Raw genomic sequence first — 55,828 nt, 5'->3', positions numbered from 1 at the left:
GAGAGGCTGCTTCCAGTTTCCACCTAAATGGTAGAACAGGCCCTCCAACCTTTGCATGGATAAGGATCGAACCTATGACCTTTGTTTACCACTCATTTTATTTTAAACTGAACAAATTAAAACTTAATTCACGTTACATTGTCATTGTCATTTATATTAATTTAAAATCACATTATGTTAATTAAAAAAACATTATACGAGTATTAAATTTATAAAACAATATATTTAATATAAAGAGTGAGAAACAAACATTATTAGAAGAATCTGGACTCACATTAGACTATCCACATCAGTGAACCAACTCAACCCAATCTCTTATTAAAAATTAATTTCTCTCTATTCCACCTATACAACCCAACCATACTCCAATTTTCACTCACATTCCCAACCCAAACTAATAATTTTTATAACAAACAAATATTTGATAACATTATTATATATTAAAATAAAAACAACTATTTAAAAGGTAAATGAGTGTTACCTCGTCTGAAAACTGGTTCACCGGAAAAATGAGTAGAACAAAAACCGGACTGACTGGGTCGCCGGAAAACTGGATCCCCGAAGTTCGCCGGAATTCCCCAAAACTGGTTTGTCGTATATCATTGGAAAAAACGTTCCCCGCAAAACTGGTTGGCCGGAAAACTTATTCGCCGGAAAAAAGTCGTCGCTAAAACCGCGCCTGAAAATGGACTCCGGGACGCCGGAAAACGTGGGTGGTGTAAAAAGGATTGTTGATAACGAGGATGAGGGGATAGATGGCCGGATTTTGTAAATAAAAAAAGTTATTATATGGAGAAAAAAGGAAATTATGGAGGAAGAGAGGGAGTGTTCTTACGGAGAAGGAGAAGGAAGAATAATAGGAGAAGACGAGAGTGCGTCGTTTAAAACGATGTAACGCAGTGGGAGGCCCACTATTTGCGGCGACGTCGCCGCTAATAGTGGGGCCCATTGCACGTGATTCTGTGGCTTTGAATGTTGCAGTCTGACCTATGGGACCCATTATTTGCGGCGACGTCGCCGCTAATAGTGGGTGGTCGGGTTACGCGCTTTTGCTTGGTTGGGTTACGCGTTTCGTTTTGAAAATGTGATTGTATAATATACTAATTTAATTAATAAATTAATTAATGTGTATAATTATACTGCAAAAACAGGAACACACCTGACACCCATTTGCCATCCATAATATCATATATAAATCTCGTGTGTAGATCACATGAGCTACTTAGTTAATATTAATGATGTACTAGTAGTAAAAGGGAAATGATTAATTAATGGCCTAAAAATCCTCCGACGAAGATATGAAATCGGGGACAAAATTAGGAAAGAGAATTAATAAATACTGAATAACACATGTCATTTTCTTATAGTATTAAGATGATTTTTAGGTTAATCTTTAGGAGGATTTAACATTTTCCGTGGTAAAAATAAAAAAATACACTAATATTCTGATCGGTACTGACTACCATTATGACAAAGCATGTGGTTGATGAAAACGAGGCGCCACGTCACCGGCATTAGCGGCGACGTCGCCGCTAATACCGGTGACGTGGCGCCTCGTTTTCATCAACCACATGCTTTGTCCAATCATGCAGTGCCATATCGACTTTGGGAATGATAATTTGCCATACCGAACAAGCCATTCTTTGATAGTATAAAATGATGGCAGCCCATCATTTTCAGATACTATATATTATGCGGAACTATATTGAAACAATAAAAGTTTCTGAAAAAAATTTCTTGAGTATAGATATATATTTTTTCAAGCGTATTGTTTCAAGCGTTTCAAGATATATATTTTAACAGTATTTGTAGTTGATGGTATTGTGTATCTTTCTTTTTCAAGCGTTTTGTTTATATATATATATTGAGTATAGATGTAAATATATATATATAGAGAGTCTGGACACCATTAATAGTTAATGAGGTTGATGTTTACTTGAATTGTTTCAGATGGATAGTTTGGAGGATATTTGGGCAGACCCAAAAAACGTACGTATTGAGGTGCCGGATAATGTGTTTGAGCAACCTGATGCAGACGGTGAATATGAATGCGAAGCTGGGGACTTTGAAACTGATGAGGTGTTCAGTTCCTTTGAAGAATTAACGGAGTGGGCTCAAAGAACAACAATGGATTTGGGTTATGTTCTAGTTATACGGCGGACGAACAAAAACTCAAAAGAGGTGGTGAATAAAGTGACACTTATATGTCACCACGGTGGAGCGCGCGATGTAAGGTTAATTGGCCCACCCAAACGGTCCAGTAAGATAGGTTGTCCCTTCACTTTAATAGGACGCCCTGGGCGTGATGGTGGTTGGAGGTTAACTGTCAAGGATTGGAGACACAATCATGATCCAACTACCAATCTGCAAGGGAATGCATACGCTGGACGGATGACGGATGAAGAAAAGGAATTTGTGGGGACCCAATCAGATCGCGGTTTGTACCCACATCAGATCCTAGTAAACCTCAAACTTGAATTTCCAGGAAACTTGACTCGCAAAGGAGACATTACGAACTTCCTAAAAGCGAGAAGAAGGTTGGGCCAAGCAGGGCGTACTCCAATGCAGGTACAAACATTAAATATTCTATTGTACTACGTTGTTGGAATTGACTTATTTACTCTATCTTGGTCATTAATCGCAGGTTATGTTTTCACTGTTGCAAGAGAAAAGGTACTTTTACCAGTTCACCACAAATAACAAAAATAGACGCTTGGAGAACCTGTTTTTCATTCATCCAACATCAATGACCCTATGGCGCGCATTTCCCTGGGTTATTGAAATAGACTCCACGTACAAAACTAACATCTACAACATGCCACTAGTTGAGATCGTCGGCGTGACTTCAACGGGGAAGACCTTCAGTTTAGCGTATGCGTTTATCGTAAACGAGCGGGAGGCAAATTATCAATGGGTTTTACGATGTCTTCGGTCCACCCTTGCTGATAGCTTTGCCGTTCATGTCGTTCTTACTGACAGGGAGCTGGCCCTGATGAGAGCTTTGAAGGTTGTTATGCCGGAAGCGAAACATCTGCTGTGTAGGTACCATATATGGCAAAACATAATCAAGCACTGCGAACCGGCATTGCGGATGAAGAAAGATGTTAACATTGACAGGCTTAACGTTTGGTGGAAAAAAGTCTATCAGTCTCGGACTTTTGACGAGTTTAAGTCAAATGAGAAGGAGTTAAAGGAAAAACTTGGGGGTTTTCCAGGCGTCTACAAGTACCTGACCGATAATTGGTTGTCCCCATACCGAGAGCAGTTTGTGTCCTGTTGGGTCGATGAACACCTCAACTACCAAAACCACACCACAAACAGAGTGGAGGCTGAGCACCATTTACTGAAAGAAGAATTGAGAAGGAAATGCACATTTACTAGAATCCTCCAATGTGTTGATTCTGTCCTGATCAGTCAAGAAGCAGAAATAAGGGGCCAACTGGGGTATAGCAACGGGACCCGGAAGGGGAAACATAATTACAACTGTATGAAGGACCTATTGGGAAAGGTTTCACTTAAAGCTTTCGACATCATGGCTGATGAAATTTTACGCTTAGACAAAGTCCTTAAAAGACATGTTAACAAATGTGGGTGCAAGGTTCAGTCCAGTTGCGGGCTACCGTGTGCCTGCAAGATTGCCGAGTACATGCAGCGCGGTTAGTACGATTTATTACTTGTATTTTTTCATCAAAAGCACATAATTTCGTACACTTATTTATATCAAAAAAATGCAGGGACTCGTATACAGCCTCATGTCATAGACCCGTTTTGGAAAAAGCTTGACTTAACACCGTGGACATGTGTAGAAGACAAAGACGAAGAAGACGATGTCCATAAAGTCGTTGATGGTCTTACGAATTTCTTGGATCAGCATCCCAAGGCCCAAAAGAAACATTGGTTGTCAAAAATTAAAGACATGTTTAAGCCTGGTAAGACACAAGTGAATGATCCTCTTGTTCAAAAGACCACACGCGGAAGACCAGTCGGCTCGAAACAAAAGCCGCCAAAGGTATACATAATACATCTAAAAAAATATTTGTCTTATTCAATAAATACAGTATATATAACTACCTCAGGTAAGGAAACTGATTCTTACTAATGGTCTAGGTGCCGGATCTCAACACCAACCCACCTGGGCTACGAAAATCCAAGTCCAGTCGACCGAAGGAATACAATGTGCCAGATTTGAACAAACCCCCACCTGCGCAGCCCGCCAGACACAATACGTACGAGCCGTCCCAGTCCTGTCGTTATCCCGAGAACCGAAAATTGTTCGACGATCAATCCCACCCTGAATCAGAATGGGTCAAAGATAATCCTGACATTTTCGGAAACTTGCACCCATATCCAGGTCTTGATGATATATATACGTGGGGGGACCCGTCCAATCTTACGGGGTCGGGGATACACCATATGTGACACAAAAATTATATGGATTCGGCGATACGTCCCAAGACCACTGGCTCAACTATGACCAACCATATTCCAACTAAGTAGATGACATCTTCGGGCCACCACCTACACAATCTAGAAATGCACCCATATATGAATCAAGGCAGGCGCAGGTTTCAGATCCGGAGTCAGAGGCACAATCATCGGCCAGTTGGGTTGGGTATGTTGCGGAACCGTATAACGCCAGTCTTTCCAAAAATTACGATTGGGTACTAGGTGAGATACCATCGTACTTAAGGTCGTACGTTGTAGGCGCACAAAATGTCAAAGGAGACGGTAACTGTGGATTTTGAGCTACTGCTGTAGCTTTGGGGCTAGATGAGGAGATGGGTGCAGAGTGGGTTCGTACGCAGATGCTCGCGGAGTTTGAATCTGACCTCGATGGGTACATGCAAATGTTTGGGCAAACAGAGGGCAACCGAATGTTGTCGGCGCTACGAACATCTTATTATGGACGAAGCCGGCCCATACATCATTGGATGAGTAAAGTGTGGTTCCATATCCTCCTGACCAATAAGCTGGGTATAATAGTCAACTGTGTTAGCCTACGTGACCCCCGCACAGTATTTCCGATGCATCACGGCTTAGATCAGCTGTTATTCAAACAACCGATAAGTATTGCCCTGATAAACAACGAAACCCATTTTGTTGCAGTGAAATTAGCAGGTGACTACCCAATGGCCTACAAGAATCCGGAATAGGAATTTCACGCAACCGATCCTGCACGTCGACTAGCATTAACGTACGCAAATCAAGAAGATGCGTATCAAAATTGGTTGTACGCAAACATGCCAAGAGTACCACCAGGCCCTCCTATTGTAATAAATGATTAAATTCGTTCAATGTTTTATATAGGTTGTTTGTATGTATACTTTTTTTATTGTATATATTTTTTTTATGTATTTAAGTTGTTGTTGTTCCAAAACAAGTTTTAATCAACAATTTTTCATACTTTTCTGTTGTACATACATTGATTTTATAATACTTTTATAAAGTTGATTACAATTATTTTTTTATCAACAAATGTATACAAACATAAAAAATACAAATGATTATATCACGCAAATGAAGATTACAAAAGGAAATCACACTTCAGTTAAACGATGAATACAAACAATAAAAAAAAAAGGAAAACTAATCACTTTCATCATCACTATCACTATCACTATCACTACCCAACCGCTGTGTGGGGGCCCGTGACGTGCTAGGCCCAGCATGGGATGATGACGTGCTAGGTCCGGCTTCGAATGATGACTGGGTCCAAGGGCTACCCTGGGCGAACATATCATTGACGTTAAAGGACGGTGACTGCTGGGCTGGGAAGGGTTGCTCTATATCATCTGGGAGGGGGACATTCAGTCCACGTGTTCCCCTAACCACACGCCCAACAACACGAGTATGTCCCGATCGTGTCCCTAAAGCGTCTACATATGTCTGCGTAGGCGGGGTATTGGGCACTTGGGAAAGTCTTTGGTGGGTATCAAGAAGCCGCTCCTGTAGCACATGAAAATTAAGTTAATAATAACTAAAAATTAGTTATACTTAATATAAATATACCAAAAATATATCTTTCTCCAGGATTTGTGCAAGATCTTACATAAATGGGCCTAACTGCGTCCTGCACCATCCCATCTCGTCTCGTGTGGGCCCGCAAATAAAACTCGGGCGGCTCCTCACGTCGCCCGTCATTATCTTCCTGTATATACATTAATCAAAGTTATATATTTGTATGTGTATCTCTGTATAGATATATGTTTACATACGTGGATATAAATAATTACTTATAACTTACAGCGTAACGCCATTCACGCTGAGCGTATGACTGCCGACCGTGAGTACTGGCAAAATTATTTTGTTGCTGCCTGTTTGTCGTGTTTCTTTGGGCAGCAATCATCCGGGGCTCGCTGGTCCAGTAACCCAGTAGATAACTCCACACCTGTGGAGGCATCCCATACGGATGTTGACCCTCTAGTTCTGCCAGCCTCTAGGACCCACCCCTGTCAGTGAACCAAGTCTTCTTGAATTTTGCTTTTTTATCCCTGTAGATCTTTAGGGCATCCTGACTTATCATCCTGGACACGGCCTCTCGTAACGGGTGATTTTCTGGGTGACCTAAATATGGTTCTAAGTAGAACCGTCTCTGCAATAGTACCAAGTAATAGTTAGCATCTACCATTTTTTTTAAATGACGTATTTAAAAAATAAAAAAAATTAGTTTTATACCATAAGCCAGTCAGTAAGTCCATCCTTGATGGGTTGGGGCACCTGATCCCACGACTCGTAATTATGTGGGACGGTAGCGACATAGGTCCCCAAATAGCTCTTGTACCACTTGGCGTGGTCCCTGATTGCCTGCCCCCTACTTAGATCGTTATTCACCATAAGCGAGATTCGGCGTCCCGAATTCTGAAACTCGCGCTCCAGATCGTTGTTAGCAGCAGCAGCTCTCCCTGTGCTAATACCTGCAAAACAACATAAAATAACAAATATGTATATATATACATATGTACCATATATTTATATGCAACGTAAATTAATATATACTTACCACCCGTACGCCTACAACCCCATTCGGGATTCCACCCCCAGTTTGGAGGGTCGTTACCACCATCTCCGCCGTGAAGTGCAGCCATTTTAACCTACATCCGCCGTCCCAATTTATAAAATAACATAAAGAAACCTAAAAGTCATTAAAAAGGTGCGACCTAAATTAACATATTTTGGACACAAAATTGTTTTTCAAAATTATTATACCTAAAATGACCACTTTTTTACAAGTTTTTTTCAAACCTTCGTTTCTAACATTAATACTAACCTAATAACAACTATATTAACAATTACAATCATACTAAATAGGGTTTTCTAAAAATCATATTTTGAACTATAATAAACAATAATTAAAACTACAAATTTTTTCTTAAATAAAATATGAATTTCTAAAAATCATATCATTCTTAACTATAATAACATAATTAATCTTTCCTAACTATAATACTATAACATTTCTATAACTAATACTTTCTAACATATATTTTCTATAACAAACATATATTTTATATAACATTAAACTATAACATTTATATAACTAATATTTTCTAACACATATTTTCTAACACATATTTTCTAACTTTTTTTTTCAACATATATTTTCTAACTAACATTTCTATAACTAATACTTTCTAACATATATTTACTAACACTTGTTCCTAACATATATTTTCTATAACAAACATATATTTTATATAACATTAAACTATAACATTTATATAACTAATATTTTCTAACACATATTTTCTAACTTTTTTTTTCAACATATATTTTCTAACAAACATATATAACATTTATTCTCTATAACTAATAATTTATATACCAAACAAATATTTGATAAAACTATTATATATTTATATAAAAACAACTATTTAAAAGGTAAATGAGTAATACCTCGTCTGAAAAATGGTTTACCGGATAAATATGTAGAGTAAAAAACGGACTGTCTGGCGGGCCGGAAAAAATAATAGTCGCCGGAAAATGCTATCGCCGCAGTAAACCGGAAAACTATAAAAACTGCTTTCGCCGGAAAAATGTCGCCGCTAAAACCACGCCTGAAAATGGACTCCGGGAGGCCGGAAAAGGTAGGTAGTGTAAAAAGGAATGTTGATAACGATGATGAGGGGATAGATGGCCGGATTTGTGAGTTATAAGAATGGAGAAGAAAGGATTTTCTTGGAGAATTTTCCTTACAGAGGAGGAGGAGGAAATTACAGAAGAGGAGGAGGAGGAGAAGTATTCGGAGAAAGACGAATGGATCGAATATGTATCAAAACAGAGAGATGCATTGTTTATATCGAAATACTGCCAGTGGGGGGACCCACTATTTGTGGCGACGTCGCCGCTAATAGTGGGGACCACCACCACGTGATCGAGTCAAACGTTGCAGACGCATGATACCCTGGGACCCACTATTTGCGGCGACGTCGCCGCTAATAGTGGGGACCACCAGGTGGTCGGGTTACTTCTTTTTCACTGGTCGGGTTACGCGCTTCGTTCTGTTATTAGACTTGGTATGTTTTTGTTTTTTAAACCATTAAGCGACTAAATTGATAAGCTGAATGGATAAATAATGTCTGTATTGAAAGTCAATACATGTGTTTTTGTTTATTAAGTAAAAAAACAAACACTTTTGATGATTTAACGAATTAAGTATCTTTGATTAAGTCATAACTAAGTTTATTAAGTCCCAAACAAACACCACCTTGATGTGGTCTATAAACTATAACAAGGGATAATATTAACAAGACTTGAATTATACAAACATATTAAGGTAGCAAATTATTTGGAGGCTAACCACATTTTCTATTAATATTTTTCGTATATATATAGTATTTTAAAATTAGATTGTATCCATCAGCTTAAGTATTTCGAGATATTTAATTTCATAAGTTTAGTGTACATACGGTACAAAAGACCAAAAAAAATGCATTTCTGAGCACTTGAGAGGGTAGGAACTAAACACGAGACCGGAATTAACAAAATGACGATTTTGGATATGCAATCTTAGAAGACGATGAGTAGTTTGTGACTTTGTGTATAACTTTAAAAAGGGTTTTAAATACTTTAGTTCTATTACAATTAACCATCCTACCTGCAAATCTTGTATCTTATGTAACAATTGGTAACTTAATGACCAGTTTGACTAGTCAACTTGATGACGCGGCTTCCACTTGGCATTTAGCACCTACCGTGGATTGAGATCAGTTTTCTCAGAAAGCAAGCGTTTTTCTCATTTGGTGGTGGGCTAGCTAATGGCTCAATGGCAGATCTAAATTATAAATGGGGATGTCCCAAGACTTGAAGACTATAATGAGATCGGTTTCTCAGGAAGTAAGTTTGAACTAATATTTCTATCTTCATACTATCTAATAAAAGAAACTGGCACTTTGATTACCCAAAATTACTATTTTTTGACTCATAGGCAAAGTTATATTAGCGATAGATTCAACTTTTTAACAGATAAAGCTTTGCAACAATAAAAAAAAATAATAAGTTCAGATCTTAGTTTAATGGCAAAAATTGACTTACAAGTTACTCATTGCTATATACAAATTTTCATACTCACCCAGGAGGCAATGTCACAATGGCAGCAGTCTTATTGACATACATCCCATTATGTAGCGGGTTGATAAAGCATTAGTTGCATAACAATAAACAACTTGCATCATCTCATCATATAAGATTATACTATTTAGCAGGATTTTACTGCACGACAATGATGAGATAACAAACTGGATGAATCTTTATGGATAGATAACTGTAAGATACAAACCATATTTCCCATCTGGATATAAGATATATAAACTGAAGTGACAGGTAACGCAAAAATTTTGATATTGCAAGTTGATTCAGGTCATGCAATCAGAACACGAAAACATAAATCCAAATCTTGCTATCTACATATTTGACCAATCAGCCTTTGTGTCATCACTCATGGTATTTATTCTTAAATGTCGAGCTTCTGCACAGTAGTCATCACTCATAACATATAGCTTTTCCATTCTAAAATTTTCTTTAAACAAAGATCAAACCGGTAATGTGTTTTGTGGACCAAATAGTACCAGGCTAAACAAGTCATAGCAGAAAGGCTTAACCTAGCCGAGAAGCATCATTACTCTCGTCAAGAATGAGCCTGACACCGTTGCTTTTAAGAGAATTGATAATAGCCCAAACCTTGGTTCGATTTTTGAAATCTTTTTTCTCAAGCTCTTTATTCACGTCAACATGAATGCCTCTTTCTTGGCCAGATTCAAGACCTTCTACCTTAAGTCGCATAGCCAACACCTCACCCACAACTGTTGCAGCTTTTGCATTGCAGGTTCTACCACACTCAAGTGAGTTTTTGATAGAATGTTCAACTGTTGATGCTGTTGCAACTATTCGCCCATTGTTCCTATCCACTACATTAGCAGTAACGTACTTTAATGACATGAACAACCTCAGCACATACCTCTTCAACACCGTCATCCTTTGTATTCTCCTACATTAAAAAAACCCTGATAATTAACTATAGAAGCTACTCAGCAAAACCATCAATATACTTGTAATGGATAACTATGGGCTATTTAAGAAATGCCAAAATAAGTTACTGAAGGTCACTGACTTTAACCTACTGATCTATATTTGGCAGCTAGACCAATTACTTGTGCACGGGTCAATTTGGGCAATATTTATCTCTACCTGGTCAAATGAGCCAAACCAACAAACCAGTCGTTAAGTAAACATATCAAATGGATCAGACAGGCCACAGGTCAAACGGGTTGGAAGTTACCCACATGTATTTCTAATGCATCCAACCGTCTAATCTCTTTATGAAGAACAGATGGATTAAAATTGTTTCCACAATCTATTTAATGACAAATTGTTATTTATAAATATATGGTTAACGAGTTTTTCAGGGTCAAACCAACCTGACTTGAATGTACCGAAATAATCTGTTACCCAGCCCGCCCAATTTGCCACCTGTAGTAAGATCTTCTCTTCGTATGCATGAATCTTTGCTTGGATTATTATTTTGCAAGTTTGTCTATAACATTTATATAACTAATATTTTCTAACACATATTTTCTAACACATATTTTCTAACTTTTTTTTTCAACATATATTTTCTAACAAACATATATAACATTTATTCTCTATAACTAATAATTTATATACCAAACAAATAATTTATATAAAAACAACTATTTAAAAGGTAAATGAGTAATACCTCGTCTGAAAAATGGTTTACCGGATAAATATGTAGAGCAAAAAACGGACTGTCTGGCTGGCCAGAAAAAATAATAGTCGCCGGAAAATGCTATCGCCGCAGTAAACCGGAAAACTATAAAAACTGCTTTCGCCGGAAAAATGTCGCCGCTAAAACCACGCCTGAAAATGGACTCCGGGAGGCGGAAAAAGGTAGGTAGTGTAAAAAGGAATGTTGATAACGATGATGAGGGGATAGATGGCCGGATTTGTGAGTTATAAGAATGGAGAAGAAAGGATTTTCTTGGAGAATTTTCCTTACAGAGGAGGAGGAGGAGGAGAAGTATTCGGAGAAAGACGAATGGATCGAATATGTATCGAAACAGAGAGATGCATTGTTTACATCGAAATACTGCCAGTGGGGGGACCCACTATTTGCGGCGACGTCGCCGCTAATAGTGGGGACCACCAGGTGGTCGGGTTACTTCTTTTTCCCTGGTCGGGTTACGCGCTTCGTAAATTAAGGAGCCCCACTACTATGAAACTAATATATTTAATTATTGGTTTAAAGTTGATACCTTTCGCTTAAAGCACGCAATTTCAATTTTGTTTAGAGGGTATATTCATACCTTTGGGTTTCATATAAGATCCAGATCCACAACTTCATTCTTCTTAGTTGTTAGATTAAAAATCTTTCTTTACTTCGCAGACCACCAAATCGTCCTTCAGAAGTTTCTGAATTGCTGGTGGGTTTCTTGTGCTTGGCTTAATTAATACTATATGGGTATCTACAATTTGTATGCCGTATATCACATAAATGTTTTAGACCATATTTGAACAACTTTTGTCTTCAAGCCGTTACTTTTATTGCTCTCGACTCTCGAGTGATTGATTTTAGTAGGATAGTGGGTATGCAGGAGCTACCTATGTGCCTGCCTAGTACAGTTGTCACAGCAATTCTAAACGTTAAACCAGACTTTACATTCCCCATTATCTTTGGCTAACCATGATCCTTTTGTTGACACAATTCAATGAAGTTTCTATACAACTAACTTAACAGAAACTTACTCCCTAATAACATTATATATCTGCCACTGTTTTAGGGTAGGAAGACTTGATAATGGACGGCCAGCCAAAAGCATTGGAACAGTAGTTTCAGAGGCAGGGGCTCTCAATGTGACTATCAATGCAGGCCCTGAAATCCTAACCTCACATTAAGTTCAATGGCCCCTTAAGGACTTATTGGGGAATCATCAGATTGGATCCTTGGAGGGGTGCTAATGTTAATTGGCAGTGTCTTGGCTGCTTTGTTACTTTTTTCACAGGTAAGGTAGTGCATGTACAAATGCAATATTACTGGCATACATCTGCTTACTAATGAATATATACAGGCATTGATCCACAAGAAATACTCCGCTCTGATGTTTTCGATGTCTGCTTACTGTTCCATCTCTTTTAGCCTCGTTGATCTTAGAACACACCTGAATGCGTTTATTTTACTGCCTAAGATAAGGGTACATTCTATTCTCTACTATAAGTGGACAAAAATTCTTCCTACTTCCCTCCAATTTTACAGCATAATGAATCGTTGTTGATTGAAAATACTACAATGTAGGGATGCTTTGGAGCGATTTTTAAAACATAATGAAGGGCCCCTGTATGTTGCCATGTTCCATCCACTATGAATTATTATTGTAGCTAATTTGGGTGTTATATTTCTAAGGGATGGTCTCTATCTAGGATGGTAAAGATGCAATAAAATTTCTTAATACTTTTGTTATGTTCACGACGACACATCGTGGACACTTGTGTTTTAACTTTTGCAATGTACTCAAATCATTAGTCATTGTTATTGGATTCTGTTGTGTAATGTGGGCAATGGCTAAAGAAGAAAAAATTATTGAAGTAAAAATGACTGAGAGCTCAAAGTTCCCCCTCTTGCAAGATGATATTGAAGAGCACAATGTTGTGCTACTACAAAAGTATCAACCTGTAAATGTTTTCATTTGACTTAGTGTAGATAAAATTTGATGCTGTTTCACGATAATTTCTGATAATAAATTCATAGAGATACTAGTTCACTGTTTAATTTGCTAATGTCGTTTCTTTTTTCTTGCATTTCCAGTTATTAAAACACATATAATCTCGTAATAATATACTCCTAGTTAATATACTTACAGCAAGATTTGCTTCCAAATAAGCAGCTAATGGTGCTCGAATGGTTGAATGCTTGTATACAAAGCAGCTAATGGTGCTCGAATGGTTGAACACTTGTATAAAAATAATCCGAAAGAGTTGTCTGACGTTCGATTCCCACTTGTTTCCTTCTTAGTGGTTTCCTGCTAAAAACAAAAGTCAGCTTCAATGAAAACTTTACAAAATTTCTAGTCAAACATAGATTAATCAAAGAAGTTACATCACTAGGTGCAACTACTTATAAGTAATACAGAGTAACAAATAGAAATTCATACGTAGCAACATGATGAATAAATAAACGTATTTGCAAAATTCTAAGTGGTCTTACTACCAAGAAATTGATTTGATCCTTACTAAAGTCTTATTGGTTTCAAAATTATGACTACCATTGACTGATACTGTTTGACTCAAATATAAGCACTTTTGAAGCTCCAAAGTTCTTGAGCTTCACTGATTCTGTGACAGAGATGAAGATGAGGATGAATCTCAAGGTTGCACTACCATTTTGGCAATATCGGTCGCTCAGGTTACGCAGGTGGATTTAACTTTAGCTGCTCAAAAAACCATAACAATGTATAATATTGAGAATTTCCAGAAAAAGCTCTGCATTTGTCAAGATGCAGATGATAGTAAAAACTTCGTTTAATTTATTTGTAATAAGTCAGTCAGCTTTCCACCTTTAATGTTATTGCAAATGCGTAGTTATTCATGACAATAGCTATAAATAATTCGAGGGCTGTAAATTCACATAAGAGAACAGTAGCTTTGCTAGCAACTGAGAAGTTAATACACAACAACAAATTTCAAAATATACATATATAGGCATTCTAGTGCACCAAGTAATTAATTATATAAACACACACATGCAATATGTTTAATAACTTAGTATAAACACATGTATACATAGTTATATATACTATACAAGTATACATGAAATTGACATATATCATCAGGCATGTAGACCATTGAGGCCTTGAAGTTACATTTGGTTGAAAAAAATAATTAGTCCCCTGAATTACAAAAGCATGGATAGCATAAATCTAAAAAGACAGAATTGATTATAAAAGAACCTAATTATCCTCTAAATTAAACACCTTCTCTACATTAGCATACCAGTTAATTAACTGCATTGCAGGAGCCAAATATGTTTTAGATAAGTTAGCCAGCAAGGGGCTAGCTGGAGGATGACTTGTTCAAGTTCTCACGTCAATGGGGCAGGGAGGTGACGAGATACAAGTGAGCATGCGCACAAATAGTCAACTGTTCTGACTTTCGGCAAATACACATTATTAATTCCTATGTTTGTATAATAGTAATAATTATGTGCATGCTGAAGCTAAGAAGAAACTATTCAATGCTTCCTAGCCAGGAAGAGTCGGTTTCCCATACGTAGATACCCTTTGGAGCTAAAAGAAAGTTGCACATTTTGGATTACATTATTGTATCTTGCAGGACAGTTGAACAGAAGTTTATGGATCATAAACTAGATTACAAGAAGTAGTCTGATGTTTGACAAATTGTGAGATAATATATATATATATATATATATTTGTTGATATAATTTGTCAACGTTGGATCACATATATCGTTTACGCATCCTTATCAGAATCACAGCCTTGTAGTATTATTACAGTCCGTCTGTCAAGCTAAGTTGTAGATACTGGCTCGTATAGATGCACAACATATGTAATCCAGCAAATATATATAATATATATATATATACTAGGTTTTTGGCCCGTGCTTGCACGAGCTAACATAAATTTTTAACGACTAACTCCATGAATTATGAAGAGTTTACGGATGAACGCAATGATTAACTAATAAAGTATACATTACGCCTCTTAACTGGGATGAAGTCGTTAGAAACTACCAAAACTAACATGATGACCACACACACACGTAGACATAACTATTATTGGTAAAGTGAAGATATTGGGGAGCACGACCACCTTAGCCTATATTCCTTACATGAATGGATACAAGTATCAATATTAATTTGGGGATTCTTTGTTTACACATAAAGTCAAACACCTGGTGTGCAATTTTCTTTTTCTTTTTAACATGATACATTGATACATACACATATAGAGCTAGTGAGTAAAACAATTTTGGCGGAGAAATGTAGAACTAAAAGCTACTGGACGGACTGTAGTATTGTTAATTATATAAAAGGAAAAAAAATATAAAAAAAAAAGAGAGATGATATGAAAGAAATACCAATATCACTCAGTGAGCTCCCTCTGAATCTGATCCATGTCCATCCATCGCATAACAGCAACCCTCGCCACGTCCAGTATCTTAGTTATTAGAAGATCGCCCGCCTTTGGTGAAAAGAAAGTAAAGGAACTCCAGATGCAGGGCTGTTCCTAGGTAAAAAAGACCTTAGCCTTGCTGGCCAGTGGTATGAGAACCACTAATAAATCGAAACTCATATTCATAAGTTTGGTTAAATTTGGGTTTCCAATCAAAGGTAGAGAAAATATTAATCATTTATATTTGGACATGATCATTTTTAATTTCTAATTATGTTGTGTTAAAGGTAAATTTTTCCTTTCAGATTTTTCACTTCCGCATTTAATTGGTGTGGACAAAATCAAGAAAGATGTGACAAATTAGATATAGAAATTTATACTTTGGTGGAAACATTTTTTTTTTTACTAAAGATAATATTTTACGCATTTTTAGTTCAATTTAGTGGCGGATTGAAAGCGACCCATAGCACAATTTTTTTACACTAGTCTTGTGTATTTGCATAAAGTAACGATAACAACATAACAACTAAACTGTTATGATTTTTACTATTTTTAGCAAATTTTTGGCTAATTTTAATTAATCTTAAGGATTTTTGACATTTTTAGTAGTTTTTTTTTATCATTTAGTTGTACATATACATCTTTATAAGTTTTATTGATAAAAAAAATGTTTCGGAAGTTTAAAGTTGATGGTATCCCATATTTATTTAACCCGTAGCATCAATACATCATTTTTCGAAACTTTTTTTGCTACATGAATATAGCGGACTCGTATCTCGGACTACCCCTTATATCAATGTAGTTCCGCCCCTGGTTCAATTAACTTTTATCCAAATTAAATCGTAATAAACTTTCAAAATTTGTTCACGCTAATTGAAGTATAAATAATTGAAATATTCTTTGTAGCGAGTTAGGGCCTATAAATTATCTGTTTACACTTATCTATAACACAAATACAATTATCTATAACAAAACAAGTGAAAATTGTTTGTGGCAATCGATGTAATTAATAAATGAAATTTTTTAAAAGTTATATCCAATTGAAACATCTTAAATAAAATTAAGAGTCAAGATTGAAAAATAATCTTTAAATCTTGATTATAGGTTTTCAATACCGATATTAAAATTGTCTAACTATTTTAGTAGTAAAGTTAACTTTAATTTTAGATAAATAATCCAACTTAAAAAATAATAGGCATTCATATTGTAAAATGTAGTTAATTAAGAAATGGTTTGAGAACTAGCTTTAAGCAAAATATAAGTAATTAAGATAAGATGTATGATTATTTTAGTTAAATAAAGATCCAGATTAATGACGTGTTAGTAAACATGTCGTTTTCTTTTGGGAGAAAAAGCAGGCGTGTCATCATTTTTGTCGTCTATATATATACACAGTCAACATGGTATTTGAAAATTGTTGGATATAATACTAGCTTTGTATATGGATTGATTAAAGAAACAAAGATAAGAAAATATCAGTAGTTTATTAAATAGAAAGTAATGTGTTTAAAACTTTAAACCGGGGATTTAAATTAAATTAGTCATAATGAATGTCGACGTGATACGTTATTTTATTTTCAAGCACAAGGTTAGATTTTGATTTTTGGTGGGCTCACTTTCAATATGAGCCACCAACACCTATAAAATCAAATCAAACAGTAGCTAGGCTTAAAGACACCATACATGTTACCTACTGATTAATATACTCTATTGGACATTACTTTTGTCTATGCATATAATCCAAACTATAAATCGTTTTATTAGTAAAGATATGATAATAATCATTTTTCTGAATTAATATTATGACGAGTTTAATCTTGATTAGTTGAATAGAAATTAAGAAACTGAATGTTACTCTACTCCTTTTATACCACCCAATATATACAATATACAATTGATCGATATGATGTCTTTAGCATGTCACTTAATTAATTAATTAATTAGTAATGTGTGATATTAGTAACTTGATTATTGGATGTAACATATACTCCCTCCGTCCCAATTTAAATGTCATGTTGACTAACTTTGACCGTAAATAACTTTGTTTGTGTCATGTAACACTTGATATAAAATATATGCATAGATTGAGTTTTTAATGTACTTTTCGTTCATATAAGTTTCATCAACTACTATATAGTACAAACAAAGTTATTTACGGTCAAAGTTAGTCAACGTGACATTTAAATTGGGACGGAGGGAGTATATATTTATTCTTATTTTTATAATCTTTATCTTTATATATACTAAAAGACAACTGACCTAATAACTTATTAACCAATCACAAAGCTCAATTTTATCAAATTAAAAATTGATGATGTCATAAATATAAAAATTACAATTTAAAATTTATGGAAATCTTTATATATTAAATTTAAATTTAACATAATTAATATATCTAAATTTGTTACGACTTATGCATTGAAGCCCAGCTATACGCCTATATACATATGGATAGCTACTATGGATGTTTGTTGATAAAACTATAAAAGCCAACTTTATCTTTTAAACTTTTCTATCCCAAATGAATCTTATAATAATAATTTGTAATTATCCAATTATTAATCATTATCTAAAGTTTTTACAATTTATAATTTTTTGTTTTTTATGGATAGTTTACACATTTTAATCTCACTAAATACTTAACTTATACATTTTGTAGCAATCAACTTGAAATTTTTTATTCTATTCTTTAACATTTAATTATTAAAAAAAAAATTCAACATATTGTTTTTAAAAAAATTCTTTCATAAATTATATAAAACTCTTTTTCTTTCATATAATACTAACACTTATATATTTTTAATTTTATTAACTAATAATTCGTTAGTCTAAATCAATTTCAATTTATTGGTATGTCAAAATTTATCTTTTAATTCGATCATGAACTTTAAATATTGCTCTTCAATCTATATATTTTGGTTTTCGCATGACAAGTTGATACATTATTTTAAATAAAGAAATAAAAGGAAGTCATTAAAATTGTTATTAACTGCTTTTACTAAAGTTGGTTTATAACTACAATCTCCAGTATTTCAAGTTCGGACAATTATATGTTGTAATGTGTTTTGAGTAAGATCTAAAGTATCTTTAGGTATTAATAAGGGAAAAAAATGTTAAATCAAAAAATATAAACAAATATTGTCTAAAAAAAGATTTAAAAAAATGAAATAAATATATGTAATCAATTTTTAAGAATTATATTAATTTAATTTGAGCTTAACTACATTTTAAATATTTAAATATACATATTTGACCATTTATCTTATATTAAAAATTTCTTAAATATCTCGTGTATTTGACACGGTTCAAAATCTAGTAGCAAATCAAATTAATAAAATGAGAAGTTACACGTTCTTACGATACCTAAATGCTGATCAATATATATCCATTTATTTAATAATTAAAATGCAATGGAAAAAATTATACTAATACTATTGCCATTAAATCGACGTGGGACCATTAATAAGTAAAAATGGAAAAATAAAATAATAATAATTGAGAAGTGGCATGGAATGCCCTCCCTTAATGTGATTGGGTCACTCGAGTCGCTACAAAACCAACAAGAGTAGCTTCACCATTTCCTCAAGGGTTATTCACCATTTAATTTTGAACTTTGATATATAGAAACACTCCCCTTTAAATGGGCCTCAATTTGCAACAAAATTCTTGACTATATCTATCTATTAGTCTATATAGAGATATATCCAAGGAAGCCACCAGCTAATTAATTAAGCTAGTACATATGGAGACCAAGAGTAGTGTGGTGCTAGGTGAGGTAGTCCCATGCATGTTAATGGTTCTAATGGAGGTTTGCACCATTGGATTGACCATCTTGGCTAGCACCGTCTTGTCGAAAGGGCTAAGTCCCTTCGTGTTTGTCGTCTACACCAACGCCTTATCTTCCATCTTTCTTCTTCCTTTCAACACCTTCATCGTTCGTAAAAACAAGTTCGCTTCGATCTTTCAATTCTAGCTCGCTCTCTATTTAGTTCTACTAAGATACATCATTGGACTCAACTAATTGAACAAAATCAACATATTCAACATGCCAGATGATATGAATGAATGCGAATCATGATCATAGCTAGCATGAACAATATATATTTTCAAAGGATATGATGATGCATGAAGAATTTAATTATAGTAGCTTAATTGATTACAATACAACTATATACATGTTTAATTTTTTTTACATGTTTTTCTGACTATGATCTATATTTTTTAATTTCACTTGTAGGAGAGGCGAGCTTATACCCGAATTTCTTCTTCTTGGTTTCATAGGGTATTCTACATCTTTTTCATTTTTTTCTTCTTCTGATCTCCTTGTAAGTACGTAAGAAAGCCTATATATGATAAAACAGTTGAAACCCGAAATAATTTCTTACTTTATAACTTACCATAGTGTTCATATATATATTTTTTATAATACCAGTTCACTTCATTGTACAATACATTGTAAATGATACTTTCTATATATATACACGAATAATCTTAACCACATGCATTAATATCAAAAATGAACCTAATTTTATAGTAAAAAGTACAATTGTTTATGCATGTATATAACAACCCATACTGTATATCATTACCAAGACCTCATCATTGATATATGCATACAAAGTAAGATTTTTTGAGATCTTAAAAAGTAGTAAATACTACTCTATTTATGATTCAAGCTGCTAGCTAGATTTAATTATATAATAATAATAAAAGTTAATTTGTTGTACGTAGGGTGACAATGGCACAAAATCTTGCATTTGTTGGATTAAGTTATAGTTCCCCGATCGTTGCTATTGGAATGGGCTGCTTGATCCCTTCTATTTCCTTCATTCTTGCGGTTCTTTGCAGGTTCACTTCCTTAATAATTCCGATCATCTTCTCCATCGATCTCTATCATTATTATTATGTATATATATATATACGGTGACACATGCAAAAACATTTATGATATCAGCGGGAGATGATACTCCTACCATACAACTTCATAAATCTAATATATAACGAACACACTTACTTACAATCTACTACAAAAGTTATCCGGTGTGATAAATAAATCAAAATTTATGATACATTTATCATCTCCTTTTAACTATATGTTAGTGGGATCGTTGGTTTCAAATTATTTAGTAAAGTTGTAAATAACTTAGGATTTCACGTACACCATTATCATACAATAAAGAAAAGTGTAAACTATCAACAACTTCTATGTTTTTTCTTTTCCTTCTTTTTCCTAATTTAATTTATGTAACTATAATATATGTTCATGACAAGATATGTGTCTATTTTAAATATAACTTAAAAAAATTATTTAATCTTTCGCATCTAAAACTGTATCAAGAGATATTCACATAAGAAAAAGGATATTCACGTCAAAACGAAATTTTAATATAGATATTGTATACTTCGGTATTATTTTGATATTTGTTATTTACTTGTACTTCTTTGGTTCTCTAGTGTTTCGCTAATGACCTTTTTATTTTAATATAATGTTGTTCAAAAAAAAAAAATTTTAATAATCATAAAATATTTTTACATTTATATATGTTAGAAACTTTTTTACATTTTATAAAAATATATTAATTGTTGATATACAATACTCATTTAATAATGTGAGTATGCGTGCATATGTTTCCATATACTGAAATGAAGATTCTTCTATATATGATAAAATAATAAAGATACTGTAGTAGTATACTCGTAAAATATACAAAGATACTATACTATAGGTTACACATAAGATGAAGATGATGATAGCTAATAAGTCAAATTATATTTATGGTGTTTGTTAATTTAGATATAAAAATGATTGGAGGAAACAGAATACCAGGAACCTAGATTCAGAACTCGTGGTTCCTAACGCACCCTGGATACCAAAATTGACGTCAATTTTGTCTGGCCCATCATATGGTCATGAATCAAAGTATCACAAATTAAAGGACAAATTTGAAAAGTTAAAATTAAACAACCCTTTTGGGTAGGCTGAACTAAATTATTTGGGTCGTCATAATACCATTAAAAATATCTAAACAATATATAATGAGAAATGATTAGTTCTATTAAATTAATAGCTCAAAAATCCTCATGAGAGAAAAGATTATAAAACAGAATTAATAGATAACACATGGCTATCTTTTTATAATTTTAAAAAAAATTTTAGACTAATTTTTATTTCATATATAATTAGTCGATGAAATACACAATTTATTCGTCACTACAATACTTTATTACTTTGATAGAGTATTATTTATGGTTTCCGGATCTATTTAATGTTTACTTATAGTGATATCTTAATATGTCCTGATTAATTAATTTATAGAAGGACAAACATTGATTTGGGAAGCTCAAGTAGTCGAACAAAGTTGGTGGGAACGTTGATATCGATCACAGGAGCTATGTTGCTGGTTCTCTACAGGGGTCCGGTGGTTAAGGACCCTTCGAGCCATCTTCTATCCGCGGCTACTCCTAGACTTTTTGTATTCTTGTCCACAAACGAACATTGGGTACTTGGTTGCGCTCTTTTTGCAGCAGCCTCCCTGGCTTACTCCATATGGAACATCATTCAGGTTTTTAATTAAATCCGTGACAGTCATTAATTAGCGACGTGTCTGTCTTTAACTAATTTATAACACACTTGTTTATATTGATATATATTTTCGGGACGTCTAGGTGGGAACTGTTGAAAAATGTCCAGAAGTGATGACAGTGGCATCTAGTTATAGCTTATTTGGGACATGTCAATCTGCTTTGGTTGCAATAATCATTGAAAGAGACCCGATTGCTTGGAGGTTGCAATTTGACATGGGACTCCTTGTCATTGTCTTAACTGTGAGCCAACCTTAACATTTAATTATACTTTAATATACAATTAAGTTACTACAATATACTATTAATTACTTTAATTAGTACAAGATCGATAACAAAATTTCTACAGCGTATTTACTTTAATTTTTTATATACACGTTAAGGTTGCGTTTAGCATTTCCCTTATTATTATTATTATTATATATAATAGGACGGACTATAAAACCATAATAATGGTAACAATAGTACTAATGAATGAAATTTTATAAAACGTGCAGGCGATATTCGGAAGTTTAATTAAAAGCCATGTACATATGTGGTGCATACGGAGAAAAAGTCAATTTTACGTGACAATGTTCAAGCCTCTCGGGGTTCCGATTGCTGGGATATTCGGTAGCATCTTCTTTGCTGAGACCTTTCATTACGGAAGGTACGTAACTGCTACATCGATCTTATACGTATGTAGTTTTGGTTATATATTGAAGGGAGATTACCTAACGATGATCTTCGAAATGTGAATGTGTCCAGCTTGATGGCGGCAGCAGTGACCGCGATTGGATACTACACAATGATGTGGGGTCAAATCAGAGAGGATGAAAGTAGGAGAGGCAAAGTGGAGGCCGATATATCGGCCGAGAGAACCACCCCTCTTCTGCAAGACGAACAAGTATAATACTCGTAGGAAACTTCATCAGATCATGATATTTGTATATTAATATTATTATTAAGTAGCACGAGGCTGTGTATTAGAAGCCGTGTGATGAGCAAAATGTGCATAGTAAAATTTTATTCTACTGTATATATGTACATTACTATATATTACTATACTTTTTCTTTATAAATACGTTTGTTACTTTTATTTTATTAGATTTTAAACAAATTATTTACTATATTATTAATAAAAAATTATTTACTAATGGTATATATATAGTCATGCCCAAAAGCAGATACCGATCCCACCCGAACCCGGACGGGATTATAAACCGGGTTTTGCCAAACCCGAACCGGTTTGAAACCGGTTTATGTCAAAGATTTACCGGTTTTTCCTTTTTTTCGCCTAAAAACTGAACCCAGTCTGATCTTAAACTAGTCTCAACCCGAAAACCGAAACTGATTTCAAACCGTCGGTTTTTCCAAAATCCAAACCGTTTTGTCAAACCTTCCCTGGTTTGAATTTCAGTGAAAAAGCTTTGAAGCCGAAAATCAAAGGTGACCGGGTTCGGTTTTTGATTTTTTCTGTCCCAGTTTTGAAAAACCAGTTTTTTGCCCACCTCTTTAGGTATATTATTAGTGAATGAGGTGAATATATTGGGCCACTGCCCATATTAGTCCATTTTCAAATGGATCAACATTAGTTTGGCCCAATTTTTCTTTTTGCCCAAATAGCAATTCATTTTTAAAAGTTTGCTAACAACATGATGAATAAATATTACTCGTACGATTTATGATTGTCGTTGTTGTTGTAGTGGAGAACAAATCCTGTTTAGGTTACCCTTAAGCATAAGACTCTTTTGTTTGATTTCTTTAGAATATATAATCTTGATCTTAATATACAACAACAACAACAGGACTCAATCCCTGCGCAGGGTATGGGGGAGGTAAGCTGTAGACAGTCTTACCTCTACCCAATCCTAATATCAAACAACTAATTATAAACACCGGCTAGATGCGTCACCACAACAATACCACTTTCTGTCGTAGACTCGTAGAATTATTACTATTATTATTTTTGGTTTCATTTTATGGTAAATTACAGTCATTCAGTCAAGCACACAACATAAGACGATCGAGTGGAGAATGTAACACGTACCAATAAGTTTAGTGAAAAGTTAAAGGATAAAATATATTTAGTTACAGTTATTATATTTATAGAGAAAATTAGTTGGTGGAAGATATAGATGTCTCTAAAAAAGTACTGCCTCTCTCACTTGTCCTTGACTAGAGAACGATGAACAGTAATTAATCTCAACGAGGATTTTTCAACCCACACGTTGCGGCAAGAGTTGAAAAATTAAATTATCTTTGAATACTGATTTGAAATGAAAGGTACAAATTAAATGGCACCCATATATATATAATGGATGCTTCAATATATGATGAAAGAAGTCAATGTTATATTGGTCTTCTCATGGAATATGGATATTTCCTCATTGTAACCAGCCACCATTCTTGAAATTTAAACAACGATATTTTGAGTTTTTTGCACAACCTGAATTTTTTTTTTTTTTTTTTATACACGCCTTGGGCAGCCCCGATTGGTAACTCGTATTACTGACGAATGGCAAGCTCGAATGTTGTTCTGATCTTACTTATTCTATTATGTGGCCTCGTCCTGCCTACTTCCTCGGAAGATGAAGGAAACCGTTCACGGCCAATTTGTCCGACTTCATTTTCCTGTCCATCCCTTGGCCCCTTGACCTTTCCATTCTATACTGCTAACAATTCGGCATGCGGATTGTGTGAGGTGAATTGTAATGGTGCAGTTCCAAAGATCAAATTGCAGGATAACTACCCATTCTATGATCTTGACCGGGTCTTAATGCAAGGCAGTAGCGTCGTTATTCAAGTTCGAGACACCTATTTTTTAGATCAGATACGTAATAATCGTTGTGACTCCTTGATGTACAGATTTCCCTCCAGTTCACCTTCTCTCTATTACATCTATCCTACCTATCCTACCACGACCCTCACCGTGTTAAGATGTGCAAAGAGTCCGGGCCTCATTGAACAAGTAGAGCAGTATTTTAGGCCCCAAGGGGAATATTATGCTTTCGTTGTTTGTGATAATTATAACTATTATTACACCTATTCAAGTGTGTATATTTCGGAAAACACCAACATACCAACTTCATGCTCTGTGGTTCTTCTGCCGGGAAATCCTCTATCTACTCTACCGAAAGATACAAACTTCAACAATCTGTTTTCACTATTAAACTATGAGCTTAACCTTGTACTGCAAATATCCGATGACTGCCAGGAATGTCGTCAAAGAGGAGGGCGGTGCTCAAATGAGAACCAAGAGTTTTTGTGCAAACACAACAACCTTAAAAAGAAGAAAGGTTGGTTATATATTCTTGGTCTTTTAATTACTAAGCAAAATTTCATTGGAATATGATATGTAATGCACAACATCTCTTCATCCTGTTTCCGTATATTATTGAAATTTAGAGCTAATATCAAGTTCTTTCGCAGAAAATCCAACAAACACGGTGATAATATCTGCACTAGGTAAAACCATCTTTATTTCTGTGATAATTGAGAATTACTCGTATAGTCATATCTGCCCATAATTATGTGTGAACTATCTGGAAACTAAACTACAAAGCTTTTTAATCTGTCTTTCATTGCATGCAGCAACTATTGGCATTGGTATTATTATTATATTAATCTTACTGGTCATTGGCCTCAGATTCAAGATCTTTTCATGGTCTAAAACTGAGAATTATATGGATCTGGAAGCCTTTATTAAAAATCATGAAGCTCTTGCTCCAAAAAGGTACTCTTATTCGAGTGTGAGAAAGATGACCAACTCTTTCAAAGTCAAAATCGGCGAAGGAGGTTATGGTTCCGTGTATCAAGGGGAATTACCAAGTGGTAACGGTGTAGCTGTCAAAGTTTTGAATGAACTAAAAGGTAACGGGGAAGATTTAGTTAATGAGCTCGCAAGCATTAGCAAGACTTCTCATGTTAACATAGTAAATCTATTGGGATTCTGTTTTGAGGGTCGTCACAGAGCTCTGATTTATGAGTATATGCCTAATGGATCCCTCGAGAAATTTATTTATAATCAAAGTTCTGTAATAGGTAGGCAACTAGAATGGGAAAAGTTGTATGAAATTGCAGTCGGGATCGGTAGAGGACTAGAGTACTTGCATCGTGGTTGTAACACTCAAATTCTGCATTTTGACATAAAACCCCATAATATTCTTTTAGATCAAGATCTATGTCCTAAGATATCTGATTTTGGGCTCGCTAAGCTATGTCCTGAGAAAAGAAGTGTCGTATCTATGTCAGGTATGAGGGGGACACCAGGGTATATTGCACCAGAAGTATTTTCTAGAAACTTTGGAGGGGTATCTCACAAGTCAGACGTGTACAGCTACGGGATGATGGTGTTGGAAATCGTTGGAGGCCGGAGGAATGTTGTGGTTCATGATGATGATGATGATGCCACCGACTTCCCCCATTGGATATATAAACAATTGGTGTCAAACAAAAATCTTGGATTAAGTGGTGTGCTAGATGAGGTTAAAGAACGAGTAATGAAGATGATTATTGTAAGTTTATGGTGCATACAAAGTGATCCTTCAAGCAGACCATCAATGAGTAAGGTGCTGGAAATGTTAGAAGGGAGTTTAAAGTCCTTAGAAATTCCTCCAAAACCTTTCTTGTTTTCCAGTCCAAGATTAGCTTTGCACTCCTGAATAGAATAATTTTATGGTTTCTATCTATAATATGATCACAGTGTAATCAGTTTTCTAGGTTAAAATTGTAAAGGATGAATTCACGAAAATGTGATGCAGGCCTGGTAACTTGACCCGTGACCCGACCGGTGAGAAGACCAAATGGAAAACAAGTATAGGGGTCATTATCTATGATTTAATATTCCAAGTTATTTATTAATTTTATTGGTACTTTATTTGGTTCCTTTTTATCCATTTATTTCATTACCTATTTTAGTGGTTCTAGACTTCTAGGATCTATATATAGGGGTTTTGGTTATTGGATTGTCGATTGATTTGTTCTAGTTAAATAACTTGTGTTCTTAGAACTTTTGAGTTTGATTAATCGTCTTTGATTTATCCTTAGTGTTTGAGCGATTTTATTGCATACGAAACTGCATCACCATGTTTGTCCCGATTCATACAACCTTTATTTGTGTGATCACACATAAGATGTTTGTCAAAAACTTGTATAGTGCATATGTGATTGCACAAGTTTTGCAGTTGAAGCCTTTCACTTGACTATTTGGCTGCTACTTATTAATTTAGCAAGAGATTGTTGTGCTTTTCTTCAAACAAACAAGACAAGGACAACCCACTGCCCACTGGTTTCAAACATCATAAAATAGTTTTTGCTTCTAACTGAAGCAAAATCAGCATTTTGGTCCTAAGAAAGAAAGAATTTGTATTTAGACATTTTACATCTAAAATTTAATACAAACGAATTTAACTGTGTTGGCTTTTACGCTGTATTTGATAAAAGCATACTCGTAATTCTTTCCAATTTTAGAACGGACACCTATTGTTACTTTTTTTTTAGACAGCAAACTTTTTTGCTTGGACTTTTGGTTAGCAAACTAATATTTTCTAAAATAGTCCGTATTATTATAAATGCATCCAAATCACACCTTGGTGGGACTCCTAATAAAGTATCATGATTAATGACATCACAAACCAAAGTATGATATGTTATTTTAACAAACAAAAAAAAACATACAGCATACATCCTTGTTTCTAATAATTCTACTCTGTTATATTTAGTTTGAAATACCAGATTTATATGATTTTATAATAATGATTAAAATAAACAATGTTCTGTTTTTGTTGTCTTCAAATAGTTCATTAAACATTATTCGAACATTATGACACAGAATAATTCAACATTTATATATTAGAATATTGAACTTTATTCTTTAAGTATGTATGAAGTTATAAGATGAAATTTTACCAGCAAATCGCTTAATGCAACAGGTAAATGTGATGTCATATCAAACACTTGTATAAAATGTTAATGAAGTAAATGTAGTCAACCATTTAACGGTATCATTCCAAAAACATAATCAATTGGTAAACGAAGTTAACGAGAGGTTAATCAAGAGTATTAGGGAGGAAAATGATTAAAGAAACCCACGAAAAAGACTTCACAACCACAACACTCTCCATTCCTACCATCAAATTCGAAACTTACAAAAATACTTTCTTCATGCTAAAACTGTCATATCTTGAACAATAATGCCACAATGATGTGTACCCTATGCAGTGAAAGTTGTACATTAGGGTAGATGAAGCAATTACAGGTGTGGCTAAAAGGGTTGAGGTTGGAGGGAAATATCAGTTCTTCTTTCATTTTCAAAGACTACCATCACCAACCAAACAACCTTCCATAGGTAAGAAATTCATTACTCCATGAACTTATATTCTTTTCTTAATAAATATATATTGTATAAATATAAATATAGTTTCCTGTTCATTGCTATTTCTTATACTTCAAGTGAAAAATCTCACAGAAGGTTGTTGTTAACCTACTCTTGCTTTATACGTACTCTGAATACGTTTCTTCTACTCATTCATCTTCTTATGCTATCACATACCAAGTTAATACTTTTATCTGTATGTTTCTTTGGAACTAACATATATTAGATGTGTTTCAGTTGCTAAACATAATCATGCCATTTGGGTTAGTGTCAGCTTGGAATAAGCGAAGAAGAAGCAAGTCGGATGATCATCTTGATCCATGTAAGTTTCCTATAAGTGTCTGCAAGTTCTCACCCAACATTTCTTGAATTTTGTAACAGTGAATGATGAACTTTCAGGGCTTTATAGACCTGCGGAATATTGGAAACTTGAAAATGATCAAAAGGTCCAAAACCCGCCTCCCAAAAGGAGTCATGGATCATCAGTTTATACACTGAAGGAAATGGAGGAGGCTACTTGTTCTTTCAGTGAAGAAAATCTGCTGGGAAAAGGAGGATTTGGCAGAGTTTACAAAGGGAAGCTGCAGTCTGGTGAGGTAAGTTTTCAGAAATTAATAATCTTGTGTAAATTTCCAAAAGCAAAAACGAATAACTTGATAAAAATTTAACTTGGTAAAAAAGGAAATGGATCAAATTAGGGGGGAAATAGAATTTTGAGTGAAAAATAAGAATCTTGAAATTTTGTATTGGAAGGTTGTGGCGATCAAGAAAATGGAGTTACCGCCATTCAAAGCAGCAGAAGGGGAGCGTGAGTTTCGTGTTGAGGTTGATATTTTGAGCAGATTGGATCATCCAAACCTTGTTTCTTTGATAGGGTATTGTGCAGATGGGAAGCAAAGGTTTCTAGTTTATGAGTACATGCACAAAGGAAATCTACAAGATCATTTAAACGGTATCATTTCTTGATATGTTTTATTTATTGGGTTATTTGATCGAATAATTTACCTTTTGAAAATAACAGTTCTTTAGACTCTGTATGTGTGCTACAATTAAATGAATTCTTATGTTTAGCTCTGCAACCAATAATTATTTTGTTAGCTTGTTTACAAGTGCTTAAATCTTGTAGCTTTGATAAACACTTGTAGAAAGTCTCGCCTTCAAAGGCTGCTTAGAAACAGCTAATTAAGGGTAATAAGAAAATAAGGTGATAAGAAGCGTATTGCAGGTTTAAATAAGCCAATAAACACTTGAGTTGAGACTTTCCTTCATATTGTTACTAACAAAAGTGGTTACAGGAATTGGGGAAAAGAAGATGGATTGGCCTGTGAGGCTTAAAGTGGCAATTGGAGCAGCAAGAGGACTTGCTTATTTACATTCAAGTTCTGCTGTTGGAATTCCTGTTGTACATAGAGACTTCAAATCTACCAATATTCTTCTGGGCGATGACTACGAAGCCAAGGTATATACTATCTAACTTTCTTTGATATTCGATTTCTAAGGTTTAGTAATAAAATGGTATCCACAGATATCAGATTTTGGTCTAGCAAAGTTAATGCCAGAGGGTCAAGAAACTCAAGTGACAGCGAGGGTGCTAGGTACTTTTGGCTACTTTGACCCTGAGTATACATCGGTAAGAAGCAATTCTATTTGTGCTGTAATAATCAAGATAATGATCTCAAAAGATCATGATCTCAAATTATAATGACATTTTTACGAATATTATGAAGACCAATAACAAAGTCAAAAATTTACTTTGCTAACAGACGGGAAAACTCACCTTACAAAGTGATGTTTATGCATTTGGTGTCGTTCTGCTTGAGCTTATGACTGGGCGTAGAGCCGTGGACCTCAACCAAGGACCCAACGATCAAAATCTTGTACTGCAGGTATTGTGATTATACTATTGCTGCCCTTTTAATGGTCTAGTCAAGATACTACCATGAATGTTTTTGAATGATTCAGGTTAGGCATATATTGAATGACAAGAAGAGGTTGAGAAAGGTCATAGATCCAGAAATGAGCCGAAGCTCATACACAATTGAGTCAGTAGCAATGTATGCAAACTTGGCGTCACGATGTGTGCGTGTTGACAGTAACGAAAGGCCATCAATGGAAGAATGTGTGAAAGAACTCCAGATAATCATCTATACAAACACTAAAGGCTTGGGCATGGCAATGCACGCATTTAGAATGTTATGAAAATTTGATAGATTTGTTTTCCTTTATATTTCCAGAATAATTATTTTTTGTTCTTATAAACATGTATAGCATAATACTATTGGAAATTTGGTGTTTTTCTAAGGAACTTAAAAAACCAACTGTAAACAAAAAAGAATGCAAGAATATGACATGTGATCCTTTTCGAGTAAATGTACTTTCGTATGTCAGTTTGCATAATATAATTATTTTTTTATGTGTAAAATATATACATTCAGAGGCAAAGAACGCAAAAAATACATGTGTTACTATGATACAGTATTCGTAGAGCTTTAGACGTCATACCTCATGGCTATGTCTTCAGGATAGCTGTAGCGACATAGCAAGGACCCATACATTTGATCTTTGAGATGCATCTGTTTGAAAAGTTTGTACAGCAAGAGTGAGCCAAACTAACTTTTTTAGGAGTCAACTGTGGCAGACTACTTCAAAGCAGAATGAACAGAAGTTCAAAAATCCCTTCATCGACAATGACACATATACTAGAGTAGAACTTGTAAGACTTTTAGACATCTATTGGTGCAAAATTACTGTCATCGGCATACGATGTATTTGTCTCCGTAATGATGTTTGAGGCGGGAGGAAGTTGTTTACACATTAAATGTTTGCGTCTTTGTAGAGTTAGAAGGATCAAGATGTTATCAGTTTTGAAGACCGAGTATCCTGCTCTGGAATACATATTGAACGGAGCAGAATCAATCATTCTACAGTGCAAGTAAACCTCTCTAACCGAACTCATTTGAGAAATGAGTTCCTCACTTGCCTTCAAAAGCTGCCAACCGATTCCCTGCCTGTAAGTCACCAAACTTAAATCAGTCATCCATCCAAACATACATCTTTAAATAGTCTTCTTACTAGTTAAAATCCAACGAATTTATATAATCTTGATAGCAACACAGAACCAGCAGTTCCCTAATATCAGATAATCAAGTATTCAACAAGGCAAGAAAACCGACAAACCTAATAATTGATGCTTAGATATAATCCTTCAACGGTTATTACTTAACAAACTAAGCTTAGTGCATATACAGAATTATGAATAAATAAACTAAGCCACGAATAACGAAAAGCACAGAATATTGTAACCAATAAGTGTTGCGTGAAAAAATATATTCATGGAAATTACCTTCTTAAGGACTTCTTGACTGTCATGTTACAAATATAAGGTGCATTTTTTGGGGGAATGGGAGTTGGAGGTGAAGCATTAGCCCCAAACTGATCAAAACTTACTTCAACAGTCCCTGCTAATTGTATATCTTCCAATTTACCCCCTTGATCATCATCAGTATCTATTTCAGTTCTATGAAAAGCAATCAAAGTTACAGCATGAGGCATCAAAGCTCTTCTTTCAACCAAGTATTGTTTCACCAAAAAAGCCAAAAGCTTTACATAAGCTTTAGGCAACATCATGGATTCTGCAAAAGATTCAGCCAACAACTCAACTGTCATGTCCATTTCTTGTTCTTGCATCACACGGATTAAAAGCATAGACCCAGATGGTAATTTATGAAAAAGTTTGTAACTTTGAAGGAATTGAAGCTTTTGGAGATCTGGGTCTGTAAGGAATTTCCCAGATGGAAATGGGTTTTCTTGAAGAGTTGGAGATGATGATGATGGTGAAGATTGAGATGAGCAAGTGATGGTGCGATTGAAACGAGGTGGGAATTTGGGGTTTATGATGTGGGTTTTGAAATACGGTGGTGATTGGTGATGGAGATGGTGGATGGCAGCGGAGGAAGATAGAGAGATTGCGGCGGCCATGGAAACAGGAGAATGTGTAGGAGTCTGATTGGTTATTTTGTTTTCTGTTTTCTTTTTTCTTTTTTTTTGGATAATTTTGTTTATGAGTTTGTATTGAGAATTTTTATTTTGTTTTTTTTTTTTTTTTTTTTTTTTTTGCCTTATGGAAATGGCATTAAAAATAGAATCCGGCCTAGCAAATTGTCAACATAGAATAATCACCTACACACCAATGGTATTACACTAGTTGTAAAAGTTTAAAAAAATACAAAGAAAAAAGAATGGAAGAGAAACAAAATCGAAAACCCACGAAAAGAGTCTTGCAAAGAGAAGTGAAAACTAAAAAAAAGTACATATGATTAATTATACAAGGCAACAACAAATTAAAAGTAATCGGATCCACGCTAGAGAGCTCCCTCGAAGTAGAAATGCCTATTTCAAATACCCGATGGGGGGAAACCCCCTATTAATCAGCCCGAAAGCACGACTATCAATAGGGGTAAACTCTGCCCCCTCAGACTTGAACATGGGTATACCCAAGCCAAGACCTCATAAAGGAACTTCCTTATATCTTCCCCAAGGCTTAAGCAAGACCTCATGTATAAGGGGATTTGCTAACTAGTGTCTAATGAAGTCTAATTTTCCTAAAATATAAAATATGTAATAGTTATTCATTTAAAAATAGAAATTGTTTGATTGAATTAATACACATTAAATATATTCTTTGATTAATAAGAAAATAATGAGTTCATTAAATGTTTGTTAACTAGTGCATTAGAGCCATTAGTTAGCAAATCCCTTATTATAAACATACCTAAAAGCAAGGAAAAAAACCACTCCATATATAGAAAAGCTAAAATCCAAAATTAGGTATAACTAATTGTACAAAACATTAAGTAAAAACACACCCAAACTGAAACTAGCTATAAAAAGAAAGCACGAAGTTACATAAAATTGATTCACTATTTAATAAATAGTGGATCACTGCAAAATGCTCCAATCCATTTGTTGGAGACATGAATAGTTACTAAGACTAAACGGAGTGGCTAGCTTTTTGCCCGACCCTCGCCCCATTTCGCTCGACGTCGCCCCCCACACCACCCCCGTCCACCGACTTCCCTTTTGCCCGACTTCTTCCCCTCGCCCGTTCCACCTTTGACCACTCCAAACTTCAAGAATTTTTCCCCCTTTCCAATGCCATTAATGGCTAATTATTTTTTTTATTTTTTTTAATTTTCCCCTTTCCTATATATATCTTCATCTTCTTCCATTTTTAACAAAACATATACGTATATACAAAACACCATCACACACACACATAAATCTTCTTTCATTTTTACATAAATATATACATATATTACGGATATGGATCCTCCATCACCCTCTTCATCCGATGATTCAATCGATCTCGACGACGCTATTCTTAGTACCGTTGCTTTGACGGTTACTACTATGATTCAAGCCGCGGAAGACGAGGAAGATCAACTTTCGCCTAGAAGAAGAACGGTTCTGGAACGTCGACGTGAAGAGGCATACGTGCGATTGGTCCACCTTTACTTTGCCGAGCGACCCGTATTTGGCGCGAGAGATTTTAGACGGCGCTATCGTATGAGCAAGCGGCTATTTTTGAGAATTACAAATGATTTGAAAGAAAGGTATCCATATTTTCAACAAAGAATGGATGCTCGTGGGAAGCTGGGTTTCATGCCGATACACAAGACTACCTCCGCGCTTCGTCAATTAGCATATGGGTGTAGCGTCGACTTGTTTGACGAGCATTTGGAGATGTCGGCTAGGACTTCCCGGGAGTCGCTAATTTATTTTTGTAAACGTACATTTTATATATAGTTATATCTTATTTACTTACTTACATTATTATAGTTACATATTATTTAGTTAGGTATATAATATTTACTTACGTATATATTATTATATAGTTAATTTTACATTTTATAGTTATATTTATATAGTTATATATCAAATACTTACGTACATTATATATAGTTACATATTATTTAGTTAGGTATATAATATTTAGTAACGTACATATTATTTATATAGTTATATATCAAATACTTGTGGATTTGGAATGCATATTTTGGTCAGCAGGGGTCCAACAATGACATCAACGTGTTTGAGGCGTCCCCAGTCTTGGAAAAAATTATATCTGGCTTGGCACCTACAGGTTAATTACGTACTTAACGTATAAGTATATAATATGTAGTAATATATTATATATGCTTTTGTTAACTAATATTAGCTTTTGTTTAATTTGCAGCGGGTTTTTATGCAAACAACAACTACTACAAAGCCGGATACTACTTGACAGATGGCATCTACCCTGAGTATTCCACCTTTGTGAAGACTTTTACTGACCCGATTGACGAAAAGAGAAAATACTTTAAGAAAAAACAAGAATCGGCGCGAAAGGATATCGAGAAAGCATTCGGGGTTCTTAAAAAGCGTTGTAAAGTTGTTAGTTTTCCCTCACGGTTTTGGAACAAGCAGAGGATGCATGACGTGATATACGCGTGTATCACTTTACACAACATGATATTGGAGGATGAAGATAAAGCTTTTTGTCAAGACTTCAACGATGAAGACCCGACACTAGACCCGGCGTATTGGGAACAACAAACTTCAATGGAGCAACGGATCACGAATTCACAAGCCGTACGAAATAGCCAAACCCACAACATGCTCTTAGCGGATTTGGTAGATCATCTTTGGGAAAACAAGAGGAGAAATCATCCACCATACGTGCCACTGGAAGTCGATGACTACTTTAGCGATGATGATTAGTTATTAGTTATTTATTTGTGTTTGTGTATCGAATAAATTTTTTTATGTGTTTGATGTGTAGTTTTTATGTTTTAATTTGTATGTGTTGGATTTTAATTTTAATGGTTAGTATTTTATTTTACTATTTATAGAAATTTTGTTATTTTTATAATAATATGAAAATCATAAAAAATTAAAACAAAAATAAAATCAATCATTAAAACCAATCATTAAAAGTGCCACATGGCACAAGTCGCCCCTTACTTAAAAACCCACCCATTTCCACCTTTTTTTGAGGGGCAACTCTTTTTACCCTCCATGCCACATGGCACAAGTCGCCCTTTCTTACCCTTCTTCCCACTCCTCTTAGTTTAAGATTCATAAGGAAAATATTTTTTCGATTAAAAATGAATATAAATCTTCATATGTTTTTACATCCAAAAAAGGTGAAAGATGTTTATAACATGCATAACTTCATATGCCTTTCCATGCTTTAGCACATATTTTTTTGGATGCTCTATCTATCTGCACTTCCCAATTGTAGTTTGGAGGAATTGTTTGAAAGCCCAATGTGCTATCCTAATCGTGGGATGACTAGCTACTTTCTAAAACACTTTGCAGCTTTGCTTCGAACACCATTGGTCAAAAACTATTTGTGTTAATATTACTATCTACTTGAAGTTTCGTGTGTGGTCGTTAATGTTATATCATTTCTGCAAGTATTCTGCAAAGATTCGATTAAATTTTTGTAAACGGAAGGTTATTTGGTTGGAAACTTGTTTCATCTTCGTATCCGTGTGATTTTATCTCCAAGTTAAAGAGTAAAAGTAAAAACCAAACAGCCCATGACCCTTCTGTTTGGCTGAAATGTATTCACAATTTCACATCATACTTAAGCAGCACATGCTCAATTTGGTTATTGTAAACGAAATCTGTTTTAGTCTTTTAGATTGTTAGTTAACAGTTGTCATTTGACTCATTTACGAACCTGATTCACCAAATCGTTGACCTCCATTTTTCCAATCATCCATGTAAACTTATGGTTTCACTTGGATCTTTTTTCACCTTTTCAGCTTTGTTTTATTGTCCAAGATTTTACATGGTGCAATTATTATTTATCACGAGTAAAAATAAAGTTTACTAATATAGTAATGTTTTGTAAAATGTATGTAGCTTAGGTAATTTCTAGCTTTTGGAATTGGACCCAGAAAGTCCCACATTGTGGAGGAGATATATTATGGGGCTGGGATGTGTTGTATAAAAAGGGGAGGAGGCCTTGGGATTACTTACTTACCTTGACAGGGTCAATGGATGATCAAGAAGGTCCATGCCTTAGGTTGGTGACCTCCATTGCACTTTAGGAGGGGTGCCTACGTCATAATTTGTCTTCGCTGCAAATCATGGGCTCTCCGAACCCGCTCTCTCATGTATGGCTGATAATACTTCTGTTTTATCTCGATCCAGCTGAATTGTATGATGTTTCAACAAGAGTACTATCAGCCATACACGAGCAAGTGAGTTCAATCTTTTTTTCACCGCCCCTTCCCATCTGCATTTTCCAATTCCAATTTTCGTTTTGTGTAGAAGTTGTTGTCCGATTAAGTATTATATCTTGTTTTCTTTATTCTCTGAATAAATATGATTTTTGTTACAAATAATAATGGTTAATGTTTATTTCGTCATATACATAATGTTTGTGAGCTGAACACTTTTGTAAATCCAATCTATCTTCAAATCGAGTTAAAATACAACTAAAAAATAAAAATAAAACCTTTGTAGTTGCAATGTGAAATAACTTATTGATATTATTAAATCATAAACCAATTCATAGTTGTAGTTGATTCATAAGAACAAAAATAGTCTCCATTGTCCAATGACAACATTAACTTTCCATCACTCACATGCCACCTGAAGTTCCCTTCTAATAATCTTATATTCATATTTTTTCTAGTAAATACACAAAGATAGTTTTGCCGTTCAAAAATAACTAGATAAAACACACAAAGATAGCCGGGGGCTGGCCTGAAAAGAGGAGCCGATCTTCCCATCAAGCATAAACCGAATCCTCATACTTGCCGCTCCACCTGTAAAAAAATTCGAATACAAAATGTAGGCATATTCAGCCTCTAAAGTCTAAACGATTATGAAAAATTTTAGTTATAGATTCAAGAATATACACACATAGATGCCAACCTATATTCATCGTTTTCAGGAATGTTGAGCTCTAAAGCCTCTTCAAATGGCTGAAAGATAAGATCCAATCTTTGGCTATCGACTTCACCAAGAGTTAAAGGATCCCACTGTAAATTTAACAAATCATTAAAAGAGTTTATGCCAACTAAATAACTGTTGGTAGCTAATGTGTCAATTTTCTTGGATATAGAGTTTGATTTGAACTGTAAATCAAACCATAACAGCATGGATTACAGTTCTCACAGACTGTAAAGTTTGTTTGTTTAAATATAAATGGACAATGTAAAGAGTAATAGATAGAAGATAAGAAAATTACCTTTGGAGAGTTATCTTTATCTATGGTAAGAGCTCGAATACCCTATTCGTTGCCCAAAAAAAGGAAACATTCCTTTCAGTTTTGTGAACATTCATATTTTACTAATTAGTCGTTGTTAACTGAATACCTCATAAACATCACCAGATATCACCCTTCTGAGTATATTTATTGTGAGTCTAAATTCTTTCTTTAGGCACTCTGATAGTGTTTGCTTCCTCCCGTCACGAACCTGCCATGTAAAGAGAGCCGCACATAGGCGCTATCAAATGATCTTAAACTACGAGTTTGTGGTTTGATGTTTTGGACTTCAAAAATTACCGATTTCAGATTAATCTTTAAACCAGTAGGAGATGATCTTTTTAAGCCCTTAAGAACTGGTGCAATCCATGCATTTCCTTCCTTTCTTGACTCGGCTTCCTGTGTACAAACACATTTTTACTCAGCACAGACACAAGAAGAATAAAAATTTCTTCTTTATCTGCCACAAAGGAAACTTACAAATGATTCCAGGATCTGCTCCACAGATTCCTTTGAAAAACACTCATCAATTACCGCACGCCTGAAATTTCCTAAAGAATATTAGTTTTTATGTAGATTTTCCAAAGATTGAAACTTTTGATTCTTAACTTAGGATGAGTACTTGTTTAAGATGCTTTCTTCACTAATCTGGATATCTAAAGAGAATTCTTCAATAGCAGCTTTCACTATGTTCTCGTCACCTGAGTCCAAACTTACCAAATGGTTCTCTAGTGCCGACAATTTCTGAAAACAAATAGAAATATTTTACTCACTAACCTAACAATTATAACAATTAGAGCAAAAGAATCTTTGAAACTAATGTTAAATGCAAACTTACATCCAAAGGAACCAAATGTGTGGCTAACCCAGCAGCAACCAGTTCCTCACCACTCAACCGTGCCCCGGTCAAGGCAAAGTATTCACCTAAATAAAAATACCAACAAAATTTATTATCATTTTCTAGTCAGACATTTCTTTATATAAGCCCCTTTTTTTAGTTTATACTTTGCTTGTATCAACAGGGCTGTTAAGAAATTCAACTAAATTGTAAGATGGGTTGAAAATGTGTACCCAAACGGCCTGGAAGATGAGAAAGGATGTACGAGAAACCACAATCAGTGTGATACCCAATACTTGCTTCAGGCATAGCGAATATCTAAAATAAAGATTGAAGAACAAACTAATTTGGCATGCCTAACGAACACGACATAAACACATACATATGTCAAATGATATTCTAAAACTCACAGTTTTTTCAGTGACAACTGAAAACTTCATTGGAACCATAAGTGATGCACCTCCACCCATTGAAATTCCATGAACAAGTGCAACCTGGAAGAAAAGTTCCTTTTGAAGCTCTCTTTCCACTAAGAATTTACATATCACATTTGCTAACTTTTTAAACCAGCATATCTGGCTTTTCGTTCTAAACTAACTTTTGTTGCAAAAACTAAAAATGTCAAAAGCAGACTATGTTCATTTGGCTAAAGTCCTATTATTACACAGTTGTTACATATCATAGTAGTTATTACTTATTGCACGTTATATATCATCATCACACATTTATCATCAGGATATATTGATTTCTGCTTAATTAGTTTCCTAGTTTTGTTAATTTTCTAGTTACTGCTTCCCAATTCTAGCAAGCTACTTATCTTGCTGGACGCTAGCTAGTTGCTACTTGTGTTCTTTATCAACGGAGAACATATGTATGCTCGTAATACGATAAGCTATTGATATAAACTAGGATTCAAATGCTTTATTTCGTAGTCTATAAAAATATCATACATGGTACTATTGGGAAAAATTGCTAATTCCTAAACTCGTGTTGTTTTTAATTTCACTTTTTTACAAATTGTTTGTGTGCGACGTGGAAACTGAATAACATGGTTTGTATGCTAATTAGTAACAAAAAAGCACCTGCGGTTTCTTGTAGGTAAAATTGTGATAGCAGAGCCAATAAAACCTATATACCACTTCAAGACATGAATCCTCTGACATGAAAGACAAACTTTTAGATTGTAATGACCAGAAAACGCTCGAAAAGAAAAAGAGGGAATACAATGCTAAGCAAGAACAATAAGATTACTTGACGTCCTGCCGTCATAGAACATTTTCAGATCCCCACCAGCAGAAAATGCACGACCAGCGCCCTAAACGAATATAAAACGAGGCGTTACACATAAAAAAGTTCACTACTGACAGATAGAAGTTGAATTGGGATATGGATTAAAACCTTAATAATCACTAGCTTTACATCTTCATCTTTTTCCCATTTTTCAAGATTTTGTGCCAACAGATAAACCTAATGATCAACAAATTAACAAATGTCTAATGATCTAAAAACACAATTGCAGACACAAAGGTGAGAGTTTTACCACTTTGGCAGAAATGACATTTAGTTTTCTTGGCTGATTCAAAGTGATCAATCTAACATGACCTTTGTCTTCAGTAAGAACAACCTAAATATGATTAAAATTTCTTAAGTCAAACATACATACAATGCAATAAGTAATAACTTAAACCAATAGATATTAAAAATTACCTCTTCTTCTGCTGGGTTCATTGCCATTTTTTTAGGTTATGGGATATTGGGATTTTCTAATAAAATAAACATAACAAAAAAATTAGAATACCCAGTTGCTAAAGTAAGAAAAAAGATGGAATCTTGATGAGCTAAAACTGATTACTTGGTGATATCAGAAAGAAAGCAAGCTGAAGCTGAAGCCCAACTGTATAAAAAAGATTTTTTTTTAATTTGAAAAGTAGTTTGTGTTAGGTAGTAATTGACTTGAAATCACCATCTTTAATGGTGGAAGAGGTAGGTAAGGATAATACCACCATGTGAATATTCAGGGCTACGTATTTACTCGTATTTCTTTTTACTTTTCTTCAATTTTTTCACTAGGAAATGATCATGTCTTTTTCATACAAAAAAATGGGTAGAGATTAACATAATTTCTCCAAGTTTTTGATTCTGTTTCGGTACCGAATTGGAAATGAGATTGGACTTTTGTCTCAATTTAAGTGACAAATTTGTTTTTACATACATTTTGATTGGTAAATTGATCATTTGAACCTCAAATAATGTTATATGTAATACTCACTTTACTTTTATAAGATAATTTTATATATAACTCTAAAAATTATTCAAAAAATAATATCATTGCTTAAGTTTTTTTAAAGCAAACAATATAAACTAATCCATTAAACTGCTCTCACTATGATTCAACAATTCACAATTTCACATCACAAGCCATTTTATTTTATAAACTAATCCTCATACTAGTTTTTGGAGTAAGACGGAGCATCCACCCAAATAAAACATAGAAGTAAGATGTTAAATTTAGAAGCATCAAAGTTGCATGATAATTACCCAAAAATTTACATGATGATAGAGTTGGTTATACAAACACAACTGGATGCGTGACTCTATACATTTCACCAAGCTTGCAAATGAAAGAAGAAAATGCAAAGCTCAGAAATAGCATTCATGCATTAAAATCTCCCTGTCAGGCACTCAGTTACACATCAACAATGCATCTTCAGCAGAATTGGGAGGCAATTGCTGTATTTACCTTTTCAGGTTATGTTTATGCCAATTGCTCTTGACTCATGTGATGCATTGGTTTTGCTTTACATGACTTTGAGTAGTGTCGGTTTTCAAAGCCAATGTTTGGATTTGAACTTTTTTACTCAATTGGTCAGCGGTGTCTGTTGGTTTCTTGGATTCGCTTGATGCTACATCATCATGGCCGTCATTGACAGCTCCTTCACGATGCACAATGATTGCCAGAATTTCACACCGACTCATCACAATCACGAAATAATATGGGATCCATTTCACAGGCCTGTCCAGAAAACATTTTACAATCTGAGGCTAACTTTAGTGCCGCCATTGCAAACAATGACCAGATCTTTTGAACTCGCCCATATAACATTGGTATTTAAAACCTATAGGAATAATGTGCTACCCACCTTCTTTATAATCGATCCTAAGAAGTAAACTATGATACGAAGTATTAAGGTTTTAATTATCGTGTGCCTAAGAATGGAGATACTCGGTTTAGTGCTTCTCTTTATCTTGATCCTTGGATTTACCATGTGTTTAGACCTCCTTTACAGACAGGTCAACATGTTAGGCACATGCCATAAGTCATAACTCATCATAAATTGCACATCTAAACATACCGTTGACATATTCTGAGTCTAGACGCTGTTTTTAGTAACGTGTTGATGATATTTATTAAAATTCTAAAACATACCCTTTGCTAATGAGAGATTAAGCAAGTCTGCTGGTCTAAAGTATTTGTAATGAAAAGGGCAAACAACATGATTTTATGCCAAAAAGTTTCTGAAGGAATGATGACAACTTCAATTTTACAAAGGCACAAAAAAAGAATTAGTTTCTCATGGGCCAGACAGAGAAATCTTGTGATGTCGACTTCTTTCACAAAATCCAATTAAGTAAACTAAAATAGATATTTCTAATCCAGTGGGCACGGTTTACTTAAGATTAAGTAAAGTTTGCGGTACGGATCATTTTCCTTAAATTAAAACCAATGTGTGTCTTAAGCTTGTCTTGAGCAAGGTTCATGTATAAACTTGGCCACCTCTATGGCTATACATTTGGAAGTTCAATTAAGATGCATGTATAAACTTATCTAAAATGCATCTAATGGAAACATAGATGCTTCCAAGTAAACCAAAGGCCGACTATGTTCATTTATTTAGCTAAAGTCCTATTATTACACAGTTGTTACATATCATAGTAGTTATTACACGTTATATGCATCGTCAGACATTTATCATCATGATTTATTGATTTCTGGTTAATTACTTTCCTAGTTTTGTTACTTTTCTAATTACTACTAAATTCTAGCAAGCTACTAATTTATTTTGAATTTTTTTTTGAAATAGTCGTTTTTCAAAGGTGTTTTGTTAAACAAGTTTTTGAAAAAAAAAGTTGGTACGTGTGGGTAACCCAGTTTTTCAAATACCGGTTTCTAAATTTCGACTCGAAACCGATATTTGAAAACCCGGTTTCAAAAAAACGAGTTTGAACCCGGTATTTCAATTACCGGTTTCAGACGTTGCAGGTGTGATTTGACAAGCTCATGTACGATCTTGACTGGCTACAGTGGTCGCGTGCACCAATTTCGAAACCGGTATTCCAAAAACCGGTTTCGAATGTAACAAATAAAGTTATAAAACATTATCACCACTTCGGCAAATGATGAATTCCGGTCGGAAACTGGTAACTTGCAGAAGAAGATCGCCAAAAAACTTCAAATCTCGATTACTTACTCAATTCTTCGAATTAGAACTCGAAATTAGTATTAGATTACTCAGACTCAAGCCGCGAACAAACCCTAGCCAAGAATGAAGCCGATTGAAACTCGCCGGTAAATTCAAAATTTCACCGGAGAAATTAAAACTGCAATAACTTTGTAGTTTCTTCGAGTTAAGACTTGAAATTACCACCAATCGACTCAAAAATCGATCCCGCACAAACCCTAAGCAACGGTTTTTGGATATAAAGCTTGCCGGAAAACTCGATTGTTCGCCGGAATCTAACCGCAGTCAAAACTTAACCGATTGGAAATCGAAACCACGAGAATGAACAGAAGAAGAACGCGAACAAAACCTTGTAACTTTCAGCTTGATTTGATGCAAAACAAAGTAGAAATCGAAGAAAGAAATTTCAAGGATATTTTTTGATGTTTTTTATTCTCTTTCTCTTTTTTTTTTAATTAATGAAAAATGTACTCTGTAAAGAGACAAAAATAACGGTTCCTTTTAGACTTGAAAGTTATGTTTGACTCTTTACTCAATCATGTGAATTTTGACAAACTAAAACAAAAATGTATATATCTGGATTCGTTTACAATGTAGCACACTGTTCCTCTGCATCCTCTGCAAAAGCTATACCTATTTTCGAAACCGGTAATTGAAATACCGAGTTCAAACTCGTTCTTTTGAAACCGGGTTTTTTCAAATACCGGTTTCAAGTCGAAAATTTGAAACCGGTATTTGAAAAACCGGGTTACACACTTTTACAAATTTTTTTTTTTCGAAAACTTGACAAAACCCTTTAAATACGACCGTTTTAAAAAAAAATTCCAATTATCTTGTTGGCCGGCAGCTAGTTGCTACTTGTGTTCTTTATTGACGGAAAACATATGTATGCTCTTAATATTAATAAGCTTTTAATATAAACTAGAATTCAAATGCTTCATTTTATAGTCTATAAAATATCAGAAATAATGGGCAAAATTGTAAATTCCTACACTTGTATTGTAAAAATGATGGTTTGAATGCCAATTAGTAAACTGGAAAGGAAAAGCATCTGCGGTTTCTTGTAGGTAAATTAAATTGTGGTAGCAGAGCCAATAAAACCTATATACCACTTCAAGACACGAATCCTCTGACATGAAAGACAAACTTTTAGATTGTAATGACCAGAAAATTCTCGAAAAGAAAAAGCGGAAATACAATGCTAATCGAGAACAATAAGAATACTTGACGTCCTGCCGTCGTAGAACATTTTCAGATTCCCCACTAGCAGAAAATGCACGACCAGCGCCCTAAACGAATATAAAACGAGGCGTTACACATAAAAAAGTTCACTACTAACAGATAAAAGTTGAATTGGGTTATGGATTAAAACCTTAATAATCACTAGCTTTACATCTTCATCTTTTTTCCCATTTTTCAAGATTTTGTGCCAACAGATAAACCTAATGATCAACAAATTAACAAATGTTTAATTATCTAAAAACACAATTGCAGACACAAAGGTGAGAGTTTTACCACTTTGGCAGAAATGACATTTAGTTTTCTTGGCTTGTTTAAAGTGATCAATCTAACATGACCTTTGTCCTCAGTAAAAAAGTAAGTAGTAACCGCTCAGTGTCGCCTTTCGTGGGTTTTGAGCCCCAATACCTCGACGGTGTATGAGGGAGGTTAAGATGTAGGCAGACCTTACCTCTACCTAAGTAGAGAAGCTGCTTCTAGTTTCTACCTAAATGATAGAAAAGGTCCTCCAACCTTTGCATGGGACGATGATCGAACCCATGACCTTTGTCTTCAGTAAGAACAACCTAAATATGATTAAAATTTCTTAAGTCAAACATTAAAGTTTTATTTATAGGATTCATGGTATTACAGTTTTAGTCTCTCTCTTTTTTTTTCATTCTCAAAGTTTTTTATCATGTTATATTTATGTTTCATGAAAGTTTGCAATTTTTTTTATTTCGCCACCTAGGTTTTATGTTAAAAAATTTGAGTTGTATTGCTTTTTTTCCAATTATAACAGTTGGCATATTAAAATTAATAACCCACTTTAAAGTATATGTCCGATTGTTATCCGAGGTAAACGGCCGGGTATAACCCTAGTTGAAGTTTTTAACAATATAACTAATGCTATTACTATTACTATTACTATATGGAAATATAACACTATGTGAAAGTATAAGGGTTAAATAGCAATTAATGGAAAGGTGCGTTTATAAGTATCGTAACTCAACCCCTTTTGATCGGCAGAAAATAAAATACCAATACCTATCAAGGGTTTTCGAAGATGGCTCGCTGGTATTTTTTCTAATCTATTATTCTAAATTGATTGATTAATTATTCAATATGTATTATATATATATATATATATATATGAGAGAGATCAAATAAGAAGGTGTCTTAAGGAGAGAAGGGAGAGAAGGTCTTATGAACCAATCAGAACGTGATATGTGGATTTAAAAAAAAAGGACGCAGTGGCATTTTTGTAAATAAATCAAAGTTTTGTCAGCCTGGTTTTGAGTCAGCTTGGGTCTGGGTCAGCTTGAGTTATAATCAGCTTGGTCTGTCAGCTTGGTTGGATCAGATTGGTCAGCCTGGGTTATGGGTCAGCTTGGTCAGTCTGGAATCTAGGTCAGCTTGGGATCTACATTTGTGTAGATTATGTGTAGATTTATGTCAAGTTGACCCAACCCACACTAACCAAGCTGACCCAACCTGACCCAGGCCCCAAGCTAACCCAACCCAACCCCAAGTTGACCCAACCTGGCCCCAAACTGACCCAAAACTTATAATCTACATTTGTGTAGATTAATCTACATTTGTGTAGATTGTGTCAAGCTGACCCAACCCAAGCTCACCCAACTTGAGCCAACCTGACCCAGACCCCAAGCTGACCCAACCCAACCCCAAGCTGACCCAACCTAACCCCAAGCTGACCCAAAACCCATAATCTACATCTGTGTAGATTGTGTCAAGCTGACCCAACCCAAGCTGACCCAGACCCCAAGCTGACCCAACCTAACCCAAGCTGACCCAACCTGACCCCAAGCTGACCCAACCCCAAGCTAACCCAACCTGACCCCAAGTTGACCCAATTAGACCGTGACCCAAATCTGACCAAACTGATCATGCTGACCAACCAAGCTGATCAGAACCCAAACTGACCCAGACCAAGCTGACCACCCAACCTGACCCAGAACCCAAGCTGACCAAACCAAGCTGATCATAACCCACGCTGACCCAGACCCAAGCTGACCCAAAACCAGGCTGACAAAAGTTTGATTTATTTACAAAAATGGCACCGCACATTTTTTTTCATTTTGACACATGTTGCGTTCTAATTGGCCTATAGGACCTTCTTTCCCTTCTCTTAAGACACCTTCTTTCAGGATCTCTACCCTATATATTTATAACATATAATTTTATATATGTTTGTGGGTTGATTAATAATCGTGAAACCCTAGACATATATTATGTAATTCATATTCATATTGAAATGGAAAATTTTGTAGTGATATTCTAATTTTTGGTGAACAAAAATTGCAGTAAACAAGTCATACCAGATACACGACCATCCAAGGCCAAGTTCAGGCCCTCCCCAATTCAGCTTCTGCATCAGCGTGATGTAAGAAATTATCATCCTACCAATCCATCCATGCTTTTGTTTATTTTTAATTTTATTCCAATTATTATTGTTATGTGTTACTTATTATATATCTTTGTGTAACCCTGATTGTTAACAGGCTTTTTTTAAAAAAAAAAAAAAAATAGTTTGTGTTGATCTGCTGGTTATTTTATATGTTTATGTTTGATTTTTCACTTCAATTATCAGATTCATTATCTTTCATAACTCCGTGCTAAAAATTAGGATTAGGTTTATGTATACGAATATTGATAATGGCTTCCCAAGCATAGGGGGTGAAGTATCAGTCAGCTACACTTGTTGATTTGTGTTTCTTTAACTTTCCGAATTTGCTTAATTAGCTCGAGGACAAGTTTTCCAGGATGCGTCTTGCTCAATCATCCCCAAATAATGTCACGCAACCTTCATCTGACAAGCCACCATCAGCAAAAAAAAGAAGACCAGTCCAAACAAGCAATCATCTCGGCAGGTTGCCATTCAATGCTTTTAAAACATTATCATTCATTGCTTTGCTATATTTTCAATGTACCTTATTGTTATTCGCGTGATTGGTTTATTTCTCAGGGTGGAAGAGACAACAACTCTAATTTCGAGGAATATGAACATGGTATATGCTTCTGTTTTTTTCTTTTTTTTCCCCTTATTGAGTTATTCTTTGTTCTCGTTTGTTAGGGTATGCGCCTGTAGTTCCATCGTCTATGTATCGCTGCCTTCAGGAGGATATACTTGGTTATGTCAAGCATTTGCAGACACACCCGGATGACCTCTGTGTTCAGGCAGATTTAGAATCGGCCGAGTTTGATATCGAGATTTCTGCTGATTACTACAGGGATGAACTGCCAAAGGACTGGAAATAGTATGTTAATGATTTGACCCCTTTCCTTTCTGTCATATTTTATCTACCCTTTCAACTCCCCTACTTTTTTTAATCTTAATTTCTTATCGCTTTCTTTTCACCGAGCCAAACTTCATTCATAAAACTGACATTAATTCTTTTAATTTACTGTGTGCTTGTAAAGCAAGATATTGTTTCTAGTTTTTCAGCCTTTTCCAATAAATAAATTTTAATTTCAAACTTATCATATATATTCTTGCAGTGATCGGGCCACTGCGGGCAGATGGAAGGAAATTCCATACTTTCATATCAATCGCTAGTGTGTCGGTATCTTTATATGTGGTTGAGGTTGTTGTCTACCAAGGCTTTTGTTTTTAATTAATTACTACTAGGTATGTGGCGTTATGTTCATGCAAACCAGGTTTTGTTAATCTCTAGAACACTACTCGTATCAATGATTGACAAACTAATATTTTGCTTTTCTCTATCAATGCAATGATGTGCCTCCGATTGAACACATTTTGCTCTCATATCATATGCCATATTGAATTTTTATTTTTTTTTATCTACCGAGAACTGCTTACAATTGGCCTTTGGTTTTCTCTCTTTTCTTTAGAGAAATTCAAAGTTTCAAACATGGTTGAAAATTATTTGCGCTCAAGTTATAATAAGGACTGGCAATCGGGTCGGGTTTGGGTTGACGGGTTGAATATACTCGACACTTGATGTCAAAATCAGGTTGGAAAAACTCAACAACTCAGAACCGGTTAACTCTAGTCCAAACCCACCAACCTGATTAACAGTAGGCTGCTGGATTGGCTTGCTAGTTTTTGGTCACATTGGTCAAATGGGTTGCCAGGTGGATGGTTTGGCGGGTTGGTTTGAGGTCAAACGTGCCATGTAGGTTGTTGGGTTCGTGCGATGGTGTGATGTTTTGGATCAAATATGTATAGTATCAGGTCAATTCGGTCGGTAAGTCAAGTCTGCCCTAAATACACATCCTGCCTTAGTTTCTAATCCAAAAACTGTCATGTCTTGTGCTTATTGCTCCCCACATGGGCCACACAGCAGAGAACCTGTGTTTTTTGGACCTAGTTAGGACTTGGGAGTTTTGTGCCGGTCGAGCTGGCTATGGATATGGGTTGCTTGTGTCGGCCATTCATTGTATTCTCATTAAACAATAACGGTATTTGGCCTTGAAAAATCAGTTATAGTAATTTCCATCAACATTAACTTTGTGTGAAGCACATGACTAGACATCAAGGAATTTTCGCCAAAAAAAACCCGGTAACAACAAAAACGGCCGGATATACGTCAAAATCAAGGGTGGGGTGGCTAGATTTTTGATAGGAAGACGGGCATCATTGAAGGCCAGAATATAGATACAAAATGGATCGCCGGAACTGAGTTTCTTTTGTTTTGGGGGATGGCCGGAATGCTTTTTGGAAGAATTTTCTGTTTGGAGGGGATAATGTGTGAGGGAAGATGGAGCGGCTGCCTTTTAAAATTTTAGGGTTTAGTATTAGCGGCGACGTCGCCGCTAATAGTGGGTCCCCCAGACGCGTCTTTCGGTAAACCATCACTGCAGTCTGTCAAACAGGTCCCGCAGTATTAGCGACGACGTCGCCGCTAATACCTATGGTGGTGTTACCCTGTTACGCGCTTCTTTCAAAGAAATTGACAGGTAAAAATTTTCGAGTTTCATTTGGACTGGATCCATTGGATACCCTTGTAGTTGTGGCACTTTACATAAAGTTTTTATAAAAAAAAGAGACTACACATGAACTTTTCTCATCAACATCATGTGAGCATTCATCCATCATCATCATATATAATATATGCACTATTATTATACATTTATAATATATATTGTGAGACTTGCTTAAACAATCCTCAGTGACATTAATTAAATCATAATCTGACTTATTCACAGACTATATTTTAATCATAATACAAGTGTTTAGTATCTAAACAAGCCAAGAACAACAACATAAACAAACAAGATCCATGTTCTTAAAGACAAACAAATGTATGCAGGCCCCCTCTTCATTTATTTTCATATAATATGAGCATATATAATACATTAAATTACATTAATGGTGTTGGAATTTACCTTTTAAGATTATAGAATATATCAAGTGATTTCATCTGTACATCAATAACAAACAAATTCTCAGGAGCACCATTTCATGTTCTACTCAGAATGCTAATGCTGTACTTTACTATATCTCCTGATCTCCTTGATCCAAAAGGATCTGATTTACCAAAATTCTCGACATTGATTGTAAGAAACCGGACATGCTAATCCAAGTTCGTCTAAAGATTCCATCTTTTCATTATATCTAACATAATCTCATTCCATGTATCAATAGGCCCTGGTAAGCACCAATGAACGCAGTCGTTTGGAACCCTCTCCCGTTTCCCATTAGCAAAAGGATACGGATACATGTAAACCCCCGGATGTCCATCTGGTCTCATCAATGCTAATTTAGACACATCTAACGCCTCTAAACGGAAATCCTTTGAATTCTTGGCGCTTTCCTTGGCCGCCATTACCTGTTCCACCTCTTGTTTTCTCATCTCATAGTCCATCCCTTCTAGATTCTTCTCATTTTCCTCAAAAGGTCTTGTCTTTGAACAAGCCTCTAATGAATCCCAATCGCCTTCAAAATGGGCGGGTGAAAACGTTGTTACAATCACATCAATCCGCCTATCAACCAATGCCTTAAGGGTACTGTTGAATGCCATCCCAAAAACATCATAGAAACCAACCTCGGTGTAGTTCTTGCCATTACAATAATGACAACCTAGTACCGAATCGCCATAGTAAAAGACAGCAGGATGAAGATACCAATGACCAATTGACAAAATAACCATATCCATCTCACCCAAATCTTTAGCCCAAACATCATTAACAGAATCCAAATAAAGTCTATTATAAGGAGTTTCTTCTGATTTCTCAAACCCCTTAACAAGAAATGGTGACCAATAAACCGAAACATTAACATTGTGGGAAGCAAAATGCCATTTTCTGAACTTGTTGTCTTCACCATTGGTGTAAATAAGATTTGGAACAGAGACTGTAGCAAGCAAACATAGGAGGGATTCTAATTGGTTCCTAGCAATGGAATCACCAACAAATGCCACGTGTTTGTCTCTGGTTAATTGGAGGAAGGTATTGGGGTCAAACCTGGGGAGATGGCACTTGGTAGGCTTCCATCTCCAATAGAGATAGTCCATATCTGGCCTGCCATGGCTACCACAGTTCTGACCATCTTTGATTGTACCACATGCACTTGAGTTGTATAATGGACCCTTTTTGTCATGGACCCATTTCCCATTGGTGTAGTCACAACTATTGCTCCTAGTCCTACCATCTTCTTTTACAAAAGCTGAAAAATTGTCACACAAAACATAAACAAAAAGACAAAAAAATTCAAGAATTTGTAAATTTAATACGTACTAGTTTTCCAAATGCAAAAACCCAATACATCCAAGGTTTGATTAAATTAGTAAAAAGATTACAACTTTAATACTACCAAAAACATAAATGGTTGACTATATAGTCAAAAACCCAAGATCCATTCAATGTAAAGAAAAAGATAGTTTAATTAATGGTTTTGTCGCATACATAGAAACAGTGCAAGAAAACTAAAACCCCAAGAAAAAGTTCCGATTAGTAAAAAGATTACAACTTTATATATATATAGCATTATTTTTAATGGGTATAAAGATTGTACCTTTCGAAGCAGGTGTAGGTATTGTAAGATGATCGGCGGAGCCTGCGGCGGTGATGGTGGTGGTGGTGGTGGAGGGAAGGGAGGTAGAGGAAGGGAAGAAGTATAAATGAAAGATGGCTAAAAAGAGCAAAATATACAGAGCATAAGGCAACAGTTTCCTTCTAAGAGAATGGGGATGGTCTTTAAAAGGATTTGGAATGCCCATTTTTCATAAATGCAACAACCACAACAAAACCCCAGTTGTTTTTTCTTTCAAAGTCTTGATCTTTTTGTTATTAAAATAAGTGAAGGATTGTAGGGTTTTGGTGTGGCTTTTGTCAGTCGGTAGGGTGGGGATGGGAAGATTGAGGGTGGGGTGGAGATTGGGTCAAGAAACACAACAGAGAAAGCCATTCATTATATAAGGAAGTTTATTTTTTTGCCAACTATTTTGTGTTTATAAAAATGTGGTATTTGGTGATTGGTAATTTGGTAGTCAACATGTTGTCCATTGGGCCACGTGTACTAGATCGATAGAGTACATATCTTTCCCTTTTCCAGCTTTTCTTTCATACATCCCCTTTTTTTAAGTACCCAAACCAATGTTTTCATAACCGGACCAGATCAAACAACCGGCTTTTTTTATCGGTTACTGGTTGGATCGGTCGAACCGGATAAATTATAAGTATGATAAAAATATATGACATAAATAAGAACACATTTAATTTATATATAAAAAATATATATTATTAGGTTTAGCCCCGTGCGTTGCACGAGATAACAAAAATTTCTATCAAATAGTTCAACAAATGTTCAATATAAAAAAAACTGTCATCGAAGAACGAAGATATTTTTTTATGTAATGAAGTAAAATATCAAATGACAAAGTAATAAACATTATTAGAAGGAAAAATTATAAACCTCAAGATAAATCTTCACTTTTTTTCATCCTCCATCACCCCTTCTACAAGCAATGAATATTTCACCATTCTCTCACCGTCTATGTAGGAATTAATCTTGACTCAGTCATATTATCTAGTTTGAGTTGGTTTTATTTAAGTTAGTATTTGAGTTGGTTTTAGTGTTGCTTCAAATAAATGGTATAAAGTCATGGGGTTGACCGAATTATATGCAATTGAGAATATGGACATTATGGGTCATATCCATGACCAATTCCTTAGGTAAAGTTGGTAGTTTATTTCCTTATTTCCTTATTTAAGGTTTATTCAGTCATTGAATGAGAAATAGTTTCACCTTTGTTTTCTATATTTTTGTACGTATTTACTTTCTTTTCATATTAACATACATAATATACATATTGAGTGAGGTTGAGAGTGATAAAAAACAAAGAAAAAGATAAAACTGAAAAGATGAGAGGGTGAGAAAGAAACCAAATTTACACCACCATCACCACTTTGCTACCCACCCCTTTGGTACCCACAGGGTGGGTGGTGTTCCAACTGGTCACTGGTCGATCACCACCTTGCCTCCTTACGTATTACGTCCACCCTCAAAGAATTAAATATAGAGTATATAAAAACATGAATTCAACTTAAATTAAGACAACATTTTTTTATGTTTCAAGTAATCTAAAATTTATATTTTTGCAATATATTTATGTTGGAAAATATAAATTAAATATAAATTTAAAAAGTTTACATCTCAAAAGATATTATATTAAAAAAAATTAAGAATCATTATTATTTTTTAATAAGAATTAAAAAGATCTTTAAAATATGGAAACTTTTTTTATAAATATGGAATATGTCATTAATATATATTTTAGGTAAGAAACTATTATCATATATCTCTTTTATATATATGTTAAGTGTCATCTAATTATATAAATAATATTTTTAATAATTTTTTGTGGGATTTTAGACCGAATATCTATCATGTTTTTCAAAATATAAACAAAAATCTCATTAGATCAAGTGGTTTATGTTTCACATAAAAAACTTGAGATTGTGGGTTCTAATCATGCTTATGACTTTTTAATATGCTATTTATTCATAATTAATAAAACCTATGATGATGATTTGTCAAGTATGTATAGGTGTTAGCTTACGTGTCAACGTTTAAGAGACTAACGACTTGAGATCGTCACGTAGGAAAAAGATGATGTGACGAGTTCTGAGATATGTCACATCATCAAATTGGGATAGAGAATTATATATATATAGAGATACATACTATTAGCAATTGCCGTTTTATAAAAACTAGTATATGTATTATATATTTAATTTAGGGTTAAATGCAAATTTCGTCCTTGTGGTTTTTCGAAAAACGTCTTTCATTCCTCTGTTAGTTTTTGGGTTTGTTTGTCATCCCTACTGTGGTCTGACTTCCGTTAAAACCCACTCAATCCTGTCGTTAACTCCTCTACATGCAAGTCATGTGAGGGACATTTTGGTCATTTTATCTGCCTTTATCCATGTTCATTCTCTTGCCAGTTGTGTCATCTCAACAAAACCCATGAAATACAACTTAAACCCAAAAACAAAAACTATCTTACCAAATCGATTGCTTCGAGCTAAGCTAACCAAAACCCCTCTGATTTCTGATTTCATTCCATATCCTCACCTGGGTTTTATTCATTTTCGTAGAAATACAATCACATTTCAGAGGTGAGTTTTTCTAACTGGTTTAATCCTTTTTCTAAACATAGATTCACTCTGTTTCTACCTGAATCCTAAATTAGTTTCATTATATCAAATTCAGTTTTCATCCAAACCAAATTGAATTCAGTTATAACCCAATTAGTTTAATTATTTCAGAAGCCTAGCTTTTTACTGAAAAAAAAAAGTGCTTCTCCAAATATGATTGTACCAGATCCGGCCAAGAAATCGAGATGGAATGATAACTGTGATTGCTTACTCCTGAATTGTAATAGGTTTGTTGTTGTAAGTGAGTTTTGAGATATACGCAGATGTATGTATGTGTTTGTATTCGGGCTCCTCAAAAGCCGAGATCCAAATTTACAGGTGTGGTTTAAATTTTAGTTTGGGTTTAGTTTGTTTGTATAATGGCCGTGTATATGGAGTATGATACAAATTGATATAAATATTGACCCAAATTTAGATATAAATTGATATAAATATAGACCCAAATTTATATAAATCTATCTATGGATGGATGGATATAGAAATTGATATAGATGTAGACCTAAAGTGTATATAGATTTTCTCCGCTGTGTTTGTATGATAGTTTTATTTATTTGTTTTTAAGTTTATTTGTTTAGGTTGAAAGAAGAAATAAGAAAGGAGGTGGGTAAAATGACATAACTGCCTCTCACGTGACTTGCACGTGGGAGAGTTAACAACAGGGACCGTCTGGTTTTTAACGGAAGTCAGACCACAGGGATGAAAAAAATAAAATAAAAACTAACAGAGGGATGAAAGAGTCGTTTTTTGAATAACCGGACGAAATTTGCATTTAACCCTTTAATTTATATTTATATTATGCTATATAATAATAATTTAATACGTACTAATATAATACTCCCTCCGTCCCACTAATTGTGTTCAGTTTTGAATATTTAAAGTCTATTTTTTGTAAGTTTGACCTTAAATATTTTTTATTGTATTATATAATACTTGACGAAAGTTATACCTAATGAAAACACATCTAAGCCTTTATCTTTTCATATAATTTTCATCAAGTATTACGCAATACAAATAAAAATAATTTAGGTTAAAGTTATAAAGAAAATGACTTTTAAAATTAGGAAGTGGACGACGGAGGGAGTACATTAAAACCATAGATGGAAAATATGAGTTGTTTCCCACTATACCAACTTTCCCTTCTTTCTATAACATGTCAATTAAGTTTGACCATTCATTTACAAATCTTCTTTTTGAACGGCAAATTTCACATTCATTTACAAAATTACTCAAACAATTTTATAGCACATAGCCCAACATTTCTTTCTCTCCTATCTGAAGTAAACTACAAAGGAAAACTCAGTCACCCTATCTTCCGATATGAAGTTACGACTCCAGCTCCCATTCTCTCATTTCTATTTCTCCCTTCGCCGCCGACCTCACCGCAAAGATCTCCGCCGTCGCTGCCGACATGATCGCATATATTTGCTTACATTCAAGTTTCTCATGTGTTTTGACCGTCATTCCTCCACGGTGCAATAACAAATTTTTGCCCAAGTAAAAGAAAATCAAAACCCGGATCCGCCGGTTTCTGGTTCAACCCCCGGCTCCCGGTTCAATCGGACGGTTGGGTGCAAGTCCGGTTCAACATATATAGCCGAACCGCTAAGGCTGCCGATTCCCGCTTAACTGGTACGGCCGTCCGGTCCGGTCCGGTCGTGAAAACATTGACCCAAACAACCTCTTACCAACCTCCTACCAAAGAGAGGCGATGAAGAAATATAATAACGGAAGTATATATATCAAATTTTTATGAAATAAAGGGAATTATTAGGTAAATATTTTTAGGGTTTTCCAAATTACCAATTGCCATATCGGGGTAAATGGATGGTA

The 55,828-nt window shown here is 34.8% G+C and overlaps 10 protein-coding genes, 1 long non-coding RNA gene and 1 pseudogene across 15 annotated transcripts; 6 read left to right on the top strand and 6 right to left on the bottom strand.

Moving 5' to 3' along the window:
• Positions 1 to 5,483: 5,483 nt before the first annotated feature.
• Positions 5,484 to 6,278, bottom strand: LOC122578349. Its single transcript, XM_043750297.1, has 3 exons — positions 6,245 to 6,278; positions 6,050 to 6,148; positions 5,484 to 5,946 (listed from the first exon to the last, which is right to left on the bottom strand). The coding sequence occupies exons 2-3, from the start codon at positions 6,077 to 6,079 to the stop codon at positions 5,587 to 5,589; spliced, it is 390 nt and encodes a 129-aa protein (XP_043606232.1). The 5' UTR covers positions 6,080 to 6,148; positions 6,245 to 6,278; the 3' UTR covers positions 5,484 to 5,586.
• A 158-nt stretch (positions 6,279 to 6,436) lies between these two features.
• Positions 6,437 to 7,907, bottom strand: LOC122580890. The gene is made up of 4 exons (XM_043753040.1): positions 7,894 to 7,907; positions 7,001 to 7,091; positions 6,676 to 6,914; positions 6,437 to 6,592 (listed from the first exon to the last, which is right to left on the bottom strand). Exons 2-4 carry the CDS (start codon positions 7,083 to 7,085, stop codon positions 6,437 to 6,439), a joined length of 480 nt encoding a protein of 159 aa, XP_043608975.1. The 5' UTR covers positions 7,086 to 7,091; positions 7,894 to 7,907.
• A 1,861-nt stretch (positions 7,908 to 9,768) lies between these two features.
• On the bottom strand, positions 9,769 to 15,839 carry LOC122578316 (50S ribosomal protein L18-like). 5 transcript variants are annotated; one of them, XM_043750270.1, is made up of 4 exons: positions 15,604 to 15,839; positions 13,741 to 13,937; positions 13,369 to 13,529; positions 9,769 to 10,483 (listed from the first exon to the last, which is right to left on the bottom strand). In XM_043750270.1, exon 4 carries the CDS (start codon positions 10,468 to 10,470, stop codon positions 10,093 to 10,095), a length of 378 nt encoding a protein of 125 aa, XP_043606205.1. In that variant the 5' UTR covers positions 10,471 to 10,483; positions 13,369 to 13,529; positions 13,741 to 13,937; positions 15,604 to 15,839; the 3' UTR covers positions 9,769 to 10,092. The 5 variants fall into 5 exon arrangements, with proteins under 5 accessions (XP_043606205.1, XP_043606188.1, XP_043606197.1 ...); XM_043750253.1 differs by lacking the exon at positions 13,741 to 13,937 and having other exon boundaries at positions 13,369 to 13,532; XM_043750262.1 differs by lacking the exon at positions 13,741 to 13,937.
• Positions 15,840 to 19,256: 3,417 nt separating this feature from the next.
• LOC122584668 (WAT1-related protein At1g70260) lies at positions 19,257 to 23,281 on the top strand. The gene is made up of 7 exons (XM_043756713.1): positions 19,257 to 19,586; positions 19,876 to 19,920; positions 20,370 to 20,486; positions 21,955 to 22,201; positions 22,305 to 22,463; positions 22,718 to 22,869; positions 22,968 to 23,281. Exons 1-7 carry the CDS (start codon positions 19,381 to 19,383, stop codon positions 23,110 to 23,112), a joined length of 1,071 nt encoding a protein of 356 aa, XP_043612648.1. The 5' UTR covers positions 19,257 to 19,380; the 3' UTR covers positions 23,113 to 23,281.
• Positions 23,282 to 25,414: 2,133 nt separating this feature from the next.
• Positions 25,415 to 27,210, top strand: LOC122584735 (PR5-like receptor kinase). Its single transcript, XM_043756789.1, has 3 exons — positions 25,415 to 25,498; positions 25,632 to 25,667; positions 25,849 to 27,210. Exon 3 carries the CDS (start codon positions 25,886 to 25,888, stop codon positions 26,861 to 26,863), a length of 978 nt encoding a protein of 325 aa, XP_043612724.1. The 5' UTR covers positions 25,415 to 25,498; positions 25,632 to 25,667; positions 25,849 to 25,885; the 3' UTR covers positions 26,864 to 27,210.
• Positions 27,211 to 28,662: 1,452 nt separating this feature from the next.
• LOC122585614 (probable serine/threonine-protein kinase PBL28) lies at positions 28,663 to 30,860 on the top strand. Its single transcript, XM_043757736.1, has 8 exons — positions 28,663 to 28,671; positions 28,813 to 28,897; positions 28,975 to 29,171; positions 29,329 to 29,527; positions 29,871 to 30,034; positions 30,101 to 30,205; positions 30,339 to 30,461; positions 30,538 to 30,860. Exons 2-8 carry the CDS (start codon positions 28,828 to 28,830, stop codon positions 30,772 to 30,774), a joined length of 1,095 nt encoding a protein of 364 aa, XP_043613671.1. The 5' UTR covers positions 28,663 to 28,671; positions 28,813 to 28,827; the 3' UTR covers positions 30,775 to 30,860.
• Positions 30,861 to 30,933: 73 nt separating this feature from the next.
• LOC122585615 lies at positions 30,934 to 32,633 on the bottom strand. The gene is made up of 2 exons (XM_043757737.1): positions 31,919 to 32,633; positions 30,934 to 31,583 (listed from the first exon to the last, which is right to left on the bottom strand). Exons 1-2 carry the CDS (start codon positions 32,551 to 32,553, stop codon positions 31,298 to 31,300), a joined length of 921 nt encoding a protein of 306 aa, XP_043613672.1. The 5' UTR covers positions 32,554 to 32,633; the 3' UTR covers positions 30,934 to 31,297.
• Positions 32,634 to 33,897: 1,264 nt separating this feature from the next.
• Positions 33,898 to 34,380, top strand: LOC122580759. Its single transcript, XM_043752960.1, has one exon. It carries the CDS (start codon positions 33,898 to 33,900, stop codon positions 34,378 to 34,380), a length of 483 nt encoding a protein of 160 aa, XP_043608895.1.
• A 2,219-nt stretch (positions 34,381 to 36,599) lies between these two features.
• Positions 36,600 to 36,726, top strand: LOC122586235 (annotated as a pseudogene).
• A 374-nt stretch (positions 36,727 to 37,100) lies between these two features.
• Positions 37,101 to 40,643, bottom strand: LOC122605251 (3-hydroxyisobutyryl-CoA hydrolase-like protein 5). Its single transcript, XM_043778164.1, has 16 exons — positions 40,531 to 40,643; positions 40,386 to 40,441; positions 40,219 to 40,302; positions 40,077 to 40,145; positions 39,930 to 39,993; positions 39,761 to 39,834; positions 39,089 to 39,172; positions 38,912 to 38,996; positions 38,679 to 38,764; positions 38,463 to 38,584; positions 38,321 to 38,381; positions 38,141 to 38,239; positions 37,950 to 38,051; positions 37,823 to 37,864; positions 37,507 to 37,613; positions 37,101 to 37,397 (listed from the first exon to the last, which is right to left on the bottom strand). The coding sequence occupies exons 2-16, from the start codon at positions 40,410 to 40,412 to the stop codon at positions 37,361 to 37,363; spliced, it is 1,143 nt and encodes a 380-aa protein (XP_043634099.1). The 5' UTR covers positions 40,413 to 40,441; positions 40,531 to 40,643; the 3' UTR covers positions 37,101 to 37,360.
• An 8,983-nt stretch (positions 40,644 to 49,626) lies between these two features.
• Positions 49,627 to 51,741, bottom strand: LOC122581807 (protein ALTERED XYLOGLUCAN 4). The gene is made up of 2 exons (XM_043754094.1): positions 51,354 to 51,741; positions 49,627 to 51,005 (listed from the first exon to the last, which is right to left on the bottom strand). Exons 1-2 carry the CDS (start codon positions 51,556 to 51,558, stop codon positions 49,930 to 49,932), a joined length of 1,281 nt encoding a protein of 426 aa, XP_043610029.1. The 5' UTR covers positions 51,559 to 51,741; the 3' UTR covers positions 49,627 to 49,929.
• A 2,110-nt stretch (positions 51,742 to 53,851) lies between these two features.
• Positions 53,852 to 54,333, top strand: LOC122586748. The gene is made up of 2 exons (XR_006322057.1): positions 53,852 to 53,959; positions 54,110 to 54,333. It is a non-coding gene; the product is annotated as an uncharacterized LOC122586748 (long non-coding RNA).
• The last annotated feature ends 1,495 nt before the right edge of the window (positions 54,334 to 55,828 follow it).

Source organism: Erigeron canadensis, chromosome 1, assembly GCF_010389155.1.
Source record: "Erigeron canadensis isolate Cc75 chromosome 1, C_canadensis_v1, whole genome shotgun sequence".
Taxonomy (NCBI): Eukaryota; Viridiplantae; Streptophyta; class Magnoliopsida; order Asterales; family Asteraceae; genus Erigeron; species Erigeron canadensis.
This window is presented reverse-complemented; position numbering and strand designations above follow the sequence as displayed.

Excerpts from the sequence above, each read along its gene's own strand:
- LOC122578349 (XM_043750297.1), bottom strand. The coding sequence starts at position 6,079 with ATGGTGCAGGACGCAGTTAGGCCCATTTAT. Across the intron at positions 5,947-6,049 it reads ACGCAGTTAGGCCCATTTAT|GAGCGGCTTCTTGATACCCA; the intron begins GTAAGATCTTGC and ends CATGTGCTACAG.
- LOC122580890 (XM_043753040.1), bottom strand. The coding sequence starts at position 7,085 with ATGGCTGCACTTCACGGCGGAGATGGTGGTAACGACCCTCCAAACTGG. Across the intron at positions 6,915-7,000 it reads GGGTTGTAGGCGTACGGGTG|GTATTAGCACAGGGAGAGCT; the intron begins GTAAGTATATAT and ends GTTGTTTTGCAG. Across the intron at positions 6,593-6,675 it reads GACTTACTGACTGGCTTATG|AGACGGTTCTACTTAGAACC; the intron begins GTATAAAACTAA and ends GTACTATTGCAG.
- LOC122578316 (XM_043750270.1), bottom strand. The coding sequence starts at position 10,470 with ATGACGGTGTTGAAGAGGTATGTGCTGAGGTTGTTCATGTCATTAAAG.
- LOC122584668 (XM_043756713.1), top strand. The coding sequence starts at position 19,381 with ATGGAGACCAAGAGTAGTGTGGTGCTAGGTGAGGTAGTCCCATGCATG. Across the intron at positions 19,921-20,369 it reads CTTCTTCTTGGTTTCATAGG|GGTGACAATGGCACAAAATC; the intron begins GTATTCTACATC and ends TGTTGTACGTAG. Across the intron at positions 20,487-21,954 it reads ATTCTTGCGGTTCTTTGCAG|AAGGACAAACATTGATTTGG; the intron begins GTTCACTTCCTT and ends ATTAATTTATAG.
- LOC122584735 (XM_043756789.1), top strand. The coding sequence starts at position 25,886 with ATGGATCTGGAAGCCTTTATTAAAAATCATGAAGCTCTTGCTCCAAAA.
- LOC122585614 (XM_043757736.1), top strand. The coding sequence starts at position 28,828 with ATGCCATTTGGGTTAGTGTCAGCTTGGAATAAGCGAAGAAGAAGCAAG. Across the intron at positions 29,528-29,870 it reads TCTACAAGATCATTTAAACG|GAATTGGGGAAAAGAAGATG; the intron begins GTATCATTTCTT and ends AAGTGGTTACAG. Across the intron at positions 30,035-30,100 it reads GCGATGACTACGAAGCCAAG|ATATCAGATTTTGGTCTAGC; the intron begins GTATATACTATC and ends TGGTATCCACAG.
- LOC122585615 (XM_043757737.1), bottom strand. The coding sequence starts at position 32,553 with ATGGCCGCCGCAATCTCTCTATCTTCCTCCGCTGCCATCCACCATCTC. Across the intron at positions 31,584-31,918 it reads GTCAAGAAGTCCTTAAGAAG|GCAGGGAATCGGTTGGCAGC; the intron begins GTAATTTCCATG and ends GGTGACTTACAG.
- LOC122580759 (XM_043752960.1), top strand. The coding sequence starts at position 33,898 with ATGGATCCTCCATCACCCTCTTCATCCGATGATTCAATCGATCTCGAC.
- LOC122605251 (XM_043778164.1), bottom strand. The coding sequence starts at position 40,412 with ATGGCAATGAACCCAGCAGAAGAAGAG. Across the intron at positions 40,303-40,385 it reads TGAACCCAGCAGAAGAAGAG|GTTGTTCTTACTGAAGACAA; the intron begins GTAATTTTTAAT and ends AATCATATTTAG. Across the intron at positions 39,173-39,760 it reads TTACCTACAAGAAACCGCAG|GTTGCACTTGTTCATGGAAT; the intron begins GTGCTTTTTTGT and ends CTTTTCTTCCAG.
- LOC122581807 (XM_043754094.1), bottom strand. The coding sequence starts at position 51,558 with ATGGGCATTCCAAATCCTTTTAAAGACCATCCCCATTCTCTTAGAAGG. Across the intron at positions 51,006-51,353 it reads ACCTACACCTGCTTCGAAAG|CTTTTGTAAAAGAAGATGGT; the intron begins GTACAATCTTTA and ends ACAATTTTTCAG.